Source organism: Rhinoderma darwinii, chromosome 12 (genome assembly GCF_050947455.1).
Source record: "Rhinoderma darwinii isolate aRhiDar2 chromosome 12, aRhiDar2.hap1, whole genome shotgun sequence".
In the NCBI taxonomy this organism is placed as follows: Eukaryota; Metazoa; Chordata; class Amphibia; order Anura; family Rhinodermatidae; genus Rhinoderma; species Rhinoderma darwinii.
In genome coordinates this window covers 11,690,610-11,762,698 of record NC_134698.1, presented here as the reverse complement: position 1 = coordinate 11,762,698, position 72,089 = coordinate 11,690,610, and the positions used below count along the sequence as shown (strand labels likewise).

The window sequence follows — 72,089 nt, the reverse complement described above, 5'->3', positions numbered from 1 at the left end:
CCGTAATTACGGACCGTAATTATGGGCCCCTTCATTTCTATGGCCAACGGACACCTTCCCATATTTTTACGGGAAGTTGTCCGTGCTGTAGAAACTTGCCGAAACAAATAGGACATATCCTATTTTTTTATTTTACGCATCGCGCTCCCATACTTAATAATGGGAGCACCGCCCGTAGATACGGGTGGCTGTCCGAGACCAACCGTGGTCGTAATTACGGGTCATAATTACAGGAACGGTCGTGTGCATGGAGCCTTAGTTAGTGTATTTTCTTCGAGCGAATGCAACAATGTATCATAATATTTCCATTAACCATCACCGATAAATGAAACAATATCTGTTGCATTGATATTTTTCTTATAATGGCCCCAGTGTTGTTTCCTCTGTATAAAATATGTAAAATATTCTCATTATTTCAATTAACCCTATTTGTGGCTGACTATTTTTGCAACATAATTGCTTTAGGGACCTTGCGATGTACTAATTAATTCTCAGATGATTTGTACACGTTCTATAAAATGATTAGGAATCTTCTGATACATTTGGAGGAATAACATCTTGTGATGTGAAGTCCAGGCTATTTTAGAGAAATACTCGTACTTCTTAATTAACCATTTTGGAAATTCCCTTTTCTCAAGTATGTAACCTTTTGGGGCTGTTTTTGTTTTTCCGTATTTTTTTTTTATTTTTTTTTATGGAAGTTAAAGAAAATGTAAAAGGATTAATTACTATCAATAAAATATATGATCAATTACAGATATTTACCCAACAGGACACATCAGTACTATTACTCAACTTGGCTTGCCCAAAAATGAAATGCTTCGTAAGTACATATTGGAAGGGTTATTATTGTTTCTCCTCTTGTTGTCTGGTTTAACTAGTGTAAACTTTTTTAACCAATCATATACTAGCTTAATAGACTGGTTCAGGGGTGATCGAACATGTCCATAAGTTGCAGAAACAAAGTTTTATGTTGTTCTTTTTAAGAACCCAGGTCATAAAACCACCAATTAATGGGTTCCTACTGTAGTGCTTTTGTGTACATACTAAAAAAGTGTCAATTGTAATTATTCCACTGATTTAAAGGCTATGTAAACCCTTTAATATATTTTTTTTTACATTTATTCAATCAATATGTCTTGTGATATTAAAAACTTTTTAATTGACTTTTATTGAAAAATGTTTTTACTTTTTACGATGCAGCTTCTATGTATCCGGTATACATTCTCTCTCAGCCGATTCCGTCAGTTCAACTGAACTGACGGCTCGGCTGAGACTGGGTCCTGTGTGTCTCTGATACACAGGACCCACTTAACATCTAAGTTGATCAATTTGATTTAATTTAAAAAAATAAAAAACATTCAAAGGTCATAGCCTATTAGTGTGCTCGCATTTTAGTAGATTATTTTAGAACCCCAAGTGTATTAATGTTGTTATTTTGAATCACAAATGTTAGCATGCTAGTGTTTGGAGACCGAGTTTCTAATGTTCAAATATGAACGTGCTTGAGGCTGTTTTCAAAGGAATAGGGTGCATCAAAACATAATTCCCTAATAACAGATTCTAGGACTTTAAGGTCATAGATTCTGAATGACCTACATATGCTTAATTCAGTGAAAGAGTTTAAAATGGGCCTGGTCGCCTCTGAAAGTAATAATACAGTATTAGAACTTATAGGTACAAGATTTCTGGAGATGGGTCATTGATCCAGAGATTTATTCTGATTGCCGTTTTGGGAGTCGGAAAGGATTTTTTCCCTAAAAGGAGGAAAATTGGCTTCTGCCTCATGGGGGTTTTTGCCTTCCTATGGATAAACACTGCAGAACAGGCTGAACTGCATGGCCTTATATCTTTTTTTCAACCTTACATACTATGTTACTATATTACGTGATGGCATTAACTATCCATACAAGAAGACTCATAAATCCTTTTCCTATTAGTAAGGCCTCATTCACACGACAGGGTCCGAGTGTCGGCCGGGAAAATCGGCCGTTTTTGGCCGATTTTCCCGGCCGGTTTGCATCCGTTCCGATTCCGTTCCGGGCCGTGTTGCCGTTTTTACCGGCCGATATGGACCCGATTTGCATCCGGTTTTTTCCCTGACCGTTTTTTAATTGGATGAATTTTTTGCACTTTACTTATTTTTTTATTATTATGGTCTGTCCCTCAAAGGTCAAAAAATACCTTTTTGGAACTTTTAATATTTTTTTTCTTTCTTTTACACCAGGCTTTTCCCCTGTAACTGGGGCTGCACAGCAGCCCCAGTTACAGGGGAAATCAGCCCACTCACAGTGACGATTGTCACTAATAGGGCTGTGCTGGGTCTAGTAAGTCCAAGCAGCAGTCTGTCACTAACGGCACCCGGCGATCATGTGACCAGTCACATGATCACCGGGAGGAATAGAGACAGCGCCGCTGCTGCTGTCTCTATTCCTGTACACAGCGTTCATTGAGCGCTGTGTAAAAAGACATCGGAGAAGACAGAAGCAGCGAAAGCTGCTTCTATCCTCTCCTCAGGGTCCCCGGCAGTCTCTGACAGCCGGAGACCCGACATTCAGCTGCCCGATCGCGCGGGCAGCAAGTTAAAACCCGAGCCGTAAAAAGTCTATGGCTCGGGTTTTAAGGACCCTGACCGCTTGCCGTAAAAACACAGCCAGCGGTCGGGAACCATAACAAGCAGGGGAAGGGAGCCAGCGCAGTGCTCCCTTCCACCTGCTGTACACCCCGGCCCTGCCACACAGTATCTCCAGCGTAGTCATTCGTCCGAATGGCATCAACTCCTACTCCTCACATGCACTCTGTGCTGTGAGGAGGAGGAGAGAGTGCACGAGCGACGGTAGACCCAGCCATCACTCGGGACACATTCCGGTGATGGCCGTGTATTACCCGGCTCCATAGACTTCTACGGGAGCCGGGCAGCCGGGCGAAAATAGGGCATGTCCCATTTTTTGACGGCCGGTTTTCCCGGCCCGTCAAAAAATCGGTCCTGTGAATAGCCCCATTAGGGGTCTATTATTCCTATTATTCCTAATGCAGCCGGGTGCCGGACGATTTATGAACGGCCGGCACCCGGCCGGGAAACCCTGTCGTGTGAATCCCGCCTTACAGTTTATCTGTTCTTTTGATTTTGTTTGTTTTGTTGGTTTATTTGTTGTTGTTTTTTGTTTTATTTGGAAATTTGATGTTTTTTTTATTTGTTTGTTCGTCATTGCACAAGAACAAAGTGAATTCATTATATTGTACTGCCCAATGTGACATTTTTCATATAAATTATTTTATGATGAAAACACATCCTTTTTCATTATCTCTCACCAGGTATTATCTGATACCTGATTTGATAGCCAGTACCAGATTGCAACATTAGTATTAAATCCAGTATCCAATAAGGTAGAAGCATTTTACTTAAAAAAAATATATCTTCCAACTTTTAAGTGTTGAACTGTGTAAAATGCAATATTGATGGACCCTCCAGTCCTTTAATAATCCATTCCTCGAGAACAAAGTTCTTCATTCTTTTGATGCAAGAAGTAGGTTGAAATGTCTGTTGTGACTGTTCTAGATAACATTCCATAAATTCTAGAACATACATAAATGTAAAAGACAATTAAACATATATTGTATAATCCTCACCAAGAACATTGATAACTGGTTAATATCAGAATATTCTATTCTATTCAATCTATTGCAAAATGTTTCCACTTGAGGTCAATGTTTGAGATGTCATATCGATAGAGCTTATTCGGTGATCTTCAAGACGTAACGAGAGATATCTGGAAATGGAAATACACAATGTGACATCTGTAGAAGGTTTCATCCTTTTGGGTATCACTGATGTCCCAGAGCTCCAGATCTTCCTCTTCATGATTTTTCTCATGTTTTATCTGTTCAATTTATCAGGAAATCTCAGCATTGTTCTCCTCATTATTATTAACAAGTCTCTTTACAAACCAATGTATTTCTTTTTGGGTAATCTTTCATTCCTGGACATGTTCTACTCAACTACCACGGTACCCAAGATGTTATCTGGTTTACTTATAGGTGACAAAAGGATATCCTTCTTTGGGTGTATAGCCCAACTCCACGTCTTTCAATTTTTGGGGAGCACCGAGGCCCTTCTTCTGACTTCAATGTCTTATGATAGATACGTTGCTATATGTAACCCTCTGAGATATCATGTCCTTATGGGTAGAACGTCTTGCATTCAGTTGGCTTCCAGCTCATGGCTCATTGGATTTCTATATTCACTATTGCAGACAATTATAACTTTCAGGTTGCCTTATTGTAACAGAAAGCAAGTTACACATTTCTATTGTGACATGAAACCTGTTATAAGACTGGCCTGTGCAAATACCAAGAAAAGTGAACTGCTAATGACCGTTAATTTTGCTCTGGTGGCTGTCAGTACATTTCCATGTATCATTGTGTCCTATATAAACATTGGAAGTCATCTTCTGAACATTCAATCTAGTCAAGATAGATGGAAAGCCTTCTCCACTTGCAGTTCTCACATCACCGTTGTTTTTTTGTATTTTGGAACAGCATTGTTTATGTACCTGGGTCCAACCACAGAAAACTCATTAAACCAAGACAGAATGAGTGCCATATTGGTCACAGTTATTACTCCAGCATTAAATCCTCTCATTTATACACTGAGAAACAAAGAAGTAAAGAATTCTCTTCAAAGGTTATTGGTTCAAAAACACCATTGTAAAAAATTCTATTAAAACTGAATGTATAATATCCAAGAGGACCCATGTGATTAGCTGAAAGAGATGGAGTAAAGTTTTCATTTTCATACGTTTATTAAAAAGTTAAATGAATGGCTAAGAAAAGCCGTTTACTTCAAGAAACAAGGATGTGTTCACCCTTTGCTTAATAAAATTGATGTTTAAAAAATGTTTGTTAAACATATTGAATGTTAGCCATAGTTCACCACCATAGCCAAATTACATTTTGTGTATATATATATATATATATATATATTATTTTTTAGATATATATATATATATATATATATATATATGTATATATATATAAACATATATATATATATATATATATATATATATATATATATACACATACTAGTGGGGATAATAATCCTATGATGTAAGGGATATATGGACACAATAAAAATAGTGTTACAAAAAGTAGGTTGTGGAGCCACTGAGATACTTCATTGGCTTGGCTTGGGGCCATCTCTGAAGACGTAATCTAAGTAGCCTTTTCGGTCTTCATCCTTTAACCCCTATACAGGGATCTGGTCTTTGCTGTGGGGAGGCTACCGGGTCGCTACATCTTGAGGTGGTCCCGGCAGAGTAGCTGTTGGCCCAGCGTATCAGGAACAGGCACTGGCAAATGGTACCTTGGTGGATGGAAGCTTTAGCCTTGTCATCAACAGTAAGTGCCAGACTGACAGCTGGCAGCTGGATGAAAGCTGATGGCAGATTGTGGGACACAGGTGGATATTGGGTAGCTGGACACAGGCAGGTAGTGGGTAGCTGGTTACAGGCTGATAACAGATAGCAATAGTGGACTGGAATCAGATGCACATCGGAACCTTCACAGAATATAACTAGGTTGTTACAATGTTGTCCAAACACCAGGTGGATTGTGGAGTTGTCTTAAATAGTCCTGGAGTAACAGGCATTGGACATATGGATTTTATTTGCTTGTGCTGGCCCTTTAAGAGATGGCCAGAGCGTGCGCCCGCACTGGGACATGCTGCAGCGACCAGAATAACACAGTAGATGACAACAGCCTGGAAGGGGAGCAGGGCCTGGCCACCAGCTGAGAAAGTGCGAGACCCAGCACATGGGGATCGCCGGGAGGAGCAGGACTCGCTGTCGGTGTTACAGTACTCGTACCCTTTACTTCTTGGGTCCAGCAGCAGAATGGAATTTCCGAGAAGCACTGGGCTATTGATGTTCTCAGAAGGCTCCCAAGATCTTTCTTCTGGACCAAATCCTTTCCAATCCACAAGATAAAACGTCTTCTTCCCAATTCTTTTACAGTCAAGAATGTCCTTCATTTCAAATTCAGATCCAATATCAACAGATGCAGGAACAGATGCGACAGAGGACATTCTAGAATATTTATTCAGCACCACAGGTTTGAGCAGCGATACATGGAATATGTTAGGGATCTGAAGGGAAGGAGGCAGATGGAGTCTGCTGTTCACAGGGTTTATTTCCTTTAGGACCCCAAATGGACCCAGACAGCGAGGAGCAAATTTGTATAAAAGTACCTTCAAGTGGTTGACCACCGACAAGAGTAGGACTCGCTGCTGGCGTTACAAGTAGTTTATGATAGCAGATACATATATGAAATAGACAAATTTTATGTTTATGCTTCAGATACAGAGACCTACTAGATTAGGGGTACATAACCATGTTTACTCAAATTGCTCCAATCCCAAGGGCCACAAAGCAACTTAAAGGGCTATTCCCATCTGAGACATATCGACAGTATATGCCATAGATATCTGATAGTAGGGGGTTCCACTTCTGAGATTTCAACTTCTCAAGAGAATAGAGCATTCATAAGCACGGTCCTCTTCACTGTAGTTTATGGGAGTTACTCCCATAAACTATAACGGAGAGCCACCTCTCCACCTCATATTTTCCTCTCTGAACAGAGAGGAGTCCTCAAATATGTGGGAGTCAGAGATGGCTGGGGACTGCAGCTTGTGCCTTCCTGTTCTAGATAGATCTAATATAGATAGATAGATAGATAGATAGATAGATAGATAGATAGATAGATAGATAGATAGATAGATAGATAGATAGATAGATAGATAGATAGATAGATAGATAGATAGATAGATAGATAGATAGATAGATGATAGATAGATAGATAGATAGATAGATAGATAGATAGATAGATAGATAGATAGATAGATAGATAGATGATAGATAGATAGATAGATAGATAGATAGATAGATAGATAGATAGATAGATAGATAGAAAAGTTTTAGGCAGTTGTGGAAAAATACTACAAAGTAAGAATGCTTTAAAAATTTGAAGTAATAGTTTTTTTTTATCAATTAACAAAATACAAAGCGAATGAACAGAAGAGAAATCTAAATCAAATCAAAATTTGGTGAGACCACCCTTTGCCTTCAAAACAGCATCAATTCTTCTAGATACACTTGCACAAAGTCATGGATCTTGTAGGATTATAGTCAGGTGTATGATTAACTAGTCATACCAAAAAGGTGACAATGATCATCATTTTTATAGGTAGGTTGAAACACAGTCATTAACTGTAACAGAAACAGTTGTGTAGGAGGCTAAAAACTGGGTGAGGTACAGCCAAATTCTGCTGCAGAGGTGAGGTTGTGGAAGGCAATTTCATCTCACAGGTCCACCATGGCAAGACTGAGCACAGCAACAAGACACAGGGTATCGATACTGCATCAGCAAGGCCTCTGCCAGGCAAAGATTGCAAAGCAAACTGGGGTTTCAAGATATGCTGTTCAAACTCGTTTGAAGAAGCACAAAGAAACAGTCAACGTTAAGGACTGTAGATACAATGGTAGGCCAAGGAAACTTAGTGCAGCAGATCAAAGACAAATAATGCTTACTTCCCTTTGAAATCAGAAGATGTCCAGCAGTGGCATCAGCTCAGAACTGGCAGAAACCAGTGTTACCCAGGTACACCCATCTACTGTCCAGAGAAGTCTGGCTAGTAGCGGTCTTCATGGAAGAATTGCGGCCAAATAACCATACCTTCAAATTGGAAACAAGGCCAAGCGACTAAACTCTGCACAAAAACATATGAACTGGGGTGCAGAAAAATAGCAGCAGGCGCTCTGGACTGAAAAGTAAAAATGTGAAATATTTGGCTGTAACAGAAGGCAGTTTGTTTGCCGAAGGGCTGTAGAGCGGTACAATAATGAGTGTCTGCAGGCAACAGTGAAGTATGGTGAAGGTTCCTTGCAAGTTTGGGGCTGGAGTTGGGGATATGGTCAGGATTAATGGTGTCCCCAATGTTGAGCAGGGGCGTTGCTAGGGTTTTAAAAGATCAGGGGCACAAACCCCGAAACATATACTTACCCACCCCCCAAAACATAAGTAAATACATCTTTACATACATAACGGAGATAGCATGTCTATAAGACTAAGGTTCCTATAGCTTCACCGCTGGATAGAATTGGATGCATTTACTCAGCATACTGTATCATACATGATAGGCTTAGATACATAGCCCCAGCAGACAGTATCACACATAATAGGCTTAGATACATGGCCCCAGAAGACAGTATCACACATGATAGACTTAGGCCTCATTCAGACGAGCGTGATTCTCGTCCGTGTGCCGTGCGTTGAAACAACGCACAACACACGGACCCGTTGATTTCAATGGGGCTATTCACACGTGTGAGTTTTCACACAGTGAGTGTCCGTTGTGTTAAATTCACTGCATGTCTTATATTGGTGCGTTTTCACTCACCTAGTCCCCCATTGAAGTCAATGTGTGTGTGAAAGCCACGGACAGCACACGGACGCACATCCGAGTGCTGTCCGTGTTTCACTCATCAATTACACTAAAGAAAAAGAAAAAATCCTTGCAAGTGCGTGAAAAACACATGCCACACGCAAAACACACTGATGCGAAAACACAATGCACATGGACAGATTTATGTGCGTTTTTTTACGTGTGAATGTATCCTTAGATACAGGCCCCAGCAGTAAGTGTCCTTGTGCTAAACCTCAGGGGCAAATTTGGCATTTCTGGGGCCCCAAGCAAAGTTATGTCTTGGGGCTCTAATCAAAGACACCTGTAGAAAGTTCCCCACACAATGCCCCCTGTATATAGTGTCAAAAACCCCTGTATATAGTGTCACAACCCCCTGTATATAGTGTCATACCCCAGTGTCTGGTTCCACACACAGTCCCCCTGCCATACATCCCCCTTGTAGACAGTCCCATGTAGGTAGTCTCACATACCCACCTTGTCTCAGCAGACAGCATCATACATGAAAGGCTTAAATACATGGCCCCGGCAGACAGTATCACACATGATAGGCTTAGATGCATGACCCAGCAGACAGTATCACACATAATAGACTTAGATACAGGGCCTCAGCAGTTAGTATCCTTGTACTTACATATGTTCACCCTCCAAAAAAAATGTGTGTGCGTGTATGTATGTGTGTATATATATGAGACAGCATATCTATAGCACCTTGACCCTATAGCTATGGATAGGATTAGATATATTGGCTCAGCAGACAGTATCACTCATGATAGTATTAGACATAGGGCCCAGCTCGCTGAAATTGCGGCTCCAGCGCTGGACCCAGTAAAGGTAAGTATAATTGTTTTGCTTTTTTATGTGTTATTAATTTTTTGGGTGTGTTTGTGTTTTTTTACTGATTCGGTAGTTGGACTACGTTGGATTCGAGGACTACTTTGATTATTACTACCGCTTTAGTAATGGCCGCTGGCTGAGTGACAGCATCCATTACTAAGGCGGGGCTTAATGTTAGCCGGTGAAAAGTTAACACGAACCCCCCATAATTATCCCGGTTACCACCGCCACCAGGAGCCAGGTGTGATCCAGTACCCGACCAGCTTTAGTGATGGTCGGGTACTGGGGTGACTGCAGGCTGGTATTCTTAGGCTGGGGAAGGCCAAAAACAGTGTCATTTCACCCTGGTAATTCTAGCCTGTTGTTGCTGTTTTGTATCTGGCTTGTTGTGAAAAGGGGGGATACAATATAGCAGCAGCAGGCTAGCTTTACCAGGGTGGGAAGGCCCACTGTATTTGGGCTTTCCCAGCCTAATGATACCAGACTGGGGCCGCTCCAGTACCCGACCATCACTACAAATGTCGGGTACTGAATCGTACCCGTCTTTTCCCGTTATCCCTGGTGGCGGTGGGTACCAGGGTAATAATGGGGGTTAGTGTTAGCCTCTGCACCGACTAACACTAAGCCCCGGCTAACAATCAGCCAGTGGCCATTACGAAAGCAGTAGTAATGAAGTTTAAAAGAAAATACAAAGACATAGAAGAAATATTTTATTGAAATAAAAAAAAACACACAACCCTCATGAACCATTTTATTGTAAAGAAAAAAATCTGTCATCAAAGTAGTTCTGTATACTGTATAAGATTACTGTCTGCTGGGGCCCCGTATCTAAGCCTAAAATGTGATAGGCTTAGATACAGGGCCCATCAGACAGGATCACACATGGGCCATGTATCTAAGCCTACCATGTGGTAGGCTTAGATACAGGGCCCCGCAGACAGGATCACACATTTGCCATGTATGTAAGCCTACCAAGTGGTAGGCTTAGATACAGGGCCCAGCAGGCAGGATCACACTACGTGTGATCCTGTCTGATTGGCCCTGTATCTAAGCCTACCACAAGTTAGGCTTAGATGCAAGGCCCCAGCAGACAGTAATCTTATACAGTATACTTATAAGATTACTGTTTGCTGGGGCCCTGTATCTAAGCCTACAATGTGGTCGGCTTAGATACAGGGTCCATGTGTGAAAATATTTTATTGAAATAAAAACCCACTGCACAACCCTCGTTCGTTAACCATTTTATTGAGTAACAGGGGCCCGTGTATTTTATGACATAGACCCCAGTTACTATTTTTGTAGACACGGTGCACAGGGCCGCGGGCCCAGTCGTAATTGCGTTCGCTGTAGCGGCAGTTGCCCAGGGATCCAGGGGGACCAGGCCAAAAATCGAGGACTTGGGCACCGGAGGCGCAGTGCTAGCGACGCCCCTGATGCTGAGAAATACAGGCAGATACTTATCCATGATGCAATACCATCAGGAAGGTGTCTGATTGGCTCCAAATTTATTCTGCAGCAAGACAACAACCCCAAACACGCAGTCATTGTCACTAAGATCTATCCAAACAAAAATATGACTACATATTGGAAATATATAGCCAACTTACCTAGTGGTATTCACCCTCTTCATCCTGCCTACGTTCCGTGATCCAGTCCTTTGTTGTCCTGTGTCCAAAATGGCCACCAGTAAATCAGACTTTCCTATAGAGAGCATTGGCTGGAAGTCTGAGACAGGTCCCAACACCCTGCACCACCCTGCAATGGACCAGCGCTTATGATGTCATCGCTGTGTCAATCTCTTCAGACGCTACCCCTGCTGTGCTCTTTACAGGGGTTGCGGCTGCAGCATCACCAACACTGATAGCGCGTCACTGGAGAGTAGAGAAGGACAGCATCGGGGACGTCAGAGAACAATTTCTGGATGTAAGCATGGTGATGTATGTGATGTATCTGTTTTATATTTGGATTTTTTTGTGTGTTTTTTATAGGTGTCCTTGTTGGACTACGTCAGATAACAGTGGGATCAGTGTTTTCTAATGAAATGGTCACAGAGGGCTGTAGTGGGGTGTCTTTATTTCAATAAAGTTTTGTTTTTTTACTGTATAACAGCGTTAGTAATGGAGGTGTCTGAAAGACACGCATATACGCATTGAGCTTTCGGGCAAAAACAAATGGAGTTCTAGTAACAAATTTCGCTCACAAACTTATTTATTTTAGGAAATTTCAAGGTAGCTTTTAATAAATCTAGGTTCCCACATTTCTGGAAACCTCCTCATTGACACAAATAATTCCATATATATATATATATATATATATGTGTGTGTGTGTGTGTGTGTGTGTGTGTGTGTGTGTGTGTGTGTGTGTGTGTGTGTGTGTGTGTATAGATCACATAAACAACACAAAAATTTGAACAGCACATTCCAACAAAATAAAGCAAAACCTGTATACAGGTGCAAGAACGCCTGTGACTGCAAACATACAGCACAGAAGAAAATGGCACACACTTCAAACACCAATGACACCTAAGCCGCTAAATATAAATAAATATGCATTACATGCTAAATCTACTTACTATAGGGAGGTTCTTAGCGCACATTTTGATCAAATTGTGTGAGCCCACCTGTCATGACAAGTCGACCTATATGAGGTGGGAACCCACGCTGCATATACACCCAGAACTGGGTCTAAACCTACATATTCTTAGGGACAGTAGGAACCAGCATTAAACTAATTTAAATTACCCAAGGACGGAATGGAAGGAGTGCAAGATCAAAAAATGGAGGCGGGTGGACAAACGCAATTTGATCAAAATTTGCGCTAAGAACCTCCCTATTGTAAGTAGATTTAGCAGTAATACATATTTATTTATATTTAGCGGCTTAGGTGGCATTAGTGTTTGCAGTGTGCTGTCGCCACTTTCTTGTGTGCTGTATATTTGCAGTCACAGGCGTTCTTGCACATTTATACACGTTTTGTTTCATTTTGATGGAATGTGCTGTTTCAATTTTTGTCTTATTTATGTGATCCATATATGTGGGATTAGTGACTGCCTCCATTTTTGATCCTGCACTCCTCCCATTCTGCCCTGGGTAATTTTAATTAGTTTAATGCTGGTTCCTACCATCTCCAGATATATATGTAGGCTTAGTCCCAGTTCTGGGTGTATGAGCAGAGTAGGTTCCCACCTATAGAGGTTGCCTTGTCGTGGCAGATGGGCTCACACAATTTTATCAAAATGTGCGCTAAGAACCTTCCTATTGTAAGTAGATTTAGCAGTAATGCATATTTATTTATATTTAGCGACTTAGGTGACATTAGTGTTGGCAGTGTGCTGTCGCCATTTTTTGTGTGCTATATATATATATATCTATATATACATATACACATATATATATATATATATATATATATATATATATATATATATATACATATAGTTGATTCTGTAACTGATATAATGAATAATCACATTTTATTACATACATTGAATTATATACATTACTTTAAAGGACAATGCTGCGGCAAAATGCATGTTGGGCCGTCCAGGACATACAACTCTCTCTTTTTGAGTTAGCTGCAAACTGTTACATAGCCAGTGTACTCTCACCATTGATTAGTTAGTCGCGCAGGATTTTAATGTATTTCTCTTTTGTTTACTTAGGTGCTACTCCATTATTAGCTAGGTAGAGGCATTTTCCAATTTGCAATATCGATAGATAGATAGATAGATAGATAGATAGATAGATAGATAGATAGATAGATAGATAGATAGATAGATAGATAGATAGATAGATAGATAGATGATAGATAGATAGATAGATAGATAGATAGATAGATAGATAGATAGATAGATAGATAGATAGATAGATAGATAGATAGATAGATAGATAGATAGATATGAGATAGATAGATAGATAGATAGATAGATAGATAGATAGATAGATAGATAGATAGATAGACAGACAGACAGACAGACAGATAGATAGATAGATAGATAGATAGATAGATAGATAGATAGATAGATAGATAGATAGATAGATAGATAGATAGATAGATAGATATGAGATAGATAGATAGATAGATAGATAGATAGATAGATAGATAGATAGATAGATAGATAGATAGATAGATAGATAGATAGATAGATATGAGATAGATAGATAGATAGATAGATAGATAGATAGATAGATAGATAGATAGATAGATAGATAGATAGATAGATAGATAGATAGATAGATAGATAGATAGATAGATAGATAGATAGATAGATATGAGATAGATAGATAGATAATAGATAAATATGAGATAGATAGATAGATAGATAGATAGATAGATAGATAGATAGATAGATAGATAGATAGATAGATAGATAGATAGATAGATAGATAGATAGATAGATAGATAGATAGATAGATAGATAGATAGATAGATAGATAGATATGAGATAGATAGATAGATAGATAGATAGATAGATAGATAGATAGATAGATAGATAGATAGATAGATAGATAGATAGATAGATAGATGATAGATAGATAGATAGATAGATAGATAGATAGATAGATAGATAGATAATAGCCTTCATAATTTGTACCCTTCATACTTCACTATGTTTGTGTGTTCTAAGCACTTGATTCACCCAGATCATGGTTTTCATGGATTAACAATCAATTTTATATAATTTTAAAGAGAAATTGTGCTCTAATTTGATTATATATTATACTATAAGGGTTGCATGAAATTAGAAAAACACGACTTCTTTCTTCTAGAAACAGCGGCAATCATTCATGGACCGTGTGGTATTGCAGTTCAGCCTCATTGAAAGAGTTTTGTTCAGCTGTAATACCACACACCGCCCATGTACAAGGGTGGTGCTGTTTCTAGAAGAAAGAAGCCATGTTTTTCTAATCTTATACAATCTCTTTGAATTAAAAATCAGTTTATATATAACTTTAATCAGATATATTTGTAAGGTTAGTGAGCTCAGTATGAACTACCATCATTTCCATTTCCATAGAATAAACGTAATGAGAATTTAGAAATGTTCCCGTTTAATGAACTTTTTTACTGACTTTTTAACCTCTTGATTTCTTAGCGCGTATATTACCGGATTCATTGCTGGAGTGATAACGGTGAACAATACGGCCGCTATCTTGTCTTTTTCTATGGAATTCTCGGAGGAAGGACCGAGGTAAGTGCTCATAGCTGTACCATAAAACAGGATGACCACTGTCAGGTGAGAAGAACATGTTGAGAAGGCTTTCGACCTTCCTTGTGATGAGCGTAATTTCATAAGTTTGAGGATTATATAAAAATAGGATATTGTAGTAAGGGAAAAAGTGCTGGTGCTTAGAAAACCAAGTACGTGAGTCAGTAAGATCTCATTGAGGTGGATGTCTACACAGGCCAACTTTATTACCGGTTTCACGTCACAGAAAAAGTGTTTGACCTTGTTTGAGCTGCAGAACGGGAGATACGATGTCATTATTGCGTGAACTAGTGAGGTGGTGAGGCCAATGATCCATGAAGTTAACACCAACTGAATACACACAGTTTTTCGCATTAGGGTACTATATCGTAGTGGGTGGCAGATGGCAACATATCTGTCATAGCCCATGGATGCCAGCAGAATACCTTCTGTACATCCCAAGAAGTGAAAGAAATACATTTGGGCAACACAACCTTGAAGAGTAATAGTGTTCTCCATGAAGAACCCAACCATCATCTTTGGAACTGTGATAGAGGAAAAGCAAATATCCACAAAGGAAAGGTTAGCCAGTAGGAAGTACATTGGGGAGTGGAGAGATACATCCCGGATCACTAGGCACACAATGAGGAGGTTTCCCAAAACATCAAGAATATAAAAGAAAAGGACTAAAATAAAGAGGAGCTTTTGAAGCCAAGGCAGGTCGGTTATACCAATGAGGATGAACACGGTCATTGATGTTCCATTCCACGCTGCCATTACGTACTTCAGTAATGAAATAAAACTAAAATAAAAAAAAATATATCTGTATTAATTACGCCACTTTATTTAAGATTAATAAATAATGTTAAATTTCAACTTTGAATCCTGGTCACGAGATAGATAGATAGATAGATAGATAGATAGATAGATAGATAGATAGATAGATAGATAGATAGATAGATAGATAGATAGATAGATAGATAGATAGATAGATAGATGAGATAGATAGATAGATAGATAGATAGATAGATAGATAGATAGATAGATAGATAGATAGATAGATAGATAGATAGATAGATAGATAGATAGATAGATAGATAGATAGATATGAGATAGATAGATAGATATGAGATAGATAGATAGATAGATAAATAGATAGATAGATAGATAGATAGATAGATAGATAGATAGATAGATAGATAGATAGATAGATAGATAGATGATAGATAGATAGATAGATAGATAGATAGATAGATAGATAGATAGATAGATAGATAGATAGATAGATAGATAGATAGATAGATGAGATAGATAGATATGAGATATGAGAGATAGATAGATAGATAGATAGATAGATAGATAGATAGATAGATAGATAGATAGATAGATAGATAGATAGATAGATAGATAGATAGATAGATAGATAGATAGATAGATGATAGATAGATAGATAGATAGATAGATAGATATGGGATAGATAGATAGATAGATAGATAGATAGATAGATAGATAGATAGATAGATAGATAGATAGATAGATAGATAGATAGATAGATAGATAGATAGATAGATATGAGATAGATAGATAGATAGATAGATAGATAGATAGATAGATAGATAGATAGATAGATAGATAGATAGATAGATAGATAGATATGAGATAGATAGATAGATAGATAGATAGATAGATAGATAGATAGATAGATAGATAGATAGATAGATAGATAGATATGAGATAGATAGATAGATAGATAGATAGATAGATAGATAGATAGATAGATAGATAGATAGATAGATAGATAGATAGATAGATAGATAGATAGATAGATAGATAGATAGATAGATATGAGATAGATAGATAGATAGATAGATAGATAGATAGATAGATAGATAGATAGATAGATAGATAGATAGATAGATAGATAGATAGATAGATAGATAGATAGATGATAGATAGATAGATAGATAGATAGATAGATAGATAGATAGATAGATAGATAGATAGATAGATAGATAGATAGATAGATAGATATGAGATAGATAGATATGAGATAGATAGATAGATAGATAGATAGATAGATAGATAGATAGATAGATAGATAGATAGATAGATAGATAGATAGATAGATAGATAGATAGATATGAGATAGATAGATAGATAGATAGATAGATAGATAGATAGATAGATAGATAGATAGATAGATAGATAGATAGATAGATAGATAGATAGATAGATATGAGATAGATAGATATATATGAGATAGATAGATAGATGATAGATAGAATATTATTAGAACTATTAGATCCATGTAAAAGTACACTGAAATAAAATGAAGACCATGATCTTTCTGTACCTTTAAGAACTGGTTGTATTGAAAAATGTCTCCATACAAATTCAACTTATAGTAAATGTTCCATTTCTCTATTTCCAGAAGATCTGTAATCTGATGCATATGACTAATACAGCACGCCTGTGACATGAAGATATGATGACAGGAGGAACCTCTCTTATTGAACACGGCCACAATCCCCATAACAGCTGTAATATATAGCGATCTATATAACCTGGTGACGCAACTAATAGGAGTCTCTGGGAATATTAATATCTGGGGACTGCACTGCATTCCCTTAAAGGCATACATACCAAAAGAGAAGACGACTTAAAGTTGTGACCTAATAGACTGGGGAAGATTACAATAGTTCATAATACAAAACACAATTCACATCAATAGCAGCATAAAAAATAAAGTCCAATTAAGTTGCATTAATGTTCATCACAATTTCGGAGCAGGGGGCGCAATTGCCAGCTGTGAGTTTTTTAAGACATTAAATAAGGGCTGCAAGCTTTATACCAAAGAACAGTAAAAAACTGATTTTCAATAATTTAATGAACAAAAAAATCCACAGTTCCAATGCCATTTCCTATTGTGGTAAAACTAAGTAGACCCCCTACTCTATGGAGCTAGTATTAGAATGTTTTGAACCAGATTAGGTGCAAATTTTTGGACTATTGATAGACAGGATCTTGGAGGTACCTGCCTTCTGGCTATGTTCACACCATGTTTGGTCTTAAGTTATGCTCGTCAAACATATCCATATCCAAATATATTCAAACATATCCATAGCCTATAATGGAATATTTGTCATAAGAGTGTTGGGTGTACACACTGAAAGTGATATGAACAGAGGCTTATTTGCTCCTCAGATGTTTAGTTTAGTTTGCTCTTTGTTGTTGGTTTTTGGTATCACCATGTCTAGATCCAAGAGCTCACTGAGGCCTTCAGAAAGAGGGTGATAGATGCCTATGAGCCTGGAATGGGAGTTAAAAAGAGCACCAAATAAATGGACCTCAATGATTCCACTGTCCAGAAGATCATCTACAAGTGGAGAAGATTTCGGACAACTGCCGCTAGGATATCCCATGGTGTTCAGCCAGAGAGAGTAGACGCCAAAAGATTTCTCCCAAACTTCATCACAGGACCTACAGGTAGATGTTGCCACAACTGATGTCCAAGTGCACGAGTCTACCATTAGAAAGAGGCTGGACAAATGACTGTATAGCTATTATGCAGTTATATATCGAGTGTGATTACTTACCTATCACAGCTACCATTCTCTGCTCGGCACTCCCCACCACCCTGTGCATATCGGCCAACCACGCCATTTGTCATGGAAACCGATGCTCCCGAAAGACGTCGCTTAGGGGGATGATTGAAAACCCGCATTTCCTGATATTCACTGTCTAAGTGTCTTTGTGCCTTGTCTCTTCCTGTTGACTGTTCTTGACTCGCCATTCCCAGTTCCGGTCTTTACGTTGACTGCTGGCTTCCAATGATGAACCTTGGCTACTTTTGTGACTTCATCACTTTGGCTTTACTGCACATTTTCCTGCCGTTCCTGTAGCGCTATTACCACCAATCAGAGACTATGTGAGGGGTCATGACATGGGGAATACCCTGCACCAAAAGCCACACTTCACCCAGGGGGTACATGGTATAAACAAGGTCTGCCTATATATATATATATATATATATATATATATATATATATATATATATATATATATATATATATACATATATATTATGGTATCATGATGAATTAAAAACATTTGATAGTTAGAAACAGTAAAAAGTCATTAGGGGCATTTCGAACTTAGACATTTAAGACATATCGACAGGAAAGAACATAAAAAAGGGACAAAAAAAACAAAACACAGCTTGTATATTTCCATGAGCTTAGCATAGTCTGAGTTATCACCACTGTGCTGCTCAGCTGTTTCTGTAACTCCCATACAACAGAACGGAGAGAGCCGCGTGCATGCGCAATCTCCTTTCCACTAGTCGCCGCCTGGAATCTACAGGCAATGGCCACCTCACCACGCGAGACGGGGTTCGGATAACCCCAGTTCTCAATATGGGTGTGAGTCCCAGAGCTAAGACCCGTAACTATCAGACATTTATGGCATATCCTGTCGATATGACATAAATGTCTAGGTTGGGAATAATCCTTTAAGGTCACTTGCTTATCATCTTAAGGTCACTTGCTTAGTTTTTTTTCATTAGCTGGCACTGCATCATGAAGGTCCATTGATAAGACTATTCAACGCAGAACCCTGGTGCCAGTTGGAGCTCAAATGCCCCTCTACTACATTGAAAATGATGGTAGGGTGGCCCTGGTACAGGTTTTGAATCACGGCCCTTGAGTTTCAAGTTACTGCTCTCTGTCTGTCAATCTTGCTAGCTTTGAGGTATCTCTTTTTAGGGTTTTTACTAAACTGTTAATTTACATCTATCTATTACTTTAAGGTCACTATCTGTGTGGCACTATTATTTTTTGGGGGGAAATTATAGTTGTGACATCAATATTTCTGTTGATGGATTTTTTTCATTTGCTCCAATATTAAGTACAGTGTCTGGGGGGACTGTGCAACAGAGCAGGTACAGTAATGGGGTGATTGGGGGTAACAGCAGAATGGAAACTTTGTGTAGAGGTTGGGGAAAAGGTGGGGAGGGTGATGAAAAGTGAGGAGTCAAAGATGTCTGACCAGTAAAGTCTGCAGAAATTAGCAATGGCTGTATGGTCTTCATGGAGGTCTGGGCAAGTGTGAATGACTACAATGAGAGAAGATGTCAACAGTAAGTCAAAAGCTTTCCCACCAATGTATGTTAAAAAAAAAATGTGGGGGCACTCATGAAACCTTTTTACTGGGCACACCAATATATGAGAAATGGCCCCACCAGTTGCTTTATTTTTATAGCAGATTTTGTGAGTAATCCTCTTAGATGGAAGTCGTATCCACAAACATGAAATTTCAAGCATTTTTTTCACATATAGTTCTTGATTGTCACACAGATGAATGAAAGAGGTCATGACTGTAAGTAGCTGAGTAAGACTATACAATCTGGACATTGTTACTTTCCCACATTTTATATTAAGACCAGCCTTTGCATTCCAACTATTTTGATAGGGTTTTTGGACATCATGAGCATGTAGGCATGCATGGTAAACAGTGGCGGATCACCATAGTTTAAACGCACACTGCAGTGCAAATTGCGGCAAAAACCACAACAAAATTGCTTTGTGTATGTCCTGGCCTTGGGTTTGTATTAGATAAGGCGGTTAGGTCCAGGGTCTGTATTAGTTTAGGGGGTTAAGTCTGGGGTTTGTACTAGTTTAGGGGGTCCGGTATGGGGGTCTGTATTTAGGGGCCTGGGTCTGTATTTAGGGTGCTTGTTCTGGGGTCTGTATTAGTTTAGGGGGGTCTGGTCTGGGGACTGTAATAGTTTAGAAGGTCTGGGGTCAATGTGTATTCAAGGGTTTGGGGGTCAGAATTTATTAGTCTGAGTTAATGTATGGGTTTGGGGTCTGAATTTGCTTAGGGTTCTGGTCTGCGGTCTGGAATAACTTGGGGATCTGGTCTGGGGTGTCAAACAATTTAGGGGGTTTGGTTTCTAAATTTTTGTGTTGTCATAGAGGCTGAAAAATGGTTGCCGAAGTGAGGGGCAAAGAAAATTCTGCAGTCTAGAGAAGTCGCCATAACGGTCTGTGTGTAGATGGACAAGAAAAGAGAACAACTTCCATCAGAGAAGACGTCACCTGTGAATCACTGGATTTACAGAGAATCTGTCCCCTCTCCTGGCATGTCTTTGTGTAGCCCAGGTCTAATAGACAAATGCGTGTTACCATTCCCATTGTAAGAATTTGTCCCTACACAGTGTGATACTGCCAGTAATGGTTGGAGACTGTCAGTATGTAAGGACACAGCCCTTTGACAAAAGGAATTCTAACATCCATTTGTCAATGCTCGCACAGAAAGGAGGTGTTGACTATAGGCTCGGTGGGGTACCTTAAACTTTTTGTGAATAAATGGTCCCCTTTGGGTCGCTTTCTTGATCCTTGAATCACTGTTCATGGCAAAGTTGCATTTATGTAGTTATGACCTTGATGCCTTTCTTGAAAAATCGAATATTACAAGTTATGAGTACTAGATTCTGGAGATGGGACGTTGATTCAGGGATTTATTCTGATTGCCGTATTTGGAGTCAGGGGGGGATTTTCCCCTAATGAGGCAATTGTCATCCACCTCAAGGGGTTTTGCCTTCCTCTGGATCAACACGGTAGGATTATAGGTTGGATTTGATGGACCTGTGTCTTTTTTCAACCTTATCAACGATGTAACTATGACTGTAACTACTAAGTAGGACATTAAATCTGGTCCCTTCATGACTATGTGAAGACATGCTCATGTACAGAGGCATAAGAGACATGTATAACCTCTGAACATCTAGAACTTTTATTTTTAGTAGGTTCTGTGTGTTAAGACTCTGCATGGGTCAGACTTTTAGCCACAAACCTTTTTTACATTTTTCACAAAACTAACTAATCACTCAGGTTTTATTTGTGCATGTCAGAAGTGTGAAAATTGTTCAAGAACCTTGGCAGTAAAAGGGTTAAACTACCTTTGAGTGCATGTTCCTATCTCCGGACATGCCATAGCTGGGTCATCCAAACCAATCGATAGAATAAAGGTGCTTTAGTACACTTCAGAGCATCATACTCCTCCAACAACCGCCCCAGCACCATGTTCGGTGCGGCTGTCAAACAGCCTGTTAGTGGCCGCACGTTAATGCGGGTAAACCGTTCCTTTATCTGCAAAATACACTTTCTACGGCCGCACGATTTTGCAAGTTACAACACGTTACCCCATGTTCATTCTCTATGGCAGCGCCGGAAAATGCCGAACACTGCACTCGGCTATCTCCGGCGCTCCCATAGAGAATTAATGGAGCAGTAGTGCGCATGAGCATGTAACCGGAATTCCCCTTAACAAGGTATTTGACAGCCACGCCTACATAGTGCCAGCGCGGTTGTTGGCCTCGTTGCGACCTTGTCAGGGCCGATCCGTGTGAGCTTAACCTAATGACTAAAATAATTAAAAACTGTTCCGTTTTCAAAAAAAATTATTAAATTTATTATTGTTTTTGTTTGATGATTATTTTATTAAACTTTATTTCATTCTTTCTATATTTTGTCTCACAAATATACTTTAACATTCTGTATTTTTACTTCCTGTATAATGTAAAGGAATGTATTCTAAAGCATTTCTGTCATCACAAGGGTTAAAAGTTTGGTATTAGAGTTTTTGCCGTAAATCACAGACGCCTCCCCCAGGGTGATTGTATAGCCACCATGATCACATTTCCGGTAATGTCCGGTGCTGTTAAATAGGATCGGTCAGATATTTATGCTGCCCTGTCTCAATTCGGTATGCTGTCACTTATTAGGTAATGTTAAAGGGGTTATGTGGGGACCAAAAGTGAATAGCAGTGTACTCACTGCAGCATATGTGTTAGGAATATCATCAGCCATTACCACCTCCAGCCACAAGAGGCCACTATAACCCACTGAACTTGCCCTTTTCCAAGATGGGCAGTTTTGGTTCCTGTTTCCTGTTTGGGCCTATAAATAGGTACTTCCTGAATATAGCCTTTGCTTGAGTATCTGTTTGCTCTGTTCCTGCTGCCTTGCACTTGCTCCTGTTGGAACATCTACCTGCTTGTATACCGACCCGGCTTCATCTGACGACCTGCTGCATCTGTATAGTTGCTCTTCAGCTAAAAGGACCCAGCTTAATACAACAGTATCGTGACACTCCCTAATATACATCCCAGTCCCCCGCCGCACTGATTCTGAAATTTCCATTGATTTTAAAGCACTACCGGGGGACCGGGAGTCTAGTTGCACAGTCTTCTTTGATGACGATGTACTCTATGTACAAGCAGTAGCAGTAGTGCATCGATTAATTCGAGTACGGTCGGTCACGTGATGAAGAGTCGTATCGTCATCAAACAACGCTGTGCAACTAGACTTCCGGTCCCCCGACAGCCCTATAAAAATCTGTATCTCAGAATAAGCGCAACTGGGGACCGGAATGTATATTAGCGAGTGGACTCACATACTGCAGTGACTACACTGCTAATACTTTTTGGCCCCCACATAAATAATAGTAATAATTGAGTATTTAGAACCTATACTTGCAGCGATTGCCATCGCCGAAACTATACGTCCAAATATATTCATACATTCATGCCTTTCACCCGCCCTCCAGCCACTAAATGATAGTTTTCCCACTATGCGGCTGGAGGGTTGGGGAGGCGGGGGCAGCATGAACAAAATTAATATACCGGGACTCATACTTGCGGTGTTGGTCGTACGCCGCAAGTATAACTTCTAAATCCTCAATAACTGCTTTACAGTGGCTGAGTGACGGAACGCTAAAATCAGACAGGGCAGCGTAAATATCTGACCGATCCGCTTTAGGTTTCAGCTGACAGCACCATACATTTACAGGAAGGGGTTAAAAATAGTTCTTATAAAAATATATATTAATTGCTTGGAATCGACTTTTAATCACTGACTCTGGGAATGCAAATCTGTCCCCATATACCAATTCCCTCAGTGATTTCTATTGTACATAGGGAGTTCTTATCATGTATATACTGTATATACTGTATATATAGCTTGGTGTATTTCTATATTCAGACCATCATTTACAGATATGCTGAACACTGTCACACACTTGGGTAAGAGTAGAATTAAAGCTGTTAATTCTTGATCCATCCTATTGTCAGAGGGTTTTTAGTCTTTACAGGCAGACATTTATAATATGTATAGTCTCAAGTGATCGGGGTGGAAATGGCAATGATTTGAGTTGGTGTGAGTAGTGTATGTGTTTTCAATTTTTTTTTTTATTTGCATTTTATTTGATATATTTTACCTATTTTTCTGTGTGTATATATATATATATATATATATATATATATATATATGTATATAAATTTTATATACATATATATATATATATATATTTATTTGCACAAAATATGTCCCCTAAGAGGTCGTAAAAGACCTCTGGGGGGACATGCACAATTTATACATATATTATTTTTTATTTTGCCGGTTTCCACTGTAACTTGGGCATCCATAGAAGATCCAGTTACAGTCAAAAACCAACCCCCGTGGTGACATCAGTCTTTGACATTGCTTATCTGGGTCTGCTAAAACCCGGCAGCTCTGCCATGCTGAGGGACTCTCGGTGATCAGGTGATCGCTGGATCAAATAGGCAATGTCATTCTTCTGTGTGTCAGTATAGAAAATCTTTAAATGAAAAATGTTTATAACTTTATCTAACCGTTATACTGAGCTGGTCCACAGAGTTATAGTGCCAATACTGTGCCTCAGAAATATATACTGTGCCAAAAATTGTTATAGTACCACAAACACTGGACCACAAAGATATAGTGTTCCCCAGAGAGTTACAATGCCACCAATAATTTGCCCAGAAATACAAACTGTGCCATAGAGTGTTATAGTGCCATTACTACTATGTCCAAGAGATATACTATGGCACACAAATGCCCCTAGAGATGCCCACATGAACCCAAAGTTAATTCTGGCCCCAGGGTTTCCACAAGATTTTGGAGTGTGTCTGTGGTGTGCCAAACTTTTTCCACAAAGTTGGAAGCATACAGTTGTATAAAATGTCTTGGTATGCTGTAGTGTTACCATTACCCATCACTGGAAATAAGGGGCATAACCCAGAAATTAGACCCAGACTATTATCCCTATTTTATAATAGGCATTATGCATTCTGGTAGGTAGAGTTCTCCTGGCATTTGCCAAACCCAGGTTGATTCATCCGACTGCCAGATAGTTAGATGTAATTCATCACTCCTCCAGACAGTTTCCGGTGCTCTACAGTTTAGTGACGATGTGCTTTACACGACTCTAGCAGCCGCTTGGCATTGTGCATGGTGATCTTAGACTTGTGTGCAGCGACCATGGAAAACCCATTTTATGAAGCTCTGGGCACACAGTTTTTGTGCTGATGTCACTTCCAGGGGCACTTTGGATCTCTTTGGTGAGTGACACAACAGAGGATAGGTGATTTTTATAAGCCACACACTTCAGCACTCAGTTACTCTTCCATTACACAATTATAGCACTTACAGGGGACCGGGGCAGATCTAGCAGACCACAAATTTTACACACAAACTTGCTGCAGGTGGCATAAAATGACAGTGACAAACCCAGACTTCAAAATAAATTTAGACACCAGACCCCCACATTTACTTACCATTCCTTGCTGCAGCCCTCTTCTTACCTGGGCGTTGGCGCAGAGAAAGTCCTCATGCCTCCTGGCATCAAGATGTGAAGTGAAGAGGACCTGAAGAGAGGTGAAGAGGACCTGTCCAGAGGAGCAAGGAATGGTAAGTAAAAACCACTCCCCAAATGCTGAACAATAAAACAGGGAACCAGGCTTCCTTGCCCTGCTGTAAATCAGGCAGTTTGAAGCAAAATCTGTCCGGAACACCATTGCACGGACGTACTTGGATTTTACAAAGTGAACACCCCTTCAGTTTTAGGTGTCGGATTCACCGAAATCTGGAACAGCTATCTCTAGTATAAAGGCACAAATATAAAAAAAAAAATGTAAGTGAATGAAATACTTTTACATAATTAAGATAATTTCAAGACCTTTATTCTTAAAATCATACAGCAAACTCGCTTAGCTACACTGTTTCCGCAAACTCCGATAGAAGTGAATGGGGGTTACGGAAAATAATATGTCAAATTCATGTGTCCTTACTTGATTATTATTATCATTATTATTATTATTATTATTAATAATATTACCCCTATTATTTATTTTAAAGCGCTATTAATTCCTGAGTGCTGTCCATATGAAAAAGGGTTATAGTACATAACATGAGACAATAAAAATCACAAGAACAATTGTCAAGAATTACAGACTGGAACAGATGGAAAGAGGATGCTGCCCACGAGGAGTTACAATCTACAAGATTTGAAGAATCAATAGTAATAAATAAATTTTTTGCAGTTGAAATGATGGAACCTTTGAACAGGACATCAGTATCTGACTTCATCCTCGTCGGACTCACGGACTTGCCCTGGCTTCAGAAGCTCCTGTTTATTTTTGTTCTCTTCTTCTACCAGCTTGATATTATGGGTAATGTCGTCATCATCATTTTGGCCACCAGAGAGCCTTCCCTTCATTCCCCGATGTACTTTTTCTTGGCCAATCTTTCATTTCTGGACATCTGCTTTTCTTCTGTGACAGTACCAAAAATGATGGTCGGGTTCTGGGTAGAGAATGTGATCTCCATTAAAGCCTGCATTGTACAGTTATATTTCTTCTACTCATTGGGTTTTTCAGAAGGGGTCCTATGACACAGTATAATGCCTCCATAGCTGCGACATAGTATAATGCCCCATAGCTGCGACACAGTATAATTCCCCATAGCTGACACAGTATAATGCCCCATAGCTGACACAGTATAATGATCCTATAGCTGCGACACAGTATAATGCACCATAGCTGCGACACAGTATAATGCCTCCATAGCTGCGACATAGTATAATGTCCATAGCTGCGACACAGTATAATGCCTCCATAGCTGCGACACAGTATAATGCCCATAGCTGCGACACAGTATAATGCCTCCATAGCTGCGACACAGTATAATGCCCCCATAGCTGCGACACAGTATAATGCCCCTATAGCTGTGACACAGTATAATGCCCCTATAGCTGCGACACAGTATAATGCCCCTATAGCTGCGACACAGTATAATGCCCCTATAGCTGCGACACAGTATAATGCCCCATAGCTGACACAGTATAATTCCCCATAGCTGACACAGTCTAATGCCCCTATAGCTGCGACACAGTATAATGCCCCTATAGCTGCGACACAGTATAATGCCCCATAGCTGACACAGTATAATTCCCCATAGCTGACACAGTCTAATGCCCCATAGAGGTGACACAGTATAATGCCCCATAGCTGACACAGTATAATGCCCCATAGCTGACACAGTATAATGCCCCATAGCTGACACAGTATAATGCCCCATAGAAGACACAGCATAATGCCCCATAGGAGACACAGCATAATGCCCCATAGCTGACACAGTATAATGCCCCATAGAGGTGACACAGTATAATGCCCCATAGCTGACACAGCATAATGCCCCATAGCTGACACAGTATAATGCCCCATAGCTGACACAGCATAATGCCCCATAGCTGACACAGCATAATGCCCCATAGCTGACACAGTATAATGCCCCATAGCTGACACAGCATAATGCCCCATAGCTGACACAGCATAATGCCCCATAGCTGACACAGTATAATGCCCCATAGCTGACACAGTATAATGCCCCATAGCTGACACAGCATAATGCCCCATAGCTGACACAGTATAATGCCCCATAGAAGACACAGCATAATGCCCCATAGCTGACACAGTATAATGCCCCATAGAGGTGACACAGTATAATGCCCCATAGCTTACACAGTATAATGCCCCATAGCTGACACAGTATAATGCCCCATAGAAGACACAGCATAATGCCCCATAGAAGACACAGCATAATGCCCCATAGAGGTGACACAGTATAATGCCCCATAGCTGACACAGCATAATGCCCCATATGTACGTACCTAATAAAAAAGAAAACATAATTACTTACCTATCCCGGTTCCCACGACGGTGGGGGATGCGATGCTTCTCCTCCTCTGCACTGTGCTGTGAGTGACTCCGTGCAGACAGGCGTGATGACGTCACTACATCGCGCCTGCCTGCACCGAGCCGCTCACGACAGAGTGAATGCTGGAGCGAGGCTCCAGCATTCAACCCAACTGAATCTGCGTCCTGCGGATGCAGATTCAGTTGGAAGCGGGCAGCGCGGTTCGGCCGCGATGGGCGGTTCGGGCCGCGATGGGCCACCTGGCAGCCTCGGCCCCCGATGTGCCCCCTGGCAGCCTCGGGCCCCGGGCGACCGCTCGAAACGCCCATATTATAATCCGCCATTGTGAGGCTGTCATCTGCGGCCCGTGGGACACAGAGCCGCTTGTATCGGCTCTGCTCTGGTACTCAGAGCGAAGTCCCAAGCAGAGCACTAGCATAGGCTCTGCTCCGGGACTCTCTGGAATTCCCTGACATCGCGTGTCCATATATGGACAGTTTTTGTCAGGGTCTTCCCCAGAGCAGAGTCCCGGGCAGAGCGCTAGCATAGGCTCTGCTCCGGGACTCTGTGGAATCCCCTGACATCGCTGTCCATGAATGGACACGCAATGTCTGGGGCTTCCCCAGAGCCAGAGTCCCAGGCAGAACGCTAGTATAGGTTGTGCTCCGTGACTCTCTGGAATCCCCTGACATCGCTGTCCACATATGGACAGCGATGTCTAGGGCTTCCCCAGAACTGGACAGCGATGTCAGGAGCACAGCTGGAGTCCTAGTAGGAGTGCTAGTAGCGCTCTGCCCAGGACTCCAGCTCTGGGGTTGCCCCTGACATCTCTATCCATATATGAACAGTGATGTCAGGAGAAGAGCTGGAATCCCAGGCAGGGTGCTTGAAGCGACTCTGCTCCGGGACTCCAGCTCTGGGCAATCCCATGACATCACTGTCCATATATGGACACTGATGTCAGTTGCTTCCCCAGAGTTCCAGAGCAGAGCCTATACCAGTGCTCCGCTCTGGGACACCGGCTCTGGGGTTGTCCCTGACATCACATTCCGGTCCAGGAGGATCCCATGATGTCACTGTGTATGAACAGTGACATCAGGGGCTCCTCCAGCAGAGGAATCCCTGGCCAAAGCATCGGCAATGCTCTGGCTGGGGATTTCACTCCTAGAGGGAGCCCCAATGGAGCTATCTACTTGGGGTGTCTGTGGTACTATCTACAAGGGGTGTGTGGCATTATCTACAGAGGGCACTGTGGCATTATCTACAGAGGGCACTGTGGCATTATCTATAGAGGGCACTGTGGCATTATCTACAGAGAGCAATGTGGCATTATCTACAGAGGGCACTGTGACATTATCTACAGAGGACACTGTGACAGCATCCACAGAGGTCACTGTGACAGCATCTACAGAGGGCACTGTGACAGCATCTACATACTGGGCACTGTGGCAGTATCTACAGAACGCACTGTGGCAGTATCTATAGAGGGCTCTGTGGCACGATCTAAAAAGGGGCTGCCTAATTTTGACATTTGTGTGTCTGCCAAACGCTGCCAACTGACCTGCCGGACTACATTTAGCGACACTTAAACTGTAAAAGTGGATTGTTGAAATAAGCACGTGGAGAAATCTCGTAAATTTCCGGTAAGTTTAAACCTAGCGCTATTATTATAGTAATGTGGTATTATAGTAATATAGTGTTATAGTAGTTCAAATAACTAATTAATTAACAATAATTTTGTAATATATCAAATTTTAAAGTAATGCGGCCCATCAACTTCACATTTTTTCTATATGTGGCCCACTTACCCGGCCGAGTTTGAAACCCCTGTCTTAGGGTATGTTCACACGGCCTATTTTCGGCCGTTTTTCGGCCCGTAAACTCCCAGAAAACGGCCGAAAAATCGGAAGCACAATGCCTCCAAACATCTGCCCATTGATTGCAATGGGAAAAACGGTGTTCTGTTCCGACGGGCCGTTTTTTTATGACTAAAAAAACGGCCGCGAAAGAGAATTGCAGGACACTTCTTGGGAAGTTGTTGGACCTGTTTTTCATAGACTCTATTGGAAAAAGCTCCAAAAATGGCAGTAAAAAACGCCGCGAAAATCGCGAGTGGCACAAAAAACTTCTGAAAATCAGGAGCTGTTTCCCCTTAGGGTCAGTTCACACGTTGCGTAAATGCTGTGGTTTTTACGCAAAGGAATTTGTTTTGTGGAAAATACGCAGCAAATACTGTAGCAGCAAAGTGGATAAACAAAACAAATCTCATCCACACGCTTCGTAAAAAATGAGCGGAAAAAACGCTCAGAAATTGACCTGCAATACGGAATTTTATTCCGCATCATGTCAATTCTATTTGCATAAACGCTGCTTATTTGTTGTGGGATTTCCCCATTGAATTCAATGGTAGAACGCAACTCAGATTTTTTTTTTAAAAACTCATACTTACCCAGAAGTCTGTGTTCCTCCCTCCAGTGCGGCCTCCTTGGATGACGTTTCATCCCATGTGACCGCTGCAGCCAATCACAGGCTGTAGTGGCGGTCATATGGGATGAAACATTATCCCAGGAGGCCAGCCTGGATGACGTCAAAGGGCCGGCCTCCAGGGATGACGCTTCATCCCATGTGACTGTCACCCCAGGAGGCTAGCCTGCTGGCTACGTAAGTATGAAACTTTTTTTTTTTATGTGTCGTTTTCAGCAGCGGACATTACTGGCGAAAAACTGCATCAACCGTTTGGTGTGCTTTTTCGCCCGGAATTCCCTGCGGCAGATACTCTACGTGCTTTTACGCAGCGTATCCGCCCTGTGTGAACACAGTCTTATGGAAACAATGTTGCTAGCAATGTTATGGGGACACTGTAGCCGACAATGTTATGGAGTGACTGGCTGGAACTGTTGGGAGGCATGAGTTCAGTTTTTTCTATACTTAAAAAATCTGTAAATATCAAAGACTTTAAAAACTTAAGTCAATTTAAACAATCATGCAGAAATGTACAAATGCAAACAAAAATATAATAAAACACTGTGCTGTTAGAACATTTTTTTTTTATTTTGTTATATAATGTGATGTTTATGGTGCTGCAGATGACAAAATAAAAATGTGAAATTATGATGTGTTTCCGTTCCAGACCAGGCTATTTTCCCTGTTTGTGACCAGGCACAGTTTTGCTTCTCTTATTACATGCAGGTTTGAAAGCTATAAAGTTTTTTTCCCATTTGGTTCTTAAAATAATTTTTGCATCTTTTTTCCGTGGCACATTGGGCTTTATCTTTATGGCATTTTTATTTTAATAGGTTTTTTTATGTTTGTTTTTTTTAAATGGTGTTATCAGGGCAAAACATAAATAAAAAAGTTTCTGTTTTTCACATTTTTTTCTATTTAGTCCAGGCCATTTGTTTTTCCAGCCATAACTTTTTTCTTTTTTTGTTGACGTAGCCATTTAAGGGCTTGTTTGTTGTGGGATGAGCTGTATTGAGTTGTTTGATGGTTTATTTTTATTTTTTGTGCAATGAGTTGTATCATTTTGGGCTACATATAGTATGACTTTTTGGTTAATTTTTATAGGCGAAATGCCGAAAAAAAAAGTTGTACACTAATTATGAATATTTTTTTATGTAATTATTTTTTAACATTTCTTCCATAAGAAAGCATTTTGTTACGGGAATAAAAGTGGGTTTTTGTTTTTTTCTTTGGCTTTTTTTTCTATAAACTTGATTAAACTTTATTTTACTTGTTTTTTTACTCACTCCATTGGACTTGACCATCACCTGATCGCTTCTAAAAAAACATTGCAAAACTCCTGTATTGCAATATATAATACTTGTCAGTGTTAAGGTATGTGCACACGATAACGTCAATTACGGCTGAAATTACGGAGCTGTTTTCAGGAGAAAACAGCTCCTGAATTTCAGACGTAATTGCTCGTACTCGTGTTTTGCGAGGCGTCCATTACGGACGTAATTTGGAGCTGTTCTTTATTGAAGTCAATGAAAAACGGCTCAAATTACGTCCCAAGAAGTGTCCTGCACTTCTTTGACGAGGCTGTTATTTTACGCGCCGTCTTTTGACAGCGGCACAGTACATCGGCAAACCCATTGAAATGAATGGGCAGATGTTTGCCGACGTATTGGAGCCGTTTTTTCAGACGTAATTCGAGGCGTAAAACGCCTCCATTACGTCTGAAAATAGGTCGTGTGAACCCAGCCTTACACTGACATGCAGCCTATTAGGCTGTCGTACATGAGAGATCTGAATGCCATTATTAGGCCCCCAGCTGCCATGGCAACCCATCGGCACCCCACCATCACGTCTACGAAGTTAAACGGCCGGGATTGGTGTTATCTTCAATCCTGTCCATTAGAGTTGAGTATTGCCTGCATAACACAGCCACCGCCCGCAGCTATTCTGTGCCGTAAGGGTATGTTCACACGCCCTATTTACAGATGTAATTCGGGCGTTTTACACCTCGAATTACGTCCAAAAATATGGCTCCAAGCCGGCTGCAAACATCTGCCCATTGAATTCAATGGGTTTTACGATGTTCTGTGCAAAAAAAACGCCCGCGTCAAAGAAGTGCATGTCACTTCTTGGGACGTAATTGGAGCTGTTTCTCATTGACTCCATTGATAAACAGCTCCAATTACGTCCGTAATGGACGCCGCGAAAAAGGCGAGTATGAGCAATTACGTCTGAAATTCAGGAGCTGTTTTCGCCTGAAAACAGCTCCGTAATTTCAGGCGTAATTGACGTTGTCGTGTGAACATACCCTAATAGTACGGCAGTTCATGGGAACGACCCACTCACAGCAACATACTATTATGGAGCAGGATGGGAAAGAGTTAATAGCACATGGAGCCACTAAAAAACATTTTGAAATTGTGCCTCTCTTTCCGTTACAGTCATTCACATATAGGGAATGCACAGTTTTAGGTTGTTAGTGTTGAGCTATAGGGGGATATTTTAACATTACATTAATTTTTTTATTGCCAATTAACCCTATAAATGGGGGTGATATATTTATCTAGTTACAGGGGGAAATACAGATGTTTATTCCTTGTTACCTTTTCTCGTACTTAAGCATATCCTGAGACGCGGCGCAAGATGACCAACTTGGAAAAAAACACGATTTCACGATACTCAAGATGTCTATGCTATGTATGTCTATGTATGGCCACCTAGTGGTTGTGATGTGAGTTGCAGTCTATTAAGGATTTTGCTAGCATGTCGCGATATTGTATTGAAATGGTTTCATGAGAAATTGAAGACCTTAACCGAATTTATGCAAAGGTAAAGGTGGACACTTCTGTACGGCCTCCTGACATGTTAAGACCCAGCAGCTCTTGCAGCTATCAGGTGTTCCTGTGGGGTGATCAGCAACCAGTTAACAAACAAGTACATGAGGTAAACAATTCTACATTTGACAATATTTTAAAAACACTATATGCATTATTTCCAAAATGACATAAAAACTTGAATCATATTGTAAATAGTTTATTTTATTGATGTTCTCCTGATTTGAGTTACTAATTTTCCCCATTCATATACATAGCTGCTTTCAAAATGCTGTTGGTTGCCCTTGGAAACAGACATTGGTTTAGTGCCACCCTGTTGTCAGACATGTGACCAAACAAGTTACCTCTAACTGTGCAAGGGTGCATTCTTATACTGCGGCAGACACATGCGGACGGAACCACGCAAACATGCGGTGGCCAATAGCTGTGCAATTCTGCAGCCATTATCAGTGTTACTGGGAAATCATGCACGCATTAGGCACCGCATTTGGGCGCAGTTCTGCCCACAGTGTGAGCGTGCACCCTAAATGTCATCGAAGCTCCCACTGCACTGCTCACTGGTAACAGCAAACTAGCAGAATCCTGAATCTAGCTTTGAATGGAAAAGGATTTAAAAAAAAACATCAGGTCACGCATAAGCGGCACAAGATAAGCAAAGCAAAGTGCATATGAAAAGGGGTTGTTTACAGCAGACGACCCCTTTAAATATTCCAGTTTGTGAAACTTGTCTTAATCTGACACATGTATGTAAATATGAGGATTTATGGAAAGTTATTTCATTTTTCTTACTCTGTTTATAAAATATACGCATACAGAATTTCAGTATTTTCTCAAAAAGCCCAAAAGAAAGTCGTCATTTCTTGTAGCAGCTGCTGGAGCGGCATTTTTGTGCCACCAAAGTGACATATTTTAGGCCACTAGGTTATGTAAAGTAGAAACAAAAGAAGCATTTATTGGAGATTCAGGTTGAGTCCAAAACCCAGAATAAGGTCCTAGTTTGCCAGGGAGTTATGGATGGGCTCTGGCTCCATCCATATAGTCCATGTTTTCAGCTATCTGATGAGTCTCATTATCTGCTAGCTGTGAAGGCTCCTTTAAGAAAGGTGTGATATACTAACACAGGGCTCCTGCCTGGAGTAGTCAGGTATTGCTGAGCTGTAGGCCTTTCACCCTGATAACTAGAGAAGCTAAATGTTTATTTAGAGGCTGGGCGGCCTAGGGTTTATTTTACACTTTGTTCTAAAACTGCTTTGCCGTGTGTGACGATAATAAAGCCGATTGCGGACAGTTTTAAACCTAATCCACTGCGTTGGAGTAAGATTTTCGAGTGTGCAGACCATCTAACCCTGGAGATGGCAATCCCGGGTGCTGACTTGCCGAAATCTTCACACAACCCAGAGGTACAAAATCCTATGGTTTCCTTGACTAAAGTGTTGTCCCATCTGGACAATTTCCTTGTCTAACTGAGAACCCACTGATTGCTGCAGTTCCAGCATCTGAAACCTCCGGCGATCAGCTGTTACCAGGCTGCTGCACAGTTCTCCTGCAGTGGCCACTGCAGGAGATATATGGTATTACATGGTGCCCATTCTAATGAAGGGGAAAACTTTAAATACATGTCTGCACTGAGTGCTTTAGATTCGGAGATGCTAATCGCAGCAGTTTTCCACTCTACCTAATGGAGAGGGTCCCAAATAAGGAACACCCCTTTATGATGCCCTTAATCTTTAATGGTGTATATGGACGGTGGTTATCCTAACAGTACAAACAATTTAATGCTTAAAAGATTTGGTTTCTTGATGAGATAGTTATAAAGTCAACTTCTGAGTTCTGCAATGCCAGAAAGTATAGGGGTCCTGAACATCAAAAAAATTATTCAGCTACAGTTCAATATGGCACATGTAGGGTTTGCCCATCTACTTTTTGTGAAAGGTATGAAGACACTAGTCTAGAACAATTCTGAAAGGATTTGATCTATTAATAAGCTTTCTGACTGAATTCCTAACTTCTTTATTTCGCAATGTATAAATGATTGGGTTTAACGTTGGGGTAATAACTGTAAACAATATGGCGGCAACCCTGTCTTTTTCAAGGGAATTTTCAGAAGCAGGTCCAAGGTAAGTGCACATCGCTGTCCCATAAAACAAGATGACAATGGTCAAGTGGGAGGAACATGTTGAGAATATTTTGGACCTTCTGTTTGATGACCTTATCTTCAAGACGTGAGTAATAATATAAATGTAGGACAATATAGTGAGCGAAAAGGTGGTTGTGCTAAGAAAGCCACTGACCGTGGCCAAGGTGACCTCATTCACATGAATGTCTTTACATGCCAGCTTTATTACCGGCTTCACATCACAAAAAAAGTGCTTGATTCTTTTAGTATCACAAAATGGGAGCTGGGATGTCATAACAGCATGAATTAATGAAGTAGTGAGACCTGTGAACCATGATGCTAAAACCAGTTGGATGCAAGTTGACCTCCCCATTATGCTTATATATCGTAGTGGGTGGCAGATAGCAACATATCGGTCATAACCCATGGCAGCCAGGAGGACACCTTCTGTGCACCCTAAAAAGTGGAAGAAATACATTTGCGTGATACAGCCTTTGACAGTAATGGTGTTTTCCATGAGGAATCCAACCATCATTTTTGGAACTGTCACTGAAGAAAATAGCATATCCAAAAAGGAAAGGTTGCCAAGAAGAAAATACATTGGAGATTGTAGAGTAGGATCTCTGATCACCAAGGAAACTATGGTGAGATTACCAAAAATGTCAAGAAGGAAGAAAGAGAAGACAAAAACAAAGAGGAATTTCCGGAGCCATGGCTGGCTGGTGATTCCCATTAGGATAAACTCATTGAGTAATGTTGTATTAAACTCTTCCATAATCTCATTAAAGATGAAACTGGATATAGAAGAATGGAAATTAACATGAATAGTATATTAAAGGAACAGTCCAGGAAAAATGAATACTAATCAAGGGGTGGTGCATGACTACTATGTTCAGTGTTATTCGACCTCTGAGTTGTGCACCTCCCTCTCGGATCCTGCTCTAGACATAAGACAGTGTATCAGTTTTTCCGGGCTTGTTCCTTTATAGCAACATGTTATGTATCATTTTGGGTTAGCATATCCAGTTTACACTTTTCAAAAACTACCACTATGGTGGTAAGTATCAGTGTTTAAACTTAAAAAGGTCCAAAAATATCCTCTGATTATGTTCATAATATAACAATATAGGCATCAAAGCTTCATTTTTTTCATACAGAGCTCCAAATTCCCTGCTTCACTCCTCAAAGACAAAGAATTCTGGCTACGTTAACCCATGTCGTTATAGTACGTGGCAGTGAGTGGGTCGTTTCCACAAACCACCGTACTATTACATAATGAAGATGGTACGGGCACAGCAGCAGTGCCCACGCCATCACCAGTGGGTGCTGTATGTAATGTACAGCTGACATCACGCTGTAGCTGCGGGGATCGGAGAAAACACCCGGCCTTTTAGCCTTTTCAGATGCAGTCAAATGCAACCTCTGTTATCTCCCTGTCCCACCAATGGGTTGTCATGACAAATGGGTACCTAACAAAGGCAGGGCCAAATAGGTTTTAATTCTATCATTGCACACACAGGACATATCATATAAGGTCTAATAGAATATGTGTCAATCATCTCAAAATAAATAGGCCCTAGTGGTGGATTTTCTCCAAAGTCAGTTCCAAATAGGGTTGTCTTCTTCAGGACCTTTGTGGACCTGTTGTTTCAGGGGCTTAGTTTTGTGTCAGAGTCTGGGCCCACGAGAGGATACCTCGGTGGGCCAGTCCAACCCTGCCCATGTTAGCCATTTGAGCATTGTGCTATTTGAGGAAATTAATGAGGCCATATTGCCCATCGAACATTTATTTTTTTGCACACTAGTTCACATAAGTATTCCCAGATAGTAAGAGATACGGGCTAAACGTTAAAGGAAAACCCCAAGCAAAATGAATACACTACACTGTCTTATGTCTAGTGCAGGGCCTTAGGGAATGGTGGTCCTTTAACGCTTTCCATGTTTTTGTGTAACATGGCAAGTAATACACCCAACCTGGGCTGAGAAGGAGTTATTTGCTTAGCACACATTTATATTCTACATATATATAACATTCCTTTTTCTAGATGTAAAGGCCACTCAGTATAAATATTGTTAGAGATCCTGTTATAAGCTGGCCAGATTTCTGTCATTGGGGGAAACAAGGATCTGACAGTATGGTGTTTTATCTATTCTGTCCATTGATTGCCCTGGAAATAAGCAACTGAAGCGTCTCATAGACACTTTTCTCCCCTCCATTCAAAAAATGCTCATCACACCAAGACTAATATTCCTTTTGATGGAGGGCGAAAAGCAGAACATTTATATCTTATATCTATGTCCAGCTTTACTGACCTTATCTGAGATATCAGATCTGCAATGTCCAACTGCCAATCCGTGCTCAATAAGGACTCGTCCGTCTTGTAAGACGAAAGTTTTGTCTGAGTTTTGGAGATTTTTTTTAAATGGGCGATCAACATCTAGATTTCCTTTGGAGCACTCTAGTAAAGATGTAGGTCAACTGTGGAATCTATAGGTAGACACTGTATACTGTGTGTAGGAATGAATGAGCCCGTTTTGAAATCCCAACAAAGTGCTCTGGACTTTAATCCTTGGAACAACTTTGCATGCTGAATTTTGTGATCTAAGATGAACTTTTAGAGCTTGTGGAGGAGGTCTATCAATATCGTCTGTTGGTATCGTGCCACCACAGTCAAGCTCACTATCCAATTTCTTTAGGCTAGGTCTTTATAGTTTATGATAATTTGGAGATAGACATGTAAGCCAGCTTCGCTATCAATGTACTTTTAGACTGTGGAGACAACTAAAGTTCTCAAGAGGTAGACAACAAACATTGGAAGTCCACTTAATCTTCATTTAGATATTGTTGTGGTCAACTAATGCTATCATGTCACTCATAACCCCCTTCTAAGTGAGAAAACCATACAATTACCAACTGAAGACACAATGGTACTATCTTACCTGAGAAATATATTGAAAATTTAACCAAATTGGAAATGTAAAAAGTAAGAACAAAATATTTTAATTGTGAAATCCATATACTGTATCCGCAAAAGTAAAGATTCAGCCAGAAGGCCCCTAATTTTAAGTAGGTGAAGTTCCCTTTTGCCTCTTCAGGACATAGTTGATGTGTCTCTTCTGGCTGAAATATATAGTTGTTGACGTATTCCTCCGGGAGAAATTAGTAATAATTGTATTTTTTTTTTAAATTTTATTTTCATGGGAAAATTTGTATCAGGGGATTTGTAGGCATTGAAAGTAAATCATAAGCAATATATAATAAAATAATTGAATAAATAACTGAAATGTACACATGTGCTGAATGATGCATTCTTGATTACTGGACATATGACTTGTGGAGACTTGTCCTGGCACTGGAACCCAGGGGCATAGCTAAAGGCTCATGGGCCCCGGAGCAAAAGTTTTTCTTGGCCCCACCCAACTTCTTTTCATAGCCGAAGGCCCTCAGCTTTAAGCTGCATCTCTGGGCTCCTTAAGTGACCCATCGATGCAGCACTAGCATCCAGGGTCGTTGCTCAGGTATTAAAACATCAGGGGCACAAGCCCCAAGACATACATTTTGCTCCCAACCAAAATATATAGAGACAGCATAGCTATTAGACTAAGACCCCTATAGCTCCGCCACTAGATAGGATTGGATACAGCGACTCAGCAAACAGTATTACACATGATAGGTTTAGATATAGCAGTCCAGGAGATGGCATCACACATCATAGGCTAAGATACAGTGCCCAGCAGGCAGTATCACATATGATAGGCTTAGATACAGGACCCAGCCGACAGTATCACACGTGATAGGATTAGGGACAAGGCCCAGCGGACAGTATTGCACATAATAGGCTTAGATATAGGGCCAAGCAGACAGTATCACACGTGATATGCTTAGCTACAGGGACCAGCAGAAAGCATCACACATGAAAGGCTTGGATACAGGGCAGGGTACTCATGGGCTAATTTTACATTAATGTCCGGGACCCGGCCAAGGTGAGCAGAAGTGAGTGCTGGCATCTCCTGAGGAGGAGACTGGGGCCACGCTCGCAGACCCATGACTGCGGCCGGCAGGAGGTGAGTGAGCCTGACGGCCCGCAGCCATGGGCATGACAGTATCCCCACTTTTGCGCCCCCTCTTCCTGGGCCCAGAGCGAGAGAGAAACATCTTCAGAAGGGGTTCTCCTTTGGCTCCCAGGACCTCTCTTCAGGACCAAACCCCTCCAATCCACGAAATAAAATGTCTTTCCTCATACTTTCTTGGTTTCCAAGATCTCCTTAACCTCGAAGGTGTCTGAAAGACCGCTGGAGGCAACCGCAGGGCTAGGAGTCTTGGTAAAGCGGTTCAGAACCACCGGTTTCAGGAGGGAGATATGGAAGGAGTTGTGGATCTTGAGGGTAGGAGGCAGCCGAAGCTTGTAGGCAACAGGGTTGATCTGCTGTAGGATCTCGAAGGGTCCGAGGAACCTGTGAGGAAATTTGTATGATGGCACCCTCAGTCGAATGCTCCTGGAGGACAGCCAGACCTTCGTGCCAGGGGGAAACTGAGGAGGTTCCCTTCTTGTGTCCGCCTTCCGTTTCATGCGGTCGACCGCCAGCAGGATGGAGGATCAAGTCTGCTGCCAGATCTGCAGAAAGTCCCTAAAAGCAGTGTCAGCAGCTGGTACCTCGGACGTATCAGGCACCGGGAGAGGAATTTGTGGGTGTTGGCCATAGACAATAAAGAATGGTGTATTCCTTGTGGACTCGCTGGTGTGATTATTGTAAGAGAATTCAGCCCACGGGAGCAACTGCACCCAGTCATCATCCTGATTGGAGATGAAGTGGCGTAGGTAGTTCTCCAAGATCTGATTGATCCTCTCGACCTGACCATTGGACTGAGGATGGTGGACTGAGGAAAAGTCCAACTTTACACCTAGGAGTCCGCAGAGGGCTCTCCAGAACTTCGAGGTGAACTGAACCCCCTGATCAGACACAATATGCTGCGGCAAGCCGTGCAGGCGGACGATGTGTTGGATGAAAAGCTTCGCCAGTTAAGGGGCAGAAGGAAGACCGGTCAGAGGAACGAAGTGGGCCATCTTTGAAAATCGATCCACCACCATCCAGACAATACTGCATCCAGCAGAGAGAGTCAGTGATAAAGTCCATAGCTATATGCTGCCAGGGAGCATCGGGCACAGGCAATGGCTGGAGCAGGCCAGCAGGTCTGGAGGGAGCGACCTTGTTAGCTGCACACACTGAGCAGGAAGCAACAAAGTCCATAATGTCTTCGGGCAGCGTGGGCCACCAGAAATGACGGGCAATCAGATCTCGGGTCTTATGGGTCCCCGCGTGACCTGCCAGTTCAGAGGAGTGTCCCCAGCGGAGGATTCTCCCTCTGTCAGCCAGGCGCACAAAAGTCCTCCATGGAGGAATGTCCCCAACTTGCAGGGGGTTGATAGAGACAATGCAAGACGGATCAATAATGTTCTGTGGAATCTCCATGGTGTCTTCTGTCTCAAAAGACCTGGACAAGGCATCGGCCCTCACATTTTTGTCAGCCCGGCGATAATGGAGCTCAAACTGGAACCTGGTAAAGAACAGCAGCCACCTGGCCTGACGGGGCTTCAGCCATTGGGCCGTCTGAAGATAGGTGAGTTTCTTGTGGTCCGTAAAAATCAGGATGGGATGAGCTGCGCCCTCTAGTTGATGTCTCCACTCCTCCAGGGCCAATTTGACGGCCAGTAACTCCCGATCCCCAATCGAGTAGTTGCGTTCTGCGGAAGAGAAGAGCTTAGAGAAATATCCACATACCATTGACTTGCCCTTGGAACCTCTCTGGAACAGAAGTGCACCAGCACCGACAGAGGAGGCGTCCACCTCCAACGATAAATGTAGAGAAACATCTGGATGATGGAGGATAGAGGCTGACGTGAAGGCACTATTCAGGCTATTGAATGCAGACTCTGCCTCAGGAGTTCACATCTTGCCGTTCATGCCCTTCTTGGTGAGGTTAGATATAGGAGATGTCAGTGAGAAGTTTGGGATGAACTGTCTGTAAAAATTGGTGAATCCCAGAAAGCGCTGTATGGCCCTCAAGCCTTGAAATGGCGTGGCCATTCTAGGACGGACTTTACCTTTTCAGGATCCATCTCGAGACCTTGATTCGAGACAATGTAGCCCAGGAAGGGTAGAGCATCTCTCTCAAACACGCACTTCTCCAACTTAGCGTAGAGACGATTCTCCCTTAACCGCAGCAAAACTTGACGGACATGTCTCTAATGAGTCATAGGATCTGGAGAAAAAATCAAGATGTCATCAAGATAGGCTAGTACACAAACATAGAGGATGTCACAGAAAATGTTATTAACGAACTCCTGGAAGACCGCGGGAGCATTACACAGGTCGAAGGGCATTACTAGATATTCATAGTGTCCATCATGGGTGTTAAATGCAGTCTTCCATTTGTCACCCCAGCGAAACCAGATTAGGTTGTAAGCCCCAGGCAGGTCTAGTTTGGAAAAAATCTTGGCACCACGTATACGATGAAATAGTTCTGCGATCAATGGCAACGGATAATTATTTTTCACTGTTATCTGGTTGAGACCCCGGTAGTCGATACTGGGACGCAGAGAACCATCCTTTTTTTTGACGAAGAAGAACCCGGCTCCTGCCATATGCTCCAGTCATATGCCCGGTGTGGGTGCAGCGTCTCCACCTCCTTCTTGCTGAAGACGTCCGAAAATGCAGCAAAATGACCAGGCAATCCTGGGGAGGCTGAGCCGAGCTAATCTGTCCCATACAACGGTTGTGACACTCGGGACCCCACTGGAGAACCTTTCCAGAGTTCCAGTCCAGGACTGGGGCATGTAGTTTGAGCCAAGGCAGGCCCAGCATCACGGGGTTAACGGCCTTGGACAAGACAAAGAATGATAGCAGCTCGAAGTGGAGAGCTCCCACTTGGAGCCTCAGCGGCTTGGTCACAGCTATAGCTGGGTCTGGCAGAGGTAGTCCATTTACTGATGCAACCATCAACGGCCTCTCCATGGGGATAGTGGGTAATTGAAGAAAATCCACCATGTCTCTACAAATAAAAATCCAGAGTCCAGATACGCAGAGACCCGATGCTTTTTCTCGCCGGACACCATGGTCACGGGTAAGGAGAATTTAGACGGAAATTTTTTTTTACCAAAGGTTGTCTCTCCTACCAACCCTATGCTTTGGGGCTTTTGGGGACACAGACGCACAAGATGGCCTCCGAGGCTATAATATAGACAGAGTCTCGAAGTGCGTCTGCGTTGTTTCTCCTGGGTAGATAGCTTAACCTGGTCCCTCCTCACAGACTCCTTAGCAGGATCGGCATCTGAGGACAGCAGAGGTTGCTGCAAGGGTGGGGCTGGACTAGGAAGGCCTCCCTCCCGACTAACTACTTGGAGCCGTTCTCGGATCCTCATATCAATCCGGGCGGACAGAAGGATGAGGTCATCCAGGGTAGACGGTAGATCTCGAGTGGCAAGTTCGTCCTTAATCTTAGGAGACAGTCCCTGCCAGAATGTAGCCACCAGGGTCTCATTGTTTTCCGACAGTTCTCCCGCCAGGGTGTGGAAGTGGATGGCGTACTCGCCCACAGAGGTGTCTCCTTGGCGTAGGTTTAGCAAGGAAGCTGATGCAGATGAGACTCGTCCAGGCTCCTCAAACACCATGTGAAAAGTCCGAAGGAACCCCTGGAAGCCACGGGTCTCTGGTCCTTGTTTCTACCAGATAGGATTCACCCATGCAAGGGCCTTGCCAGTGAGGAGAGAGATGATGAAAGTGACCCTTGTGCCATCAGATGAAATGCACGTGCATACAGACTGAAGTGGATCTGGCACTGGTTCAAAAATCCATGACAAGTACTTGCATCTCCATCATAGCTATCAGGAAGTGGCAAAGAAAAGCGAGGATCAACACTGCCAGGAGGTGTAGTCTGAGGATCAACACTGCCAGGAGGTTTAGTAAGAGGAATGGCAGCTTGTGCCTCCTGCCGACGTGTGAGAATGTTCAAGGCCTGGAGGAGTTGGTCCTGTCGAGATCGGAGGTCCAGCATATCCGTCCGCATCTCTTGTGACGTCATCTTGGATCGACCAGCGGGGTCCATGGCCTGAGCATACTGTCACGTTGGGTTCGTGGACCCACTGGGCCGTACCATCTTGACGGTATGGCAGCTGGCCAACAGGGCACAGGTCACAGTCTATAGTTCGTATAGCGTACCTGTGGCAGCTCGGACAGTAGCAAGGCAGGCCCGGCTGGGACTAGGCAGCAGGCAGACGTCAGGCGTGGTGTAGCAGGACAGGCATGGTATGCAGCACAGCACGACTACAGCTCAGCACGGCACTTGACCAGGATAACACGGGATATAGGATACAGAAACGGGAAACACTGGTAACTGGAAAACACTAGGAGACCATTTGCATAGACAAACTTTGGGTATGACAACAACGCTCAGGCAAGGAAGGAAGGGGCTGGGCCCCTCTTATAGTCCAGGGTACTCATGCGCTAATTTTACATTAAAGTCAGGTGCGCGCGCTGCCCCTTTAAGAGCGTGCACAAGCGTGCGCGTGCACCCTACGGAACCTGGACATGGTGAGCGGAAGTGAGCACTGGCGTCTTCTGAGGAGAAGACTGGGGCCAGCGCTCACAGACCCATGGCTGCGGCCGTCAGGAGGTGAGTGAGCCTGACGGCCAGCGGCCATTGGCATGACAGGTGGTTTTAATGTAATGACTGATCTGATCGGTGGGGGTCCAACCATTGGGACCTTCATTGATCAGGAGAACGGGCTTACCTTGCCGTTCTTGTGAGCCCTATATGAATGGATCGGTGCTGCGTATGCTCGACCACTGCTCCATTCATTTCTATAAGGCTGCCGAGGATAGCGCTTTCGTCCTTTAACATGTGATTTTCTGAAGTTTCTAAAACAATTAAGTATCATAAAAAATGTGTTTCATTCCTAGCTGCTGCATATTCATGATCAAGATCCTAATTCTTAGTTACTATTCTCTTGTCCTGTCTCCTGGTTTTGATTCTGTTTTAGTCCTGTTTTTATTATTGTTCCCAATACTGCACATCTCCAGCTTCTGAATTTTGGCAAGTCTCCTGGTTATGACTTTTGGCAAAGTCCTGTAGTTGAGATTCAGATACCTGATTCTGGGACTACAGTACATATTTGTGTAATACTTATGGATCCATCTTCTGGATCCGTTCCTGTCTGATGATTATTCTTCTTAATCTCTTCTGATTCTCATGAATATGTTTCAGGTTCTCTTCTGGTCCTTCTGTCCTAGCAACACTTAGGTTGATCAAGTGGCAATTGAAGGATACTAGAAGAGCAGTGACCTGGTAAGTCTCCTACATCAAATTCCATATCTTCTTGTGAGGGATTACAAAGTAGATCAGGTCGTTTATGAAACATTATGCCTCAGTTTATCTGCAAGAATCTAATCATAATACATCATAAGTTGTTCTATCCAAGTCAGCCATGACAAAATCCCTTCTTTAAGCATAGTCCTAAGAATTGCTTCCTTCAGACGAGTACATATAGGTGAATAGGCTCATAGGCCCCCTTTGGTACTGGTTTATGTTACGACATCCCTAACCACCTAAGACAAGAGGACTTGGTGCTTGTCTGCCCCATCTCCTTTGCATTATCCTTGCATTAATTCCCCACATTTTTGTTTGTAAGACCTGTTGAGGGGGGACCCTTGAAGAGGTTCTCATCAGCCATTAAAATAAAGGATGCAGCCAACCTGGTCGGTGCTCCCGCTCTCCATGGGCCTCATAGTAGCACATGGTCTATGTACACCCTTGGCTACCTTGGTATGTATGTTTTCATGACTTCCCCACACCCTTGTTTGTAGGACCCATTGAGGGGTCCTACATCAACCATTAAAATAAGGGATGCAGCCAACCTGGTCTGTGCTTCCTTTCTCCAAGAGCATCATAGCAGCTCATGGTCTGCCCCTATAGTATTTATGCCCTTGACTATCTTATGTATTTTTCCATGACTTCCCCACACCCTTTTTTGTAGGACCCATTGAGAGCGGATCCCTACACAGGTTCTCAAAAACCCATTAAAATTAGGGATTCAGCCATCCAGATCTGTGCTTCTTCTTGTCATGGGCCTCATAGAACCTCATGGTCTGCCCCTATAGTATGTATGCCCTCGCCCCTCGACTATCTTAGTATGTATTTTTCCATGACTTCCCCACACCCTTTTTTGTAGGACCCATTGAGAGGGGACTGCTGAACAGGTTCTCACTAACTCGTTAAAATTAGGGATGCTTTCAACCAGGTATGTGCTTTCTCTTTTCATGAGTTTCATAGCAGCACATGGTCTGCCTCTTTGGTATGTACGCTCTTGGTTACCTTGTTATATATGTTTCCTTGACTTCCCTAAACCCTCGTTTGAAGGACCCATTGAGAGGGGACCGCTGAACAGGTTCTCACCAACCATTAAAATTAGGGATGCAGTCAACCAGGTCTGTGCTTTCTATTTTCATGGGTTTCATAGCAGCTCATGGTTTGCCTCTTTGGTATGTACGCCCTTGGCTACCTTGGTATGTATGTTTTCATGACTTCCCTACACCCTTGTTTGTACGACCCATTGAGAGCAAACCTATTGGTCAATACTCTGGTGAACATCATTTTTCACATTTTATCAGTATTAAAAATGCCCGTGGTCAACATTTATACTGTACATCCTTTTGAATATAAAATATACAAGCAACACCTTCCTAACTAGACACAAAGGATTAATTATGAAAAATTGTAATAGAAACAACTGTCCCTGGAGATATCAAATACTCTTTATAAAGTCCTAGAAAATTTACAGCAGATGTGTTCGATGTATCTGGATTATAAAACAATATCAAATGTCCCTAGTTAAACATTCGCATATATAAATCTGACGACTAAGAAAGGAGAAAGTAAATGAGGTGAGCAAAATAATTTTGTTGCAATTCAAAGGCTACACTAACAAAAGTGTACAAATACGCTACACTAGTGAAAAATACATTCCGATGAATAATTGTATGAAAATGTGATCGGTTTTCGCACAAATTTTAATTATACTTTATGAAAAAGTGTCCAAAGTTTCAACTATTTTCAAATCTTTATGAATGTTCTGCTGTTAACCCTTTAATGACCAGACTTGAAAAGGCACTAATGACCAACTAAACTTTTTTGTTTTTGCCTCTCTGCCTTTCGGCAGTCATAACTTTTTTTTTTTTTTTGCGTGGCTGTACGAGACTTAGTTTTATGTGGTAGAAATAAAAGCTAAATAACCTGTTAAATAATATTTTCAGGTTATTATCGTCGTGTAGATACCTAATATGCATAGGTTTCTTGTTTTGCGAAAAGACGTCGCTGTAGTCCTAGGACTTCCACCGCCTGCCGTCAAAATACAATGGGCGGTCGGAAAGTGGTTAAACTTCTTACTATATATTTTTTTTTTTTTTGCCAATATATAAGTTCACACATGATTGAAGCCACTTAAGCTTTGTTTACACTAGTGTCATGGATTCTGTTGTTGTAAGGATATATTCATACGAGCAGGTTTTGATCAGGTTTTTTTTAATGCAGTTTTTGAAGCCAAAACCAGGAATGCATTTAAAAAAGGGGAGAAGTGTTACAGGTGTATCAGCTGCCAAATTGCCTCCCAGCACGCTAGGATAAAAGCTATTTGCGTAAAACGGCCGTCTTTATTCAAAGTGAATGAGCAGCGCGCTAGGTGCGCTACGTTAGCACACCACAGCAGTCAAGCTGGCGACATGTGAATGAACCCTAAATAGCTATGACAGATCTGTTTCAGAACGGATCCCAACAAACCCTGACGGATCCTATTGATTTCTAAGGCTGGGTTCACACACCTTATTTACGAACGTAATTCGGGCGTTTTAGCCTCGAATTACGTCCGAAAATGCGGCTCAAAAGCGTCGGCAAACATCTGCCCATTCATTTTAATGGGTCTTACGATGTTCTGTGCCGACGGTCATTTTTTTAAGACGGCGCGTAAAAAAAACGCCTGCGTCAAAGAAGTGCCTGTCACTTCTTGAGACGTAATTGGAGCCGTTTTCTATTGACTCCATGGAAAAACAGCTCCAATTACGTCCGTAATGGACGCAGCGAAAAACGCCTGCACATGCCATTACATCTGAAATTCCGGAGCTGTTTTCTCCTGAAAACAGCTCCGTAATTTCAGCCGTATCGGAGGCTGTCGTGTGAACATACCCTAATAGTTTCCGTCGGAGATCCAGTTTTGTAAACGGACTACATATTTTTGCTATCAAGAATATTGAAACTCCTGATGGAAGACAAATCATGCAAATGTGAACATAGTCTATTTTTTTTTTCATCCACAGCTTAAACACACTGTATTGAGTATATCATATTCCAGCTTATATCTAACCCCATAATGGCCTATTTTGGCCTTAAAAATTATCATTAATGTGGCTGTATGAGGCCTGGTTTTATGCGGGAGGAATCATATTTTTAGGTGTCATTTGGGCGGTATATATGCAGTATATTAGTCTGAAATTTCTAGACTTTTTTTATGGAGTAAATACAGAAAAAAAGCTATTTCGTCATTTTTTTTAATTTTTTTATTTTTTTTTTACCATTTATGGTTTTCATTAAATACCCTGTTAAATTCTTCAGGTTATTACAGTAGTAGGGATACGTAATAAATGTGCGTTTTTTGTTTTTATGTTGTTTTATGTAAAAATGTTATTTTCTTTTAAAGAAAATTGTGTTTGTAGTTTTTTTATCGCTGACTTTTTTTGTTACATTTTTTATTGCTTTTTTTTCATTTCATTAAGGGATTACTCATTTTCATTTTCATTTTGAAATTAAAATGTATTTGCAAACTTCCCTATTCTAATACATTAAGATCTGTTTCATTATGACCCAGGTGTTTCCAGGGCAATATTCAGTGTCCCAAACAGCAGACTTTGTGTGCAGAAAGTAATGGGTTCAGTGCCTCAGGGCTGAATGTACAGGGGTTCCCCAATTCCTTATTGCATCACCGGGAACCCTGGTGACCTGATCAAAGGTGGAGACCCTTTCGATCATGCTTCAGTCACTATTGGCAGCGATCAAAGCGTTAAACGGTCATTTTGTGACAAAAATGTTTTTCTTCTCTCTTACAAGCATTTTAGGTTCCAAAATATTAAAAGGGTTTACTAATTCCTTAAACGAATCCATGTTCTATTATCAATGGGTCCCGCATGCTCACCCATGTCTGTTTATTATGTAATTTTTGCCTTTTTGGACCAAATATTCTCACCCCATATTTATTATCTGTCTGGCAGTTTTCATATTCTCCGGAAGACTTAAAGCCAGAATCCTCGTGGCCAGCAGACAGCTTCGAACAGCAATTTCTGGGGCTCACCAGAGGAAATCATTCCTTGGGCCACCCTCCATCTATATAGAACAGGTGTACGTCCACTTTTGAAATTCATCCTAAACTTCGTAGTTGGCATTGAACACACACATGGCATATAATCAAAAATATCTAATACTCTAGGTTATTTTTTAATCAAGAAATAGACCCTAGTGGCAAGTCAGTGACATCAAGTTAGTTGAGAGGAGACATTTTCTTGCAGAAAGTGGTGTAAGTTTTTGTGTTATTGTCTACGCAAACTACTATGGTTAAAATTATTTTAATTTTCTGTTTTTCTGACCCCTACAGATTTACTCAATCTAATTGTCGAAAGGTCCAAGACTTGGAGTTATTTATCAATGTGGACTCTATATAAGAACCACACCTGGTTTGAGGACTTTCATCTTCAGGGATTTTCTAACATTGAGGACTATAGCATTGGTCTGTTTTTTATTTTTCTCTTTACCTACTTACTCACTCTTTCTGGTAACATGATCATCGTTTTGGTGGTACGTCTTCACCTGCAACTTCATACTCCAATGTATTTCTTCATTACCAATTTATCCTTATTGGAGATCTGGTACATATCAACAACGGTACCAAAACTTTTGGCTATCCTCGTAACCAATGACAAAAGAGTTTCCTTCCATTGGTGCTTTGCTCAGTTGTACATGTTCCATGGACTTGGCATGACGGAATGTGGTTTGTTGGCCGTAATGTCCTTTGATCGATATATGGCTATATGTAACCCCCTTAGATATACTAGCATCATGAATGATAGAATGTGTGGACAGCTGGCCTTGTTATGTTGGATTTATGGGTTTGTGGCGGCAACTATACCACTTAGTTTTACCATCAGAGTGCCATTCTGTGGCCTACGGTCCATAGACCATTACTTCTGTGATCTTGCCCCTCTGTTGAACTTGGCTTGTATAAATACCTCCCTTAATAATTCCGTTAATGGTTTAGTTATTGGCTTTGCTACTATGTTTAACTTTATATTTATTATAATCATGTATATTAATATTATATATTCTATTATGAGGATGAAGACAAACACAGGAAGAATTAGGGTCTTCTCTACCTGTTCATCTCATATCACCGTGGTGATGTTATTTTATAGCACAGCTTTTACGGTCTATGCTAGCCCCAAAGGCTTGCATTCAGTGGACTATGACAAGCTGTTTGCTCTGGTATATGCAATGTTCACCCCTTTACTGAACCCAATTATTTATAGTCTGAGAAACAAAGAAGTAAAAACAGCATTAAAAATAATTTTTATACTAATCTACAACAAAACTTAGTATCATCAGTACAATAGGCCAATTGTGGAATTCAGACCAGGAACTCAAAATGAATGAGCTGAATATTTCTACCAGTAGATGATGCTTTAGAGATATTCTCTATGAGAGACCAAAGGAAAGTACTGTATTGCTTATGAACTCTATGTATTTCCTAACAGCAATCCTTGTGGTTATGTGTGGTATTGCAAGTAAATGAAAATTAAGCCAGACAATTAAATATATAACTAAAAAAAAATAGCTACTTTTGGATTCTAAAGTAAATATAATGTTTTTTTTTGTTAACCTTTCTAAACACGTTAAATGGGTTTTCTGCTTTAGACAATTCCTTTTTGTTAGAAGCATCACCTGAGGATAAGCTGATCAGAAGGTATCCCGCTGCTAGGATTCCAAAAATGTATGTAATTTGAGGGGGAATCAAGCAGAGGGTGATCAATTCCCCTGCAGCGCCACCACAGGAGAAATTAAGTATCACAGATCTCACTGAAATCTATAATCTGTCCATGTAATGCATGGACGTGCCAATTCTCCAGAGAGAGAGAAAAATATTCCGTGGCCTTACCTCTGAGTTTGTCAATGATAATGTAGTATAATATAGCACTCAAATTTACACACTGTCTTACACACTGAAAATAGTTTATTTTAAGCATTCCACCCCAATTGGACCCATAGGGGGTAATATATCAACATTTATACGCCAGTTTTCTGGCATAGAAAAGTCGCAAAAGGGCCAATAAGTAACAATTTGTAGTGCAAATTGCGACTATTGGACTTTTTACACCACCCTTGACGCTTTTGTGGGAAGGGGCGAGGCCTCAATGGAAGAGGACGTGGTCACTGAGGCCCGACAAATTTATTATAGTTTATACCAGAAAACTGGCATAAATTATAGTGGAAATCTTTGCCAGCTCCCAGCTGTCGTAGATTTTACTCGTGCTGGGCCCCTACTTTGCCCCAATCTGGCGACTTCTCTGTCCCCATCCCCATTGAAAAGTTAAAAAAATATATATTAAAAAAATATATACTCACCACTCCGCTTCTTCCCTCTGGCTTTCTTATCACTCCAGTGCTGCTCATACAAAGACCTGACACCAGGTAGCATCAGGACGTTGTATGCAACGCAGCACTGATGACATTGAAGTGCTGTGTCACATGTAAGGTCCTGACGCTGCCCGACGTCAGAACCTTCCTTGAGCCGCGTTAGAAGAATAAGGGAGCCGGGGGAAGAGAAGGGGAGTGCTGGGGTGGGTATGTGTTTTTTCTTTTATTTTATGGCCAAAGGGGGAGAGGAATAGATGGCGTCCAGCCGAAAGATAAAACACATTTATTAAGAGGCTTTCGCTTCCTAGTAAATGTGTCAGAGTTTACTCCAATTTTTCTTTCTATTAAGACATGCGTATCGAACACCAGTCTTAATAAATTCCCCCATAATCCTTTGCTAGATAGTCCAGAGAATTATTGCTTATTAGTTCAAAACCAGGTCTCACTGGTTTGAAAATTCCAAAACTTTCAATAATCCACTGTCATTGGGATTCTAATAATATTAAAGTAACCAAGAGGGTAAATTCAGGCACGTCACATTTATACATAGTAAATCCAGTTTTTGTGGAAAGCAGGAAAAACCAATTAAGATGCTGCAGTCCATTAACTTGCAAATTAAAATACTTAATTATTTTTTTTTGCCCTTAAAAAACACATATGCCAGCACATCCAGTCTATAATAAAAATTGAAACACCAAAAAGACCAGTTTAACATATACAATGGTGACATGAAACGGAATGTATAATCAGAAAACTATAAATTATTTAAATGAGGTTCTATTATAAACATAGTGACTTTCTACAGAAAAAAAATGCTGAATTATTTCAGTTTTTACACTGACCCCTGGAGAACACACAATAGGCTGACATTTCCTGTTTCTGCAGCTCACTTGTCAGCAGGATCAGCGAGTCAGCAGAGCTCTCTTGAACTTTTGCATTCCTAAATAAGGAATGATAGTAACACTATATACACAGATAAGGTTCTGTGCGCAGATCCTCTGCCAATCCCCAATCTCTGGGGGAGGGGGTTGTACTCCATATTGAGAGGTATATCTCAATCAGCCTGATGATCTTGGACATATTAAAGGGTAACTAAACTTTCAGAAAACTTCTCACATGTCATAGTGACGTGTCAGAAGTTTTGATTGGTGGGGGTCTATGCAATGCGACCCCCACGATCGTTAAAAAAAAAGCGGCAGAAGAGCTTGCATGAGCGCTGAGCCGATTAGTTTCTGATCGGCTTTTTTCGGAGTCCGTACACTGTTACATCAGCTTTCCGAGAAAAGCCGATCAGAAACCAAGTGGTACAGCGCTCACCTGAGCGCTTCAGCCGCTTAGTTTTAGCGATCGGTGGGGGTCTTAGCACTCGGACCCCCACCGATCAAAACTTCTGACATGTCACTTTGACATGTCAGAAGTTTTCTAAAAGTTTAGTTACCCTTTAATACAATGGATTCACAAGACTTTAGAATACCCATGCCACATTTACTTGGTTCCAGTGTAATATCCAAAGATTCTGAGACCCTAATGTCTACTACTCCAAGTGTTCAGCTTGTGTTTAAAGGAAACATGTCAGCAGTTTTTAGCCCTCAAAAGGGTGATATTGGGGAGAGGAATGGCATTTTTTCTCGGTCATAAGAAAGTGCCACTCTCTGCTCTGAGATAAGCAGCCAATCAGACAACTAGAGCCATTACTCAGAGCAGATGGGTGGGGCTTGCAGCACGCAGTGCAGGCGCACTTGTACATCCGTCCTGCCTCAGTGGCACTTGCGATCGGGGCGCCGGAGGAAATAAACAACATTTTCTCAGTCGTGCGACTTGCATAAGCAAGAAAAAAATGGTAAGTTTAACCCCTTAACGACATACCACGTACATGTACGTGACAGCCGTTAAGGGGGAGTATGGAGCGGGCTCACGGGCTGAGCACGCTCCATACTTTGCGGGTGACGGATGTATTATACACTGCAATGGGTGGAATCAAAGATCACTTTGATTCCGCCCCTTTTAACACCTTAAATGCCACGGTCAATGGCAGAATCAAAGGGGAGCCCCCTCAAAACTCCATCGCTCCCCCCGCGACGGGATCGGCCGAATGAAGGCCCCCATGTCTACCTTCTTTGTACTCCTTGGAATTATTTTTAGAAAACATGCAAATTGCTGTTTTCTGATCACCTTAGCTCTCAAAAAAATAAAACAAAAAGTTATCAAAAAGTCACATGTACCCCAAAATGGTATCGGTAAGAACTACAGATCGCCCCACAAAATGTAATCCCTCACATCGCTAAATTGATGGAAAAATAAAAAGTTATGGCTCTCAGAAGATGGCGACACAAAAGATAATTTTTTTTGCAAATAGTTTTATTTTTTTAAAAGTGGTAAAACATAAAACAAAACATATACATTTGGTATCGCCGTAATCGTATCAACCTGTAGAATAACCGTATGACGGATGCCGTAAAAACAAAACTCACCAAAAAATGTCGTAATCGCTGTTTTTTGCCCATTTGACCCCACAGATCATTTTTTTTCAGCGTCCCAGTACATTATGCAGTACAATAAATGGTGCCATGAAAATCTACAACTTGTTCTACAAAAAACAAGACCTCATATGGCTACGTCGATGAAGAAATAAAAAAGTTATGGCTTTTGGAATGCAGGGAGGAAAAAACGAAAATGAAAAAACTCAAATTGGCCGTGTCTTTAAGGGGATAAACTGCCCTCCCCTTTATTAATCTGTCAGCCGTTTTTAGACCTCAAAACTGCTGACAGGTTCCCTTTAATGCAATATTATGTGTTGACACAAACTGTGCAATCCAACCCCAAAGACTTGATTTTTTGGTTATTCAGTGCTTAGCTATGGGTAAAGTAGGGTAAGAAGCAAAAGATGCAACTGTAGCATTCAATTTTGGGATTAAGGACATGGCATATTTTTTGTATTTACCCTTACCACATTCCAAGAGAAATAGCATTCTTATTTTTCTCTGACATAGCTATAAGAAGGCTGTTTTTGTGGTACGAGTTGTATTTTTTGGGGTATATGTAACTTAGTGCTTCATGTTTACTAAAAAAATTTTGGGGGGTGGATAGAATGATGAGCAACTCCATAATTATACGTTTTTTCTCTTGTTAATCACTTTGAAGTAAAAAATAGCATGTTAAATTTATAATACGGTTTGTTACAGTTAGTGATATATACATGTTTATGTTTTATATTTTATTGCTTTTGTTTAAAAACAGTTTTTCTTAGTGGGACTAAAAAGTGGGATGATAAAAACAGTTTTAAAAAATCACACACATAAAAAAATATATACATCTAAATGTATGAAGGATCAAGGTCAGATACACTGGCACCCACATCATATTGAAATTACCAAGGTGGTGCTTTCTTCTATAAAAAAAGAAATAATAATTATATATATATATATATATATATATATATGGACAGTGACATCAGGGAAAACTCCTGAGGCGGAATCCCCGTCCACAGCGTTGCAAACGCTATGACTGTCGATTCCACTCCAGGAGAAGCTCCTGTCATCTGTGTCCATGACGCCATTGGCTTCTCCTGGTGCTACAGTGGCGCTAGTAGACAGCAGAGCAGGGAGATACCTCCCTGATCTGCTATAGTGCCCCCTGTAGATAGCAACCCCCCCTTCCAGTAAAGATAGCGCCACCGTAGCTCCCTGAAGTAGCTGAATCACCGTGTGGCCGGGTATTCCGCTCCTGGAGCGCTGCTTGATGCCTCTGTCCAGATATGGACAGTGACATCAGGGAAAACTCCTGAAGCGGAATCCCCGGTCACAGCGTTGCAGACGCTATGACCGTCGATTCCACTCCAGGAGAAGCTCCTGTCGTCTGTGTCCATGACGTCATTGGCTTCTCCTGGAGTGGAATCCCCGGTCATAGAGTCTGCAACGCTGTGACCGGGGATTCCGCTTCAGGAGTTTCCCCTGATGTCACTGTCCATATATGGACTGATACATCAAGCAGCGCTCCAGGAGCGGAATCCCCGGCCACATGGGGATTTCGCTCCTTCAGGGAGCTACAGTGGCGCTAGTAGACAGCAGAGCAGAGAGATACCTCCCTGCTCTGCTATAGTATGCACAGCAGCTGCTAGCGGCGCCACCGCCATCATGCCCGGTGTCACCGCTAGCAGCCGCTATGGCTGCTACAGCGGTAGCGACGACCACTAAGTGAAGAAGCGCCTGGGTGGATAGGCGACTGCAGTTAGTGTGTGTATCCCCGCTGGTAGTTGCAACGGCGCGGGGATACACACACCGGCTGGCACCCCTCTTGCAGTGTGGCGGCTGGCGCCCTGTGCGACCGCACTGGTCGAACATATCTAAGGCCGGCCATGTCTATATATATATATATATATATATATATATATATGTATATATACAGGGTGTCTCAAAAGTAAGAAAACCGGAAGGAGAAAACCTGTAAGGCCATGTGACCAACATGGTGGCAATCTTGAATGCTGCCATACTGGATTCAACTTATATAGAATTTTACCAGAAATACTTTTTATTAATTCTCATGCTAAAACAGTGATTATTCATCTCTACAGGCGATATGAATTATGGCGTTATCCCAAGTAGAAAGCGTGGATTGTCCTCATTTTGAATGAAGCAAACGTGTCATCGCAGAAGATTTCAACCAATGCCACCCAAACAGGTCTCCCATTACCCACAGAGCAGTTGACAAACTTTTTGCCAAATTCTGAGAAACAGGTTCTGTCGCCCTCCGAAAGCTGGACCAACAAAAACCGTTACAGATGTAGCAACAGCAAATGCTGTGCTGGCCTCATTCCGCAGGAGACCGCAGATGCAACCAAAAATATCCTACATGGCAGATCAACTTTTCCACAGTCGTCTGCATTTGTTCGACATCTGTCATGCTCATTCATGTTGACAAAAGGCCCCGACAGTTGGCCGAAAATGGTCTAAATCAGCCTTTTTGATCGAAAACCTCTAGTGTGTGGCCAGCTTTAGCTGCCACAGACATTACTGACTGTGATTGGCTATGATCGGGCTATCATGGCAGCATAACAGTACATAGGGTCACTCGAATGACCCAACTACTGCGACATACTATTATGACAAAAGGGTTAAAAACATTAACAGTAGTGATGTCTAGCAATTGTAATTCCAATTGGTGTTTGGCTTGCCATCATTCTGTCAGTTTTCCTTAACAATTCAGATATATACAATATATACAATACATATTTAACAAGGCTCTGAGGAATCATTAAATGAATGTACCCATGAGATACAAAATGACAAACAATGTAATGGTTTAGTAGCTTGGGCACATTTTATCTCCCCTACTATATAAAGGACAATAATATCCCCACTGCCATCATTTGCCACGAAAGCGAACCATAAGGTGGGTACAGTTATCTTTTATTTTTATTGATATTTTATTTTTATGTTTTTGTCTTTCTATGTTGTGTAATGCTCTTTTGGAAAAAGCCCGAAAGGGAATAGACAAAAATTAAAAAAATGGAGTGATAGAAATAAAATCACAATGTAAAGGAACAATTTCAATATATATTAGCATTAAAATGTATAAAGAATAGTGGACAATGCACATAAAAAATACTGACTGTTGTAAATTTGGACCAGTCCTTGGGGGGAGGGAAGTAACTATAGGAGGTGGCGAGGTTGCAATTGCACCAGGGCCATGATGTTTGAGGGGGTCCAAATAATCCTGGGCTCTTTTATAGATTTTTAATTGGAGCCCAGTAGCTTCAGGCTACCCCTCCTCTAAAAGAAGCTATGTATCTAGAAGTATTTTATTCACTAAGTGCAACACGTAGAGATTAAATTCAAACTGACTAATTTTGCATTATATTTCCCCCCGAAGAATGTCTCAAAAATTTTATGAATTATAATTTTTATCTTAATGTACACAAAAAAAAATACAGTAGATTAAAAAGTCAATGTGTGCTTATAACTTAAATGTATTATTCTCAAAGTTAATTTTGTAAAACAAGTCTTAATTTAAAGCTTTCAAAGACTAAGAGGTTATTATGATGTAGGCTTCCTTAAGGTGTCCATACACATTAGATATATGTCGGCCAAACCTGCCAATTTAATCGTTACTGTCCAACCATCTAATTTGTATGACGGTGTACCGACTCTCCCCCAATGGCAGATTTCGGGAGAGAGAAGGGTCGGGCATAATGTATTCCAATACGCCCAATCCTTTTTTTTTTTGCATGGAGATAAGTCACTGCCCGGGGAGTCTGGGCGGAAGCTTTCTACTCTCTATTGAGAACATATACGCACTCGGCCAAATCCATGCATGTGTAAAAGGGAGAATCGGGAGGAATAGCTGTTGGCCGCGTTCAGGCGACAGCTGTCTGAAACGTATGGCCAGCCTTACAGTTCATCTGTTTTTTCAACAAAGGGCAGATCCCACTTTGGTGGACTCGGTCTGGCTATGTATTACTTGGTCAAATGAATGGCGCCATATAATACTGCATGACCTCTACAGAGGAAATGTGTGGATAACTCAACTTACCCCAGTGATATCTGCTGTTTATCTAAATATTAGAATCAATCAGTTTCTCTCCAAACTGACTCCATTTGTGAAGGGGTTGTCTTGGTAGGACATCTTTCGGGACATTTCTGGGCAACATATATTAGTTGGAATTGGCGCTCCTTTCCAACCATGTTAAATTCCGCCACCTTGGGCAATAGTAGTAATAACTTAGGAACAACAGTCTGGATTACATATTTAACTGTTTGCTTTCAATATCTCTCTACTTATGTCTTTTGTCCATAGATATTTATATATGATGTGACCGGACTCAAAGTGCATTACGTAAACTAAATATCATCATAGGAATTCCCAAAATATCGTGTCATGGAAAATTTAAACCAGACAAATTTCAAAGACTTTGAGCTACTAGGATTTTTTATCTTTGAGAACTACAGTCCAGTTTTGTTTACAATCTTTTTTATCATCTATATTTTGACCCTTTTTGGGAACATGGTGATCATTTTGTTGGTATATTATGACATTCATCTCCACACGCCCATGTATTTCTTCATCACTAACCTGTCCTTTTTGGAGATTTGGTATGTTACTACCACAACCCCAAAACTTTTGACTATGTTAGTAACCAAAAATAAGAAGATCTCTTTCTACTGGTGCTTTGCTCAGCTCTACATGTTCCATAGTTTGGGTATCACGGAATGTAATCTATTGGCTATTATGGCCATTGACCGATTTGTGGCCATATGTAAACCTCTCCGATACAACCTCATCATGAATGCCAGAGTCTGTAGAGACTTAGGCCTGATGTGCTGGATAATTGGGTTTCTGATGGCCCTCATTCCCATGACTCTAACTTCTCAGGTTCCATTTTGTGGAAGATATTACGTGAATCATTACTTCTGTGATATAGCGCCGTTACTCAACCTGGCATGTAGTGATATCACCGTGACTGTCACCATAAACAGATCCGTTGGTGGCACTGCTACAATGTTTAACCTTGCCATTGTCGTTCTCATGTACATTAATATCATATATTCCATTATAAAGTTAAAGACTAATAGAGGACGAATAAAGGCTTTCTCCACCTGCTCCTCACACTTGATAGTGGTGACCCTATTCTATGGTGCTGCTTGTAGTGTTTATGCCAGTCCTAAAAGACCACATTTAGTGGAGTATGACAAATTATTTGCCCTAGTATATGCTATGTTCACTCCATTCCTCAATCCAATCATCTATAGTCTAAGGAACGAGGAGGTAATATCTGGGCTAAAAAGGGGCCTACAAAGCATACAGAGACATATCAAAGAAAGGTAACAGAAAATGCTGCAAATTTACGCTCCCAATCCTCCTTGTTTACGTTCAATTCCATGCTGAATACTACATTTTATGGTCTAGATTTACAAAGAATATTAAAGTTAGACAATTACAATAATTTATGTTTTTGTCTGGATTGACACATCATGTCTGAAATTTAGGAACTTGTCTTTCTTTCCACCGACAATCTATATCATTGTGTAATAACATGTCCATAAGTAATTGACAAAGTCCCTGATAGAATTTAATAAAGCATTGCTCAAATATTTTCTTCAAAATTTTTGCACCAATAGGCTTTTTGAAATCTATGACTTACATTTGTAGTGTGTTTTAAATGTGATATGAATGTGTGATCAGATGACCGCTGTTTTTTATTAGTACTCCTGGGGTCCTCCTCGCTAATTCTCATTTGATGTGTTATATGTGTGACAATTATCTTTTTCTCTCTGGTGGTGTAGTAATCTGTTCCTTAATATTCAGAGTGGGATTATCAGTATTTTCTACGCAAAATTTACTGGCCAGGCTTAGGGTACATTTACACATGTTGGTTTTCTTGCCACAATTTGTGGAAAATTTCAACAAAAAACACTGCAAAACAGGAATGTGTAAAAACACCCCAACACGGGTATGATTTGGTAGAGTGATTTCACGATGAGTGTAATTTGCCACTATGACTCACTGTGATTAAGTCAGTATTATCTTCCTCCAGCCTCAGTTTTTGACTCTCGGGGCTGTGCAGACTGGCAGTGTAAATTGTCTCGTGTTCTCTGCTCCATTGCCCACTGCATTCTCTCATCTATACCAATCAGTGGAGTAACATTTCTGGTAGCATGGGGTGCAACTGTGACAGGCCCCGGAATGAAAGGGCACTGGCCCGGGAATGAAAGGGCACTGGCCCGGGATCATCTTAGACTGACACATCAGGCGACCCGTGCTACGCCGCATACATGGTCCTGATGTCGCCTGAGGTGATCTAGGGCGGACCCCCTGTAGACAAGAGAAGTCGCAAGAGTGGTGAGTAAAGGCATTCTTTTTTTTTTATGTCTGATCTGGGGGGAAGTTGATCTGAGAAGGTCTGAGCTGCGGGTGGGCGCAGCACAGGGCCAGGCCCTCGCTGGTTACACCTCTGGCGCCAATCCCACGCTTCAGCTTGCTACAGAAAAGTGATGGATATCCCCCGGGATTCCACCCTTGCATTACAATATGCATATGTGTGTCTCTGCATAGTGAATGTATGTAGCGAGCATGTACATTTGTGATCATGTATGTGACTGTGCTCATGTGGGATTGTGAATCGCAAGCATGACGCAAGAAAAAAGTATGTTTACATACTTTTTTCGATAAATATATAGAAACACTGGAATAAGGCGCCCTTTAAAGGGTCAATTTGTTTCAGTACAGTGACAAATAAACATTTAGACCAAAAATGGCAGATATTCTATGACGTGATGTGAAAAATCATAACTCCCAAAATTTAAATCCCAAATAGTGTGATATTTTAAGTCTCCACTAATCTGTTGAAAATACCCCAAAAACTGCACACATAGAGCCCCCTTTTTACTCATATGTGCTTACGCCCCTTCTTGCAGTCCAATATTAGATAAGGTTTGGGCCATATAAGAATATAATCAGGATATATAGGTAATAATCTGGTCAGTAAATTAATGCGCTCTTTATAGTCAATCCATTGCTCTTTGCTGAAGAAAAAGGTACAACATTGCAAGAAATTATGATGTTATGTGAACATATTTCAGTGGCAACATTGGGCTGTTATCAAGATTTTGTGAAAATTGGGAAACTGAACAACAACAGCTCCTATCTGATGCTATATTTAGCAGGGAAAATCAGCTAATCAGTGTTAGTGTGCTACAACTATATAATTTGCCTGCATTTTTTTTTATCTGTGACACATATGAAGTGCACATAACATAATTTACTGCCAAATAAAATAAAACAAAATTCTTCGTTTTCTCTACATACATCATTCCAGGTTTTGTTTTCAACGGTGACATTGAGTGCACTGGCAAAACAAATAATTACATTTTAATGCTCTGTCCATTGTTGAACCTTTTTTTTTTTTTCAACTGGGACATGGAAAAAGCGCTTTAATTTAAAAACTGCGTCATCATAACATCCAAAAAGTTGGCCAGGCCTCTTCCTCTACAAAAAAACTTTAACTCACTCTTCCTGTTGCTGGGAGAATTATTGGGACAAGGAATGAAGGCAGCAGCAATCAAAAAAGGGACAGAGTTGACCATAGTAGTCTTCAATTTGATACTCCGAAGGAATATTAGAGTTGATCATTGTTTTAGGGCACTTCCATTAAGATGATTATAATAATACTTACTGTATGTCACATGTAGATTGCATCCTTCCAAGTACTTTACACCTTGGGTAAACACCAGGAGATTACAGCATTGAGTTACCAGAAGTAAAGGCAGCAATTGAATAGGCAGTGGTGGTGGATCTTTTAAAGATATTGGGGTGGAAAAAGGATAGTGCTTTCTATTTATTTTAATTTTTTTCAAAGAGTTGGGTGGACACATGGAGTATAATGATGAAGTGCTGGACCTGAAAACTGGGTCCTAGTGAGCAAGAAAAGCTAGGGTGTTATGCAATGATACATGGGGTGCATGAGGAATGACCGCTTCGTGTCAAGCAGGCATCAAGACAATGGTGTCTTAAACATTACTTCTGGCTCTTAACCATAAAAACTATTGGATCCCTGTGCAGCTATCCCATGTGAATTTTTTTTTTTCATTTCTCCACATTCATCTATGACTTTTTCTCGTGTTTTCCAGGAGTAGATCAGCCAAGCTTAGGCACACATTTTGGAAAAGGGGTCTAGTGGTCTCACATACACCGTCATTATGCTGTCATGTAGGAGGCAAATAAGAATGTCCAAAACAACCTTTCGACTCCATCTTTACAGTCACAGAAACAACAGTCCAGTCTCAGTTCCCAGGGCAAAAGAGGTGCTTCGATATGCATCCTGTTGGCATTAGTGCTGCAAGCTGTTACTACTAGGAAGTAGACATTATCAAAAGTCCAAAGTCTTTCAATGTGCGTGGCACTAGTCCCAAACGGGGCTCCGTCCTACTGACTTCCAACAATATATTTGAGTAAAGGACAGCACTCTGGTCTGATATCCAAACAATCATGGACATTTTACTCTGGTTGTTCAACGTTTTATTCTCAATACAGCCTGTTTCAAGCACATCAAAATCCCAAAAAGTGTACAGATCGATGGTTGCTCCCCATTAAATAACAAAAAACAACTGAAAATGTATTCATAATCCGTTAATAGCAGACATATATATATATATATATATATATATATACATATGTAATAACCGTGTATAAAGTAATAGTAAGAAATACCTGGGTGTTTTTCAATATACAACAATAGTGTCTCTTACGGAACCAGATGTTCCTTACCACGTCATGCGTACCACCCCTCAGTGACGTCACATAAAGCAACAGTAGATTGTATAGTTCCGTAACTTGCGTCATCACATCCATCTTATGTGACATGCGTCATCAGGCAAGGTATGCGACCGTTTCTATCATACAGTCTCTTCAGCTCAGACTCACGTCATGGCATCACGCTTGTCCTGACAATGTGCTTGGTTACCATATTACTTAGGGAGCGTCATAATTGACTGGTAGCCGCCATATGTAGCAGCGTTGTTACCATAGGGATTTACAAACATTGTGCAGAACCAAAACATAGATTACATTTGGTCAAAGCATAGTAACGGATAAAAGCACTATACATCGTTGGATCGCATCAAGGTAATATTATATAGAAAATGTGATTAACCCCTTCCCGACATAAGACGTATACTGACATCATAGCCGGGTAGGGGAAGTATGGAACAGGCTCACGGGCTTAGTACGCTCCATAAAATACGGGTGTCGGCTGTATGTTCCAGCGGACACTTCACTGAAACAAGTGGGATCGCGCTTGAGCGCGATCCTGATCGTTTGACCCCTTAAATGTTCATTTAACTGCTTTGATGCTGGTTTAACTCCTTATATTCTGCAGTCAATAGCTATCTAATAATATCTGCCATCTTTGTACTCCTATTAAGCCCTGCCAGGCTTAATAGGAGCCTGGCAGAGACACGATATATTACAGCAAATAGTGATAGAGATCTACCGATCGCTGGTTCAGGTACCCTAGAAGGACTAGTAAAAAAGTTAAAATATGTTAAATAAAGCTAAAAAAAAACAGCCTTTTCCAATTTTCCTGCTAAAGCATTGTAAAAGCCATAAAAAATAATAGACATAATTGGCATCGCCGTATCCATAAAAGTCTGATCTATTACAATATAACATTATTTAACCCGCACAGTGAACGTTGTTAAAAAAAAAACCTGTAAAATGCCAGAATTGATGTTTGTTGGTCACCTCATGTCCCACAAAAAATGGAATAAAAAGTGATAAAAAAAACTCGCATGTACCTCAAGCTCGTCCTGTACAAAATAAGCCCTCATACTGCTCAATCGACAGCAAAATAAAAAAGTTACAGCTCCCAGAATTTGGCAACGCAAAATAAATTTTTGTTTTTACAATTAGTTTTTTCCTTATAAAAGTAGCAAAACATAAAAAACTATATAAATTTGGTGTCACCATAATCGTATTGACCTGCAAAATAAAGTAAAAATGTAGTTTTAATTGCACGGTGAACGCCGTAAACACAACGCGCCAAAAAAATCAATGAAAAATTCTTTATATTTTTAATTTTTCACCCCACAGATAATTTTTTCCCCGTCTCCTAGTACATTAGATGGTACAATAAATTGTGCCACGAAAAACGAAAAATAAAACTTTCATAGGGCTATATCGAGAGAAAAATAAAAAAGTTATGGCTTTTCGAAGGTGGGAAGGAAAAAATTTAAATGAAAATCCAAATAATGGCTGCAACGGGAAGGGGTTAAAGGCGCTACATAATATTCCGGCCTCTAAATATTATATATTCTGTAAGGAAAGGACAATTGTGATCAGCATTATCTTATCCCCACTTATATATAGTATATCATGAACCTATAAAACTCATCACACACTGGAACACAGTCATAATCCAAGCTTAAATATAGTTACATTACGACCCTGTGTAACAAGAAAGTCCCAAGTGTCATTCAATACAAAAAAAAACAACAATATAAAAATAAAAATTATGTTGTATATATTGTATATATACTGTGCATGTATATATATATATATATATATATATATATATACAGTATATATATATATATATATATATATATGCAGTATATATATATATATATATATATATATACATCTTGTAAGGCATGCAGAACTATGTAGTCAGTACATCTACGGAATTATAATAGTAACGGTAAGTATTCTTCATAGGACGGGTGTCAAAGAAAAGTCAACATTTTGGCCCCTTGATTGTAAAGCTCTCAAGTTCAAAAATACACCTAAACTCTTTTTGTCTCAATATTTCCTCTCTGTCCCCACCTCTTTGTATTTTGGGCACATGGTCAATAATCCTGAAGCGTAATTGGCTCAAATTATGTTGTTTTAGGAAATGTTTTGGTACCGGTAGGTCAATAAGGTCTCTACGTATCGTGGGTTATGTTTGCTCCTTACATTCTGTCGTGTTGTGTGATTATACAGTATATCAGGAATATTGTTTGGCAGATGTGGAACCCGCTTAATCCGGTATCCTTTACCCATTTTAGGATGCAAAAATGATGCCCATTGATAATAGGTTATATATTATGTAGGACTTTCATGCACAAATCTTATATAATATTACATTGATATCATCCAATCATGTATGGCTCCCTTATCACTGTTATTCTAGTTTGGCAAAATGCAATCTATATTTTGGTTATGCACAATGTTTGTACTCCCCTATGGTAACCATACTGTTATATACACTATATGGACAAAAGTATTGGGATGCACCTCTTAATCATTGAATTCAGGTGTTTCATTCAGTCCCATTCCCACAGGTATATAAAATTCAGCACTCGCCATGGAGTCGTCTTTACAGACATTTGTGATAGAATGGGTTAGAGCTCACTGGATTCCAGCGTGGTCCTGTAATAGGACGCCACCGGTGTAACAAGTCAGTATGTGAAATTTCTTCCCTCCTAGATATTCCACTATCAACTGTGTGTGATATTATTGCAAAGTGGGAGTGTTTAGGAACCACAGCAACTGCCATGAAGTGGTAGAACAAGTAAAGTTACAGAGCGGTGTCACCGAGTGCTGAGGTGCATAGTGCATAAAATTCGCCAACGCTCTGCTGACTCAATAACTGCAGAGTATAAACCTCCTCTGGTATTAACATCCACACAAAAACTGTGCCCCGGGAGTTTCATAGCATGGGTTTCCATTGCCGAGCAGCTGGATGCCAGCCTTTCATCACCAGCCACAATGCCAAGCGTTGAATGTAGTGGTGTAAAGCCGCCGCCACTGGACTTTGGAGCAGTGGAAACGTGTTCTGTGGAGTGACGCTTCTCTTTCTGGCGGTCTGATGGACGAGTTTGGGTTTAGTGAATGCAAGGAGAATGTTGCCTGCCTGACTGCTTTGTGCCAACTGTAAGGTTTGGTGGAGGAGGGATAATACTATGGGGATGTTTTTCAGGTGTTGCCTAGGACCCTTAGTTCCAGTGAAGGGAAATCTTAATGCTTCAGCATAAGACATTTTGGACAATTGTAGCTTCCAACTTTGTGGGAACAGTTCGGGGTTCGGCTCTTTTCTGTTTCAGCATGACTGCGCCCCAGTGCACAAGGTCCATAAAGTCATGGTTGGGTGAGTTTGGTGGGAAGAACTTGACTGGCCGCACAAAGCCCTGACCTCAACAACATCCAACACCTTGAGATGAACTAGAATGGAGATTGTCAGTCAGGCCCCCTCCTCCAACATCAGTGTCTGACCTCACAAATGTTCTCCTGGATGAATGAGCAAAAATTGCCACAGACACACTCCAAAACTTTTTCTAGCAAGGTATTGATTGCGTTAGCACGGTAGGGTTACATTTCAGGGTATTCGGGGCAATTCCTGCCTCTGCTGAGGTACACACCACCTTCAACACCTGAAACATTAACATTGGATGGTGCAACATATGTCTTTGATGACTTACCTGGTCAAAATAGTGAAAAATACTAGTAGGGATAAACAACAGCAACGACAAAGAGCTGTGGCGACCAGATGACTCATCAGGCTATTTCTGACGCCTACAGATGTGTCCTTCCTTCCTTTACCTTTCCTCATAACTCAATATATCTAGAGACGTGTGGCGCAAGATGACCAGCTTAAAAGAATAAACATAATTTCACGACACTCCGTCACGAGATGTCTATGCTATATATGTCTATGTTTGGCCACCTAGTGTCTGTGACGTACTTAGCGGCATGTCGCGATATTGTATTGAATCTGTTTCCTGAGAAATTGAAGTCCTTAACCAAATTTAAGCAAAGTTAAGGATGGACACATCTATATTGTAAATATGTCTAATCATGTGTGTCCTTCTATGATGCTCTCATACAGTGCAGTACCTCTTGAGAATCTGATTTATTTCCAAGAAAGGAAACAGTAGAAGGAGAAGGAAGAGGAGCTGACGTCTTTGCAAGCTCTTCAACATGCCAAAGGGGAAACCACTGAACCTATGTCTACTGCTGGTAGACCAGCCAACTGGGACTGGGACGGGAAAGATAGGCTGTAGAAAAGTGGGGAACACACAGTGATGCCTTCTCTTTCCTCCAACACTATTGTCACGCATGGCCTAAACTGATAATTTTCTATCGGGGACATCATCAATAAAAAACAGTGGACACTATCTACTAGTTACATGGGAAATTTTGTTTCCGTATCAGCTACTTTTATTTTAAGTCAACAGAATGTTTATTCATTTTCATTACAGTAAATTTCCAAACCGGCATCCCCAGTCAGGACCATCAACGTGCTGGATCTTATAGACTTACAAACTCTATTTATACTTAGGATAGTAATAAACACCAGTGTCCTTAGAGATCTACAGCGAAGGTCTACAGCAGAGGGTCCAATGGTCTTATTATCTTGGGTGCTGATATTCATCAGTGGGTCAACGTCAGTGATCGATCTCTTAAGGATGGTCATTTCCATCATGCACCAAGGACATACCAGATTATGGTGCCAGGCTGATAAATACTCACTGTATCATTCAGTTGTTGTTGTTATTATTATTAATTATATATACTATAAGAGGAATTGTCATTAAGAAAATACATTGACAAAAAATAATTAATGGAACATATGAGACACTGAAATTAGTCTATGCAGTTTCAACTACAGTTTATGTTTAACAAGACTCAAAGGATTAATTAAATTACTTTCAAGTCTTGATGTCAATCACTATAACCGGTACCCCATGAGATTCCACCTAAACACAGAATATTTGTGTGTTGGCGTGTTTTATGTCACATCAGTAGATAAAATACTATATAAATACCTGCACTGTTACCAATTATAGGATTTGGCTCTACGGTTGAACTTACAGAAGGTGGGTATATGGAATCCTGATTCTTGTATTAAAGTTCAGTGGGGTAACACAATGGGTGAACCAATTGGTACAGCTAGGGTGCACTTTGCGCACAAAAGATTGGACAGAGAACAGAGTTCTATTATTTTTTCCAAACTATTTAATAATGATCTTGTGGATGGGATTTATAGAAAGGTGTCAAATTTTGCTGACAAAATTTTGTAGGTTACTTAAAACAGTTGACTATAACATTTAACATAAAGTCCTAGATAAGCTGGCAGCATGGGCAAAAACATGGCAGATGACATTTAATGTTGATAAATGTAAAGTAATGTAACTAGGTCAAAATAATAATAACGGAACAAGAGAAGGACTTTGGTATTCTGGTTACAAATAAGCTAAACTGCAGCACTCAATGTCAAGCAGCAGCTGTAAAAGCAATTAGGATTTTAGGGTGTATAAAACGAAAGATAAATACTTGTGATTCAAATGTAATATTACCCCTCTATAAATCCCTTGTAAGGCCACATTTTGAAAATGGAATTAAGTTTTGGGCTTCAAATTGTAAAAAGGATATAGGAGCGTTAGAGAGGGTTTTAAAGGTGGGCGACAAGATGATTCAATGGGATAGGAGGTGTCGCTTACAATGAACGGCTAGAAAAATTTGGCTTGTTCAGCTTGGAAAAAGATGCAAGTAAATTCAGTTCTGCTACATCAATATATCTTCATGAACGTTTACATGGAGAGAACCCATGGTATCAAAATGTAAGATGATGATGGACAATTTATGGTTGACAAGAGAAACAACACTTCTTTTGCTGGTCCACCCCTTTCCTCTCAACAAAAAAAAACAGTACAAAAAATTAGACGTAAAAACGTAAAACTTTACCTGACAGTCCATTCCTATAGGGTGATACTTGCTTCAAATTCACATATCAGCATAAAAAAATTAGGAAATTTGGTGTAGAGAATAAATAAATTAAGAAACATTTTATAATTTTGCTCCATTGTATCATATTTAGCAAAACATTATCAATGGTATCCGAAATTTATAAGCTACTTCATGGTTAATGAAACAATAGTCTACCCTTAAAAAAATAACATATGAAGAGATTGGCATCCATTTTATTATCCCATTTTGCCTCAATTTTTATGTACTTTTTGTTTCTATAAGTATTCTTATTTTTTATTATTGATTTATGTTTGTCCCCTCACTTTGCTTACTCCATCATATATATATAGATATATATACACATATATATATGTGTGTGTATATATATATATATATATATATTTATATATATATATATATATATATATATATATATATATATATATAAAATATATACATATATAGCATGGCATATGTGGTTGAATGACTTTAAATACATTTTCTCAACGAAATATATATATATATCTGTTGACCCCATGGGCAGAAAAATAAAAAAATAAAAATCTTTGAAATTGAGGAAAAAAAAATTAAATCTTTAAAGTTACACTACAAATGATAGTAAATGGGATAAATTATATTTAAAAATAAGAATATATAATTTTAAGAGCCAACAGCAGAGGAGGTCGGGGGTCTATTGGCATGAATACTAAATGTAAATATTGTATTATAAAAATGTTCTGAAAATTAAGAATTTAGGCAAACATTTTGAAAATGCAAGAATTGATAAATGTTTTTTCTCCAAATTTGTTCAGCATTTGTCCTGAGTATTTTTACTTGTTCTGTTGTTTTTTTGGGGGGCTCCTTGTTATTTAATTTTTCAATGACTTTGTACCCAGTACATTAAAATGCTGAACTGGCCTGGAAAAAAAATGATGAAAGTGACAAACTCCCATTTCAATAGTAGAGATGTGCCACATATCATGGAGATGTAATTTTGGAATAAAAATATTAAAGTCGCACACGTCATCTGAACGGTTTATAACCCTGACAATGTGAGGTCTGTGTATGTGGAGCCGGGACAATGTGGAGGCATCTCTAAAAGTGACTGCCGGAGCTGGATATGTGATGGACACACAATCTTTTGTCATAGTTTTGGTATTATACGTAACAGAATAGGCAGTAATAATACTTTTTACTAGCCTAAGTAGTAATATTATCAATAATAGCCATGTAGAATCTTTTGTAGGACTCATTATCATTAGATATTCTAGAAGTGGATCATATTTTGGACCTTCTTGTCACAGTCTTTGCATTACAAATAGTTAATCTTAATGTTATTATTTTTTATTATTATTATTCACTGAAACTAACATGATTCATTGTAATACTAGTTTATTGTCAAGAATATTACTACGACACTAAGATTTAAGTGGTTTCAAGCTTCAGCTGGATCATCCAAAATCCGAATGTGTATGAGTTTCTCCCGAATGACCCTTGGTGGCAGGTATCGGGGAAAGAAGGAGCGGAAATGTTGAATTTCCTCTGTTCTCATGGGAGATAGGCCACTGCCAGACACATGTTATTGCCTTCTCCCCGTAGAAATAACTATGCATGCTCAGCCAAGTTGAGTATGCATGTCTATGGTGGAGTTGGGAGAAATAGCTGTCGACCTAAAAAGAGTTTGGCTGACAGCTATCTCTTGTGTATGGCCAGGTTTATAGACCTTCTATTTTGTTACGTAGTAGTAGTAACAATAGTCATGAACTACATGTCAAAAATATAAATTCTGAAGTGTTGTGTAATTTTATGTCTAGTTATTGTATAATTTGGAAAAGAAAAACTAAATTATGAATATTACCATAATCCTAAAATTAAAATATTAAACTTTTTGCTATTTTCAATTATATTTTGTCTACAGATAAAGCAATATATATGAAAGTAGGAACCGCAATAATATATCACATGAATTTGTGAACCTATCGTGTCATGGAAATTTTGAACCGGACGAAGTTCAATGACTTTGTGCTGCAAGGATTTGTTGAACTTGAGAACTATAGTGTTACTATGTTTATATCCTTCCTTATTATCTACATTTTCACTCTTTTTGGAAACATGGTGATCATTTTGTTGGTATATTATGACATTCATCTCCACACGCCCATGTATTTCTTCATCACCAACCTGTCCTTTCTGGAGATTTGGTATGTTACTACCACAACCCCCAAGCTTTTAATTATGCTGCTGACCAAAAATAAGAAGATCTCTTTCTACTGGTGCTTTGCTCAGCTCTACATGTTCCATGGTTTGGGTATCACTGAGGGTATCGTATTGTCTGTCATGGCTGTTGACCGATTTGTGGCCATATGTAAACCTCTCAGATACAATATCATCATGAATGCCACAGTCTGTAGAGACTTAAGCCTGATGTGTTGGATAACTGGGTTCTCAATAGCAATAATTCCAATTACACTAACATCTCGAGTTCTGTTTTGTGGAGCAAACTATCTCCATCATTTCTTCTGTGACTTAGCGCCATTACTCAGCCTGGCATGTAGTGATATCACAGTCACTCTCGTCATAAATAGATTTGTTGGTGGCTTTACCACCATGTTCAACCTTGCCATTGTCATTCTTGTGTACATTAATATAATATATTCCATCATAAAGATGAAGACTAAAAAAGGACGAATTAAGGCCTTCTCCACCTGCTCCTCACACTTGATAGTGGTGACCATGTTCTTCGGTACTGCTTGTATTGTTTATGCTAGTCCCAAAAAAGCCCATTCGGCAGATTATGACAAATTGTATGCTCTTGTATATGCTATGTTCACCCCATTTCTCAATCCCATCATTTATAGTTTGAGGAACCAGGACGTAAAGTCTGGGCTAAAAAGAGGTCTTCAAGGCATACAAAGGCATATTCATCCTATGCAGTAGGCACTGATGTAGTGCTGTCAATATACAGCCCCTTCCCTTGAATGCAATACCAGATACAGCCCATAGACAAGAGTGGTGCTATTTCAGGGGAAAAAAACAGACCCTGTTTTCTAATCCTAGACAATCCTTTTAAGGCCTTATTTACACGAGCGTGTCAGATTTGCATCCACAAAAAAGGAAACATTTTCAACCTTTTGAATGTCCATGTTGGGTTTGTATGCGTTCCGTGTGTCCATTTTTTTATGTCCTCATATCATCCCTTTTTCTCCTCTGCAAGCAGTTCCTGGTTCCACCTTTTTTTTCTGCATCACTTAGCAACGGATGCGTGAAAAGTGGACAGGACACAGATGTCATCCGTTGTCTGTCCGTTTTATTCACACACCAATAAACTTCAATGGGCGAATATGGTCGGCAACAACAGACTAGAATAGAGCATGAATAGAGAGGACACATTTAGAAGTCAAAGACACCTGTCTTATATCTGGCAAGTAACTTCACAAGCAAATGTTTGGTAAATGTTGACCACGTACATATATTAAATAAAGATGTGAGACGCAATAAAGTATTTTTAACTATTTAGAATTATATATTGCAACATTAAATAGAAGAGATACCCGTAGCATGAAGATCGGTTTACGGGTACTCAAGTCTTAATCTAGTATGTCAAATGGGTTTCCCATCTGAGACTTTTATGGCATATCCGGGTGACATACCATAAATGTCTGATAGGTGAGGTTCCCAACTCCGGAACCCCAAATTTGCTTTATGAGAATATGGGTGGGCATCAGGGGCAGAAAAAACACAAATCACGTGTGATTTCACAAGGGCGCTATTGGTAAATAACTAGTTGTGGCTTCTTTTTAAAGATGTGGTCCCCCCTAAGTGAATGTGCTACTGTTACTTTAAATATAAAGATTTGCAGGTTTCTGACTTGTTTCTGACCGCAAAAGGACTATTGTAAATACTGTTATTATATGGATATTGTGATATTGCTTTATTCCTTTGTAGTGTGTTTACTGAAGCAGGCAAAGGTGGTTTACTTTATCCTTTGCAGGTGGCATATGACTGTGGCACTGGGGGAAATTCCCTAAACGCCATCTTTTAGTTACTTTTTGCGCCAATAACGGTGTAAGGACTCAACCAACGTAGTGAAAAAAAAGCTTTACGGCCCGGAGAGCAGTAGAGTGCTGTTAGTGCTGACTTCTTTATGGGGTTAGAGACAAATATTTATTATGG

At 40.5% G+C, this 72,089-nt stretch overlaps 6 protein-coding genes across 6 annotated transcripts; 4 read left to right on the top strand and 2 right to left on the bottom strand.

The window, feature by feature from the left end:
- The first annotated feature begins 3,776 nt into the window (after nucleotides 1–3,776).
- Nucleotides 3,777–4,724, top strand: LOC142665073 (olfactory receptor 5V1-like). Its single transcript, XM_075844615.1, has one exon. The coding sequence runs from the start codon at nucleotides 3,777–3,779 to the stop codon at nucleotides 4,722–4,724; it is 948 nt and encodes a 315-aa protein (XP_075700730.1).
- A 9,627-nt stretch (nucleotides 4,725–14,351) lies between these two features.
- LOC142665072 (olfactory receptor 12D1-like) lies at nucleotides 14,352–15,281 on the bottom strand. Its single transcript, XM_075844614.1, has one exon. The coding sequence runs from the start codon at nucleotides 15,279–15,281 to the stop codon at nucleotides 14,352–14,354; it is 930 nt and encodes a 309-aa protein (XP_075700729.1).
- Nucleotides 15,282–34,799: 19,518 nt separating this feature from the next.
- Nucleotides 34,800–35,747, bottom strand: LOC142665071 (olfactory receptor 12D1-like). The gene has a single exon (XM_075844613.1). It carries the CDS (start codon nucleotides 35,745–35,747, stop codon nucleotides 34,800–34,802), a length of 948 nt encoding a protein of 315 aa, XP_075700728.1.
- A 3,270-nt stretch (nucleotides 35,748–39,017) lies between these two features.
- LOC142665069 (olfactory receptor 6N1-like) lies at nucleotides 39,018–53,204 on the top strand. Its single transcript, XM_075844612.1, has 5 exons — nucleotides 39,018–39,037; nucleotides 44,235–44,315; nucleotides 47,884–47,936; nucleotides 48,664–49,625; nucleotides 53,136–53,204. Exons 1-5 carry the CDS (start codon nucleotides 39,018–39,020, stop codon nucleotides 53,202–53,204), a joined length of 1,185 nt encoding a protein of 394 aa, XP_075700727.1.
- A 4,365-nt stretch (nucleotides 53,205–57,569) lies between these two features.
- LOC142665067 (olfactory receptor 6N2-like) lies at nucleotides 57,570–58,517 on the top strand. The gene has a single exon (XM_075844609.1). The coding sequence runs from the start codon at nucleotides 57,570–57,572 to the stop codon at nucleotides 58,515–58,517; it is 948 nt and encodes a 315-aa protein (XP_075700724.1).
- Nucleotides 58,518–69,902: 11,385 nt separating this feature from the next.
- Nucleotides 69,903–70,853, top strand: LOC142665066 (olfactory receptor 6N1-like). Its single transcript, XM_075844608.1, has one exon. The coding sequence runs from the start codon at nucleotides 69,903–69,905 to the stop codon at nucleotides 70,851–70,853; it is 951 nt and encodes a 316-aa protein (XP_075700723.1).
- The last annotated feature ends 1,236 nt before the right edge of the window (nucleotides 70,854–72,089 follow it).

Coding starts and splice junctions, on each gene's coding strand:
- LOC142665073 (XM_075844615.1), top strand. CDS start 3,777: ATGGAAATACACAATGTGACATCTGTAGAAGGTTTCATCCTTTTGGGT.
- LOC142665072 (XM_075844614.1), bottom strand. CDS start 15,281: ATGGCAGCGTGGAATGGAACATCAATGACCGTGTTCATCCTCATTGGT.
- LOC142665071 (XM_075844613.1), bottom strand. CDS start 35,747: ATGGAAGAGTTTAATACAACATTACTCAATGAGTTTATCCTAATGGGA.
- LOC142665069 (XM_075844612.1), top strand. CDS start 39,018: ATGACTGCGGCCGGCAGGAG. Junction 39,038..44,234: donor ATGACTGCGGCCGGCAGGAG/GTGAGTGAGCCT, acceptor AATATGTTTCAG/GTTCTCTTCTGGTCCTTCTG. Junction 49,626..53,135: donor AAGTAAAAACAGCATTAAAA/ATAATTTTTATA, acceptor CTGTAGAATAAC/CGTATGACGGATGCCGTAAA.
- LOC142665067 (XM_075844609.1), top strand. CDS start 57,570: ATGGAAAATTTAAACCAGACAAATTTCAAAGACTTTGAGCTACTAGGA.
- LOC142665066 (XM_075844608.1), top strand. CDS start 69,903: ATGGAAATTTTGAACCGGACGAAGTTCAATGACTTTGTGCTGCAAGGA.